Source organism: Monodon monoceros, unplaced genomic scaffold (genome assembly GCF_005190385.1).
Source record: "Monodon monoceros isolate NGI ecotype Baffin Bay Population unplaced genomic scaffold, NGI_Narwhal_1 Super_Scaffold_5, whole genome shotgun sequence".
In the NCBI taxonomy this organism is placed as follows: Eukaryota; Metazoa; Chordata; class Mammalia; order Artiodactyla; family Monodontidae; genus Monodon; species Monodon monoceros.
This window is the reverse complement of record NW_021703782.1, coordinates 20,371,477-20,443,565: the sequence shown is the minus strand read 5'-3', so window position 1 is coordinate 20,443,565 and position 72,089 is coordinate 20,371,477. Positions and strand designations below refer to the sequence as shown.

The 72,089-nt window shown below is 39.1% G+C and overlaps 1 protein-coding gene across 1 annotated transcript; it reads right to left on the bottom strand.

Annotated features, from left to right (window-relative positions):
* Positions 1-35,740: 35,740 nt before the first annotated feature.
* Positions 35,741-61,549, bottom strand: DIRAS2 (DIRAS family GTPase 2). The gene is made up of 2 exons (XM_029203885.1): positions 61,499-61,549; positions 35,741-36,376 (listed from the first exon to the last, which is right to left on the bottom strand). Exon 2 carries the CDS (start codon positions 36,338-36,340, stop codon positions 35,741-35,743), a length of 600 nt encoding a protein of 199 aa, XP_029059718.1. The 5' UTR covers positions 36,341-36,376; positions 61,499-61,549.
* Positions 61,550-72,089: the final 10,540 nt, after the last annotated feature.

Below are 72,089 nucleotides of genomic sequence, written 5' to 3'. Positions count from 1 at the left end.
TGTATTTTCATGCTTCCCTAGGCAGACATAGGTCCTATGGAAAACATGCCCATTTTATAGTCATTTTCTTTCACATAATTGTGTCCTGTCTTCTGACACTTTAATAAACATGCAGTTGGTGATAATTTTCACTTCATTTAAAAAATAAAATAAGCTTAAATCCATTACATACATCTAAACAATGAAAATGCAAACATGCACAGAAGTTAGGGCTTCCTCGGGCACTGGCTGCATGAGTAAATATTGACATCTTATTACATTCCTGATTCCAAAAATTGTCTGTGTGTGGTACTCAATATACTATTCATTAGACACCAAGCACCAACTGAAAACATAGAAGCAAAAAATGGAGTAAACCAGAGAGACACCATACTGCATAAGATAAAAATAAGAATAAATCAATAAATATTAGGACTGGTTAGGAAAGCAGACATAGTAGGCAGGCATAAGAGAATGCAAAAACTCTGAGAGATGCTCAGAGTAACTAAAGATAGTATGGACACAAGGAGACAGAAAGGTAGAAACAAAACCTCTGTGTCTTGATAGTAAACTCCGGATGTTACTGACTGAATTACACTGACTGTGGGATTGTACTTAACAAAACAAAATGTGATAAACCTAAAAAGTATGCATTCCAACGAAAAATGTAAATGTCTTGAAATCAGTATAAACCTTACCCTATTTCACTTTGCATCTCTTGAGATTTAATTGTTATTAACTTGAAATAAAAGCATTTTGTAAAAGCCTATATTTCAATAGAAGTACTACTTGTACTGTAAGATTATCAAGTGTGTATCAGATTTTCAGAGTGGAGCATCTTCACGTCCATTCTGATGTGAAGAAGTGCAGAAGTAAAATGATTCCTGCCCTTCTGTCCTTGATATATAATTATACTTTAATTAGAACATAACTTTTTGTATTCCCTGAAGGAACATTCTGCAGGAACTAAATTGATTGGTAAGTAATAAAGTTGTAAAGAAATTGATAGTTGGTATTTTCCCACTGTGAGCATTGGACGCAATGCTTAGGTTTCTTACAATATTTGCTCTATAGCCCTCATGAGGTCCAGATAATATTATTCAGTATACAGAGCAGATATTATCATAAAGAGCAACTCATTTAAGCTTTTTAGAACATTCTCAAATTATGCAGCCTTTTGTTTTTAATTGGATTTTTGTTGTAGGTAGCAATTAGAGGTTTCCAAGGGAAAGGCTCATCTGGCAGTTCTAACATTATTATAGAAGTTAATCATAGATGCTTAGGTTCAAGATCCCAGGACAAAATAAAAAGTCACCCCATTTTTAAATCCAGTGGGCACAGGGCCTTTTCAGCCACCCTTGTAAGTATATCATAGAATCTAACTTTGACAGCCTGGACTGGGGCAACCAAGACTAAAACTTCTTAGAATTATAGAAGTAAATTACAGACCCATCTTTTCAAGGCTAACTGTATACTTCACAACTATGACAGTGAAGCACAAACATATTTTTGGATTTACAATATATTCTTCTTTAAAAAATATTGTCATTCCTAAATAATATTTTCCTTTTTAAATTAAAAAAAGTCTATTATTTGGAGAAAACACACATGAACTTAAGATATATCTATGTGCTGTAGAATATGTGATCAGTTAACAATTAGCTAGTATTAGCTATCTGTAGCTGCATAAAAAATTACTCCAAAACTTAATGGAGAGAAACTACAACATTTATTATTTCTCCATCTTTGTGGGTCAGAAACCCAACCATGGTCCAGCTCTGGCTCAGGGTTCCTCATAAAGCTGTAATCAAGTGTTTGTTGGGGCTACCATCATCTTAAGGCTCAACTGGGTAAGTTCTGCTCTTGAACTGACTTGTGTGGTTGTTGGCAGGATTCAGTTTCTCACAGGCAGCTGGTTGGCTAGAAGCATCTCTCAGTTACTTGTCATGTGTGTCTCTCCTTAGGACAGTAAGCCTGAGTTCATCAGTGTTAGAAAGTGAAAAAGCCACACAGACACTGAGCAAGATGGAGGTTACAGTTTTCTATAACTGAGCAAGATGGAGGTTACAGTTTTCTATAACTTACCCTCAGAAGTGACATCCCATCACTTTTGCCTTATTGGTTAAAAGCAAGTCACTTTGTCCAGACCCTAGACAGAGAGGGATTACACAGAGGGGCGAACATGAGGAGATGGGTCTTGGGAGCCATTCTAGAAGCTGTCAACTATAGCTTAGCATATAAGAAAACTGACATATTTTGAATAAATAGAATTCCCAAACTGAATAAATACTTCTTGGAGGTCCCTTACATCAACATTCTCCTTACAGACCATCATTACCCTCAGATTCAATCAAACAGACACAGCAAAATTAATTTTTCTTTTTTTTTTTCTATTCCTAATTGGTGATAAAATTAAAGTACTATTCAAAAGAAGTCACTCAATGACAAAGAGCAATCACAAAAACACATAAACTGTCTCCATATTATGACATAATGTAATTAAATAATTGACTATTTTTCTATAATATAAAATATATTATATATATATATCATATATAACTATATCATAAAATGAAATATTTTAAAAATCTGTACTAAAAGGTAAATTAAGATATTAATGGGCTACTGTTTTTCTCTTATCACATTGGAAAAATTTATGATTGAGAGTATATATGCATAGATTTTTAATTAAAAAAAATTTACATGAAACTATAGTGAACTGAAGTGTGCAGTTAAAGAAGAGTCGAAGTGACTCTGAGTGGAATCTGCAGAGTTTTAATTTGTAATGATGAGCATGTACTACTTTTATAAACTTACTACATTTTTAATAAACAGGGAATCAATAAGAGTAAATTCTGCAAATGTAACCTATATGCTCATTTATTCATGTGTAGTTGTTTAACGATGAGTTTAACAAGCCCTATCGGGTACACATTTGGTGTCATGGTACCAGGTTCAATGTTAAGTTACATACTAAATGGAGACAGGCCTTCTGCATCCAGGTGCCATCCATACATATTATTCTAGTCTATATTATGTAATTGTCTTTGGTTTGAATAGGTTGTATTTCCAAAGGTTTTACCTCATAGACACCAATAAAGTGAAATGGCTCTGGGTGCTGGATACTTGATTCCAGAATGTCAAAACTATTCACAAGTTTTCATTTGTTATCATGGAAATATTTTCTCAGCAATACATCCATCCTTTTTCATTTCACTGTCTTTCTGGTTGACAGTCAAGATGGTTTTCTGCACTTTCCAAAATCAGTATGGTTCAAGCATATAACTAAAGTGAGTTCCTACAGGATGATAGAAGTTGTTAAATATAAAAGATGTTCAATGGTCAAATGCATCTGAGTATCACTTAAGTGAAATTCACCAGTGGCTCTACAAGAGGGCCTCTATGAACAGGGTGCTGAGAAGCAGTAAGAACCTCTCCAGGGACATGCATACCATATCTTCAGACTTCTCATCTACAGAAGCCCTTTCTCTTAGAGAATTGATCTAATGCTCCATGGAACTAAAAAGGGGAAATGCAACTGTAGTCAACACAGTGATATATGCAAAAGATTGCCTCAATATATATTTTTCATATTCATAGAATGTTTTTTTGTTTTCCTAGTCTAAGTGGTAACTATCTCCTGTGACGTGCTGCTCTCTTCAGGGTTTTGTAAAGGCATGGAAACAGCCCCATGAAAGAACAAAGCCAAAGCACAGATGGGAAAGGATAGACGAAGCCCTTGAGATCGATGCCCCTGCTTGGTCCAGCACCCACATATTCCTGACAGATGCATATGTGTACATTTCAGAAGGAAGGCAGAACATCAGTAGTGTCCCATCACTCTCAGACCTTAAATGTCTACAAAGGCCCAGGACTGCTCTACACTGATCCATGATCTAAGGAGTTACTTGCTAATACTGAAACCAACAAATTTCTTGTTCTTGTGCTAAATACTTTTCAGACAAAGACACTTTCCCATTATTGTGCTAAATAATAGCGGGACCAGAGAAAGATAACATAGCTACTTGTTCCAGGAAATACTTGCTTGAAAGATAAGACTGTGAACCAACTATTAAAATAGCTTATTATCAAAACTGACATATAACCAATACTTTCTTCTCAACCTTCCCTCTCTATGCACACCAACCCCAGGCATAAATTCTGCCCAACCCAACCAGTTCCCTCATGGAAAGACTGCTGCAAAATCAGCCATCTGTATCCTTAAAACCCTGTGAACCTCTTCCCCTGACTTTCCACTCTGAGACACTATGACTACCAAGGTGGTGTTCTCCCATACTCAGTAAATCTAGAAAAAATTAGCTTTACTTGATCAACACGAATTTGGGGAGTAATCTTTTCTGGGTAAGTGACAGCTAACATTTAAGGACCATGAACCTCTAAGAGATCCCTACCCTTAATGCAACATCACACAAATATGTGAGTACTCGCTTTGATTTAATGGGTTGATGTATTAAAATGGTCTTGAAATTGGCCATTAACATGATATAAGAAAGGCTTCATGTCCTATATTCCCTAGGTCCTCCCAAGACACGGAGGTGTTAGCCTCCAACTGATCAATATTTAGAAAGGGTTGAGCCTTTCTAGTACACTGGGCTCTAGATGAACACTTAAAGACTGACCATGAACTGCCTACCCCAGCCCAACTTCCCCTTTGAAGGTCCTTTGTACCGTCTTCCTCATATCAGCTACAGGATAAGTGACGATGTGCAGGAAACCCAGAAAACCACTCAGCTTCCTCAGTATTAGCAGAATGCTCTCCTTAGTAGAAGGCTCAATCAGGGAATTAGTTCTTATAGCAGCATCTTCACTAAGGATAAACAAAAAACTATTTCTAGTAGTCAATTAAAGTATGAGTGTTTGCAAGTGTGCATGGGTTTCTGTGAAACTACACACACAGGGGGCAGGTGTCAATAATCTCAGCTCATGAAAGTTTCCTGAAGTTACCAAATTAGAGAAATGATGGTTTAATAATCACTGAAATGATACAGTAATGGTGATTACAGCAAGAACATGTCTTTCTTGGACCAGTGTGTAATTTGCTTTATTGAAACTATAAGTCAGTGGCTCTTTCTCACATAATTCAACAGAAATATATACACTTGGAAAACCTTCTAATAATGAAGAAGAGAGAGATTTAAGATGACATCATTTATTGATGGTCTTCTACAGGCCAAGAAACTTTCAAATATTATTTAAGTTCTCTAAACCAGTGTTTCTCAAATTTTAATGTTCCTGAAGGTCTTGTTAAAATGCTGATTCTGATTCAGTAGGACTGGGGTAAGTTCCAGAAGTTTTTTTGTGGGAATGGACCTATTTCATGCGTCTTAATTCTTACAGGAATTACATGAATCTATGCATGTCTTCAAATTCATAGAACTGTATATCAAAAAGTGAGTCTCTTTTACTGTATGATACTTTAAAAAATAAAATTTAAAGTCATATATGTATATATGCCTACTGATGTGAGACCCTGAGAAATTCATAACATCACTATGTAGAACTCCTTCTGAAATGTTTATCCTCAATCTGGCCATGAGAAAACAATCCATTGTTCCAAATTGAGAGACATTCTACAAACAATTGGCCCAGATTCTGCAAGATTATCAATATCATGAGAGGGAAAAACAAAAAGCCTGGAAACCTGTCAGATTTAAAAGAGTAAATACAGAGAGATGACAACTAGATGTGATGTAGAACCCTTGATTGGGTCTTGCATTAGGAGAAAAAAATCACAATAATAAGTGATATTATTGGTATAACTGGAGAAATTCAAGTATGAACTCTTTTAGATAAAAGTATTACATCAATATTAAAGAAGCTGACTGTGACAATTCTACTGTTTACATAAAAGAATGTCCTTGTTCTTCACTTCATGCTGAAATGTTCTGGGGAAATGTGACATGATGTCTACAACTCATGTTCAAATGAGTCAGCCAAACACATGCACATATAGAAGGAAATTAAACATGGCAGATGTTAATCCAGGTGAAGGACATATGGTTGTGCCTCATACTATTCTTGCAACTAATCAGAAGTTAAAAATTTTCAAAATAAATATTGGTGTATTAATTTCCTAAGAGTGCTATAAGAAATTACCACAAACTTAGTGGTTTAAGGCAGCACACATTTATTATCTAGAGGTCAGAAGTTTGAGATGGGTATTATGGGCTAAAATCAAGGCATTGGCAAGTCTGGTTCCTTCTGGAGGCTTCAGAGGAGAATCTGGTCCATGCCTTCCATAACCTCCTGCATTTCTTCACTCTTGGCTCTTTCCTCCATCTTCAAAGTGCGTTACTGCAGCCTCTGCTAACATCACCACATCTCCATTCTGCTTGTGGCCCTCCTGTCACTCTCTTATAAGGACCTTGTGATTTCACTGGGCTCAACTGAATAATCCAGGATCATCTCCTAGCTCAAGATCCTTAACTATCACATCGGCAAATTCCCTTTTACAGTGTTAAGTATCATAGTCACAGGTTCTGGGGATTAGGATGTGGACATTGAGGGGAACATTATTCAGCCCACCATAGCTGGAAAGTGAGTTTTCCAACCCTTGTGAAAATTTTTTTAAAGAAAATATTTTGAACAGAATAAAAATCACAGTACAACTTATCAAAATGTGTGGGATACAGCAAGAGCAGTGCTTAGAAGAAAATTTATATCATTAAATACTTACATTAGAAAAGAAACAGATCAACAACAGACCACTTAACCTCTTGAACTTTCATAATTATTTGAATCATAGGTGTACTTATTTTAAAGTACACTTAGCACTGGCAGGAGCTGTTTTCACTCTGTATTGAACCTGAGTCTATTGGAGTTAGTGGAACCCCAAGAGATCCATGAACAGTGATTGGTTGGCATTAGATACCTACTAAATTTTCTATCTTAAGTTTGTAATGTTGTATACAGATGATGTGTGCGTTCTAAAAATTAGCCTTTTTACAGTTTAAAAGGCTGTTGAATACAACACCAAATTAGTGGCAGTAATTGAGTTATTTAGTTACACATTTCTTTTGCTTTAACTTATTTTTAAATCATTATAAATTTGTAGGAAGTTGAAAAAACAATGTTTGGGATGCCCTGCACACCTTTCATAAGCCTTCCCCGTATCTCACAGCTATAGTACATATCAAAACCAGGATATTGACATTGGTACCATCCATAGAACTTACTCATATTTCATGAGTTACGCATGCACTCGTGTGTGTAGCTCTATGCAGTGTTATCACATGTGTAGATTCATGTGGCCACCACCACAATCAAGATACTCAACTGAACCATCAGCACAAGACTCCCTTATGCTACCCCTTTGTAGCCACCCCAGCTCTCCCTTATTTCTAACATCTGACAAACACCAATCTGTTCTCCATCTCTATTAGATTATTTCATGAATGCTATAAAAAAGGAGTTACCCAGTATGTATCTTTTGAGCTTGGCTCTCTTGGCTTTCTTCACTCAGTATAATTTCCTTGAGACCTACCCAAGCTGTTCAGTACATCAATAATCGTCTAATTTGATTGATGAGGAGTATGCCCTAGCATAGATGGACCAGAGTTTGTTAAGCCACTCACCCATTGAAGGACATTTGGGTAAATTCCTGTTTTGAGCTATTACAAATAAAGCTGCTACGAACCTTCCTGTACAAATTTCTGCATAAAAATAAATTTTCTTCTCTCTGGGAGAAATGCCCGAGTGCAATTGCTGGTTCACCGGGCAAATTCATTTCATATTCTTTTCTATGTTAAAAAACATGCACTTTATAAAGTGCTGGAACCAACTCTTCACAAATTAACCTCTGTATAGTCATATAAACCCAAAGAGATGTGAACAAAGATGTTTTGGCTTAGCATGCAAGTTGGCACCTGTGCTTGAAGAACAGGGGTTATCACCTGTGCCCACAGTCTCTCCTGAGAGGGCTCTTGCCTCACTTCTAACAAGATCTCTTATTGAAGGGGAGATGGGAAAGAATGCAAAGAGAGAAAAGACTTTCCTCCTTCTGAAATAAGGAGTATTGTGAATGCCCTTTCAGAAACAAGGCTTAAGAGCCCATTGGACCTGTGCAGCTTGGCATGAATAAAATCTCCTTGGATTTTGTGTGCCTGGCTAGCCTTTTCTCCTGCAGGTGACCATATGCCTGCAGAGGCCCTGCTACTCAAGTGGATCCTGGCTCCAAGAACAGGACCAATCTGGGGGTGGGGAATGAGGAGGTGGGGAGAGGGCCTGCTCTTGGAAAATGAAAAATAATGAACTTCTTTTCCTATTAAAAATGCTTACAACCCAAATTGGCAAAAGACCTAAATAGACATTTCTCCAAAGAAGACACACAGATGGCCAACAGGCACATGAAAAGCTGCTCCACATTGCTAATTATTAGAGAAATGCAAATCAAAGCTGTAATGAGGTATCACCTCACACTGGTCAGAATGGCTATCATCAAAAATTCTACAAATAATAAATGCTGGAGAGGGTGTGGAGAAAAAGGAACCCTCCTACACTGTTAGTGGGAATGTAAACTGGTACAGTCACTATAGAAAACAGTATGGAGATTCCTTAAAAAACTAAAAATAGAGTTACCATATGATCCTGCAATCCCACTCCAGGGCATATATCCAGAGAAAACTCTAATATGAAAAGATACATGCACCTCAGTGTTCATAGAAGCACTACTTATAATTGTTAACACATGGAAACAACCTAACTGTCCATCACAGATGAATGGATAAAGAAGACATGGTACATGCAGAGTGAAAGAAGCCTTCTATAAAGAGTACATACTTTGTGATTCCATTATATGAAATTCTAGGAGAGGCAGATCTAAGTGACAGCATAAAAATATAACACTGGTTACCTCTGACAGGCGTTGAGGGCAGGGAATGACTGGGAAGGGGCATGAGGGAGATTTCTGGTGAGCCTGTTCTGTATCTGGATAGAAGTTTGGATTACACACTTGTATGTATATGTCAAAACTCAGCCAATATATCACTTAAGATTCATACTTTTTGTTATCTGTAAATTTTACATTAAAAGGAAAAAAGAACCTTAGAAAATTACTGAACTATAGCTAATGACATGCATACTGAAATGTTTAGGGAGAAGTGTAACAAAGTCTTCAGCTTACTTTGGTCTCAAAACAATAAATACAACAGATGATGAATGTATAAATAGGGTGGCTAGATGGGAAAGTATGTTATAAAGCAAGTTCAATAAAATGTAAATTGTAGAATCTAAAAAAAAAGAAGACGTGGTACATATATATATATATGTATATATACATACATGTATATATACATACAATGGAATACTACTCAGCCATAAAAAAGAATGGAATAATGTCATTTGCAGCAGCATGGATGGACCTAGAGATTATCATACTAAGTAAGTCAGAGATAGACAAATATATGCTATCATTTATATGTGGAATCTAAAAATATAATACAAATGAATTTATTTACAAAACAGAAACAGACTCACAGACATAGAAAACAAACTTATGGTTACCAAAGGGGAAAGTGGGGGGTGCATAAATTAGGAGTATGGGATTAACAAATACACACTGCTATATATGAAATAAACAACAAGGATTTAACATATAAAAGAACAAAACTAAATTTTTAAAAATCTTATATGGTATCCACCTTTTTAAGCTGGTCCTCATCAGGGCTCATGAGGGAACTGTGTTTGCAAGTGATGTTGTCCAGACCTGCAGGGCTCTTTTCAGTCTCCTGTCCCTGTGTAGGCCTCAGGGCCACAGTCACCTTCCCCACACAACCTCCAACTGTCCTCTCCAATCACAGGAGCCCAGACCCACACCTGTTTTTTCCCTTTGTAATGCTTACATCACCTGCACTAAGCCTTGGGTTTCTCCACCCAAACCGGGTATAGAATGGGACAGAAGTCATTGGCTGTCTGTTCCTTAGATAGATCCATAGAATTTGGTGAAGATTCAAGGCTCACAAACAACCCCTCTTCATTTTCTTGAGGTTCCTATTTTTCCAGCATGTTGCTGTTCCTCTTTTTTTAATTTACTGCGAACTTTTCAGACATAGACGTTCATGCTGAGTGATGTAAAGGAAAAGTCTACTTCCTGTAAAGCCAAAAGGTGATTTTCACTTGCCATTGAAACTTCCTAACTACTAAAGCTTGAGTTTTATTTTCAGCTTTGCAGCCATGCACTACAGATTACAGTCCAAATTTATGACCATTTGTTTTTATTGCATGTATCACATCATTACCAAACCAAGTTCACTTTGCCTGATGGGAAGCAAGCCAAAACGCTGAGATGCCTAGGTTTGCCGCAAAGGGAAGGTTTACTTGCAAGGCATCCAAGCGAGGAGACAGGAGAACAAGTCTCAAAACTGCCTCCCCTGACACAAGGGGCTCAGGGTATTTATGGGATAATGAATAAAAAAGCAAGGTGGTCTGAGGCATGGAGAGCATGGGGAATGGTTATTGGAAAAAGGTGCAAATAACTATCGTTCTGCACAGGCGTAACTAAGCTACAGGCCTCTGCATATTCAAAAGGGTCCCTGAGCTAGCAGACAGTCGCGCATGCCCAGTTGAAGGGTCAGTGTTCCTACCAGCCTCAACCAGCTCAGCTCAAACTAGACACAGCTGGAAACAGCTCAAGCAAACATCATATCGTTTAGATTACATGCAGCTCAGAGGACATGCAAGTCTTAAAATGACCTTGAAGAAAGGTGAATTGGATTTGACTAATTACCCATGGTTTCATCATTTCTCAAGGAACTAATCAATTTCTATCGCAGACAATGTCAACGACATTCCACAGGAACTATTGGGTTGGCCAAAAAGTTCGTTCAGGTTTTCTGTGACATTTTATGAAGATCCCGAACGAACTTTTTGGCCAACCCAATATAATGAATATAGAATTTTTATCAGAAGCTGATGATGATATCAGTTCATCCTGTTGTTTTCTAAGGTGGGCGGATTATTTTGGTACTTTGGTGCATCTATTTATTTGTCCTTTCAGTGTAGGTAGAACTTAAGTATATGAAGCATGTGAGCATGATTACCATGGTTCAATGTGCCTTGGGGGCTTATAGAGAAAAACACTATATACAAATGTAATGTGTCAACAGTACAATTCTCTCTTTTAAATAAAAATTTCCATTTCCCTGTAGTTTATAACTGATCAGTTTCCATTTTTTGCTTCTTTTTGTTGTGGGGAGAAGAAGAGGCAGAAATACAAGTATTGTCAGATTTTGCCAAGGTTTCCATGGCTGCCAATGACATTCATGTTTTTCTCTTGATAGTGCATAATAAAGTATGTATTATGTAAATAATTTCAAATGCCATCTAAAATTATGTTTCTGTGCAGAATTAGACAACTTGGAGGCTAAGTATGTCTCTTTTCCTTCAAATGCTCTAGAATCCCTCTTTTGAAAAATGATCCCACCTTCCTCCAACTAATTGTCATGGAAACAACTTCCAATATCTAGAATTCACTCTCAACTGGTAGTAAGAGTCCTTGGATGCTACTCCAGCATTGGCTGCTCCCTAGAGCCTCATTAAAACCACCTACCTCACCTTTCCCACCTTAGCTGGTACTTTTATTTACAGGGAATTAAAGTACATTTCCTCAATCCTCATAGGGGTATTCCTGCCTCCAAAATCTTGCTCAGCAGGACAGCCTTCAGCAAGCTTCTCTGATGAGACTGTGACCTTTGTCTAAATGCACGAAATTGAACAAAATAACTAGTCAGTATAGACCAAAATGGTAGCTGAGATTGGCTAGGCAGACACTATCCTTCTCACATGGCACATGATCTCATTTCCAACCATCAGTATAGATGGTTGTATCCTCCTTCATAAGTGCATACTCTCAATAAAAGCTGTAAATCTACCAACAGAAGGAGCAATGCTAGTCACCCAATGTAGTTTCACTGCTTTTTAGAGGAAACCCTCAACCCAGCCAGAATGCTGGATTAGGGGGCAATCATTAGTGCTATTTGCCAGCCATTTCCTTCCTCATTGGCTTCTTCCCTTTCAGAATATGAAAAAGCCATATTTCTTAGTTCCCTTAAGGTTGGGTCGAAACAGATGACTAACTCTGGTCAATAAATTGTGAGCAGAAATAATGTGTGTCACTTTTATTCCAGAGCTCCTGATTGCCTGTCTCAAACCCTCCAGAGCTCTCTTTCCTTGTGTCACAGAATTCACAGCATTTAACTTATGCTGCATTAACATCCTAGATCCTGTCAGAAGAAATGTCCAAGCTAAGGAAAAGAAGACATATAGCAGGATAAGAAATAAACCTTTATTAAAATTTAAAAAAAAAAAAAGAATGGGGAAAAAAAATGAAATAAACCTTTGTTGCTTTAAGGCACTGAGATTCTGGGACTATTTGTTATCACCATGCAACAGAGCCTATCCTAACTAATACAGTTGGGAAGTTCAGTTTTTCACAACTAATTTCAAACTTATTTCCAGAGTTATTTGTGGATACTAGGCAATGAGATGATTTAGTTAAACAAGCAGAGGAGGGACTAGAAGAGGAAATTCATCCAAGTCACATTCAACAGTGAGAGCAATTCTAAATTGTAAGTAAATGAGGTGGACTAGTCAGGGCCTAGAACAACAATGTCTTAGGGCCTAGGGGCACTCATGGATCTGGTAACCCTCTGTTAGAAGCACTTCCTGGGGGATAAGGGGGAATGTCCTATTAGGATCAGAGAGGGAAGGATGCAATTTGACAGAAAAAAAAAAAAGGAAAGAAAGAAAGAAAAAGAAAATGCAAGTCATTCTGAAATACCTCCCACTGCATTTCCCCTGCCTTCTTCCACTGTTTTTAGTGGACACTCCCAACCAAGATAGAATGCTGGGATAGTGTGTGGTCATTAATTTCTTAAGAAACTACATCAAAAAATTCTGATGTTAAATTATATAGCAAAATCATAAAAATGTTCTTCTATCAAGAGACTGGTAAACTCATCTCTGCCTCACTTAGCTCCAGGTTTTCCAGTGTGCCAAACTCTCGCTAGTCCTTGCTGTTGATGAGAGAACTGACTTCCTTTCCCCAACCCACTTACTGCAAGGCTCTGAACAGATTTCATGCAAGGCCAAAAGCATGGAGACACCTAATTAAGCTGTTTTATTCTCTTAAAAATATGAGACATTTATATGCTGAAAGAACCCAATTTTCCCCTTCACCCACTTCACCCCCATTCTTAGTAGATAATAGGACTTCCTTGAGATTCTAATCAAACCTTTATAAGCAGAAGTTTTGCTTTTTCTGGTTTACATATTCTTAGGAAGTTTCTTATTTCAGGAATTACCTAGAGGCAAAATTTGATGGGAACTGCAGAGAGGGAAATAGAAGGAGTTAATTTTTGCCACCGCGGGCAACAATAGGAGGATCACCTGAGATGACATCCTGCCTTGAAACCCCACTTTTATCTATGATACCCTCAATACCAAGGGAAATTAACTTTATTTATCATTGGTGGGAAAGAAATGGAGGCCAAATGGCATCTGGGGCACTATGAAATAATCATTTCTGCAATGACTTGAGAAACATGATGAGACCTGAGCCAGCACTTAGCACACTCTGCTGCAGGCATCCCCACGGCAGAATCAGAGCCATGGGTGCCTCACGCATCTGAGAGCAGCCACTGAGGATAAAACCTGTTCCCCATTAAACCAATTATGCTAATTTGATTTTAAGTGGTTGCAAAAATTGATAGTTTTGTTTGAAATTGCTCGGAAATTTTGTTTTTGTTTAAAGATGCATAAAAGCCAAAAGCTTAAGAAGTTCAACCAAGTTCTGTATTTTACATATTAAGTAACAATTAAAATACAAATAGTGTAGATCACTACCCAGAGGTTCACCAACCTCTTTCTTTTCAAAGTTATCCATTCATTATTCAAGTTAGAGGAGCGCTGTTTTGCAGTGAATAATTGAGACTGGGTAACTGCTGAGGATAAGAGCATAATGTGGTGAAGTTCAGAGGCCCTTTTGTGTGTATTTGTGTGTGTGTGTGTGTGTGTGTGTGTGTGTGTGTGTTTGTGTGTGTGTGTTGGGTGGGAGTTGGGGGGTGTGTCCTGGATTTTTGGGAAAAGACATTTTGACAAGGACAGCAACAAAGTCAAGCTAGGAATGAGGTTGTTTTTTATGACTCAGTCGCCTTTAGTTACCCCAACTGTTCAAGGTTTCTGACAGACAAATACAGTTGTGCAGGGTGACAGTGTAAATAACAAAGGGACCAGGCAGGTATGCCCTCTCTCCTTTTCTACCAAAATACCAACTTCACTGTAGGTAGCCTGGTCTACCAGTAACACTCTCACTTCCTTTGTGGAGGGATGGCCATGGAAGATAATGCTGGCAATGAAATACAAGCTCAGGTTGTGAGGTAGGGATTCCAGAAAGCTCCTTTAAATGGGGCCTGCCTCTGCATGCTTGCTTCCCCTTTGCCTTTCCTCTTGCTTGCTGCATGAAATGTTGCACAGTTACTGGTGCTGAAGCAGCTATCTTTCAAGTAACCAAGATGGAGGTGCCTGGAGAAATCGGAGGACCCCTGCGATGCATCCCTTCAAGCTTGCTGATTACCAAGAGGAAGATCTTGTTCAAGCCATTGTCACTGGAGTTTTCTGTATATACAACTGAGCACAGGCCTTCAGAAGAAGGACACTCCAGCCCATCACAGCCCTCTGCTGATACGGTGTGGGGAGGGTAGCAACCTATCACAGAGACGCTGACCTTCAGTAAGGTGGCCACTGGCGTCAGTTGGCCTGGCAGCTGGAGGAGGAGGTCCCAAGACAACATGAGGGGCCACTGGAGTTTACATCAGGAAAAGGAAGTGAAACACTCCCCCGAGCAAAACTTCTTCTCAAAGAACTCAAAGGGAACAGGATCTTGAAGGGAAGGATAAAACTGGCTCTTTCAGATTACCTATATTTAGCACTTCCTGAAAGCAGCTATTCTGAGTTGTGTATGAATGAAAGCAACAGAGGATTTTAAAAGAGGAGAGAGAGATAGTGTGGAAGGAAGCAGTGTAAATTTAACCCAGAAGAAAAGTAATTCAGGGTGCCACATATTTTGTTTCGATTCTAGTTGATTTATGGAAAACATGGTCTTACAATTATAAAAAGAAAGAGGAAGACAAAGGAAAGTAGTATTCAAGATTGAATGTAGGATTCAAGATAAGGAGTGAGATACTATCTCATGTACGCTGCCTGGGAACAGCTCTCCCTGATTGAGGCAATCATTGCTGTGACATTTTGAGTGTTTACTATGTGATGACATTGTGCCAAATCTTTTGCCTCTGGGGTTTTATTCAATCCTAAAAGATATCCTAAAAGATATTGCTCCCAGTTACAGCTGAGGAAATGAGGGTATCCTTTTGTCCCCAATCACAGGACAGAGCAGAGCTTACCCAGCCCTCCAGAGCTAGGCTTTGGCATTGTTATTTTCTTTTTATCAAGTTTTATTTTAAAAATTTCAAAAACTGTTGTAAAGCTAACTCAGGTGAAAAAACAAGTACAACATGTCAATGAAAGATTAAAAAATAAGTATAATGAGTGTGTATTGTGATAAGTCTAGTAGACTTCATACTACGGAATGAGCTAAAAAAAACAGGGACACATGCTAATGTATGTATGTTTAGATATTAGGAACATTATTAAAATGTGAATTATTCAATAATTAGCAGCAAAAAACTGTCTAATTTCTGAATTGGAGAAAGAGTCTTACCCCAAACCATATTTCCTCTCTTGTCTTCTCTCCCCAACCCCTGAAATTCAAAAAGTAGAAAGAGTTTCTGTCAATTATTTAAGAAAGGTTGATTTTTAAAATATTATTAGGGTTCTTATAATCATTAGGAAAACAGATGACCACACAGAGAAAAAATGGTTAGCTGGTGGTATCAGGCAGTTCTCCAAAGTAATATGAATGGTCAAAAAAATTTTGAAAATGTATCAGCATTTCTTGCAAATTAAAGTCAGACCTAATTTTCGCATATCAAATTGACTGTTTTTATTATTATTATAATACATAGGATTGGTGAAACTGCTGGTAAAATGCATTTATACCTTGATGTTAGAGTATGAATATACATATTTTTGGAGGTCGTAAACTGCCAAATCTCATAAAACAAAATTAAATGTACAAACCTTAACCCTATCATTTTCTTTCTTTTTAAAAAAAAAAATTTTATTGGAGTATAGTTGATTTACAATGTTGTGTTAGTTTCAGGTGTACAGCAAAGTGAATCTGTTATACATATACATATATCCACTTACATATATACACTCTTTTTTAGTTTCTTTTCCCATATAGGCCATTAGAGACTACTGAGTAGAGCTCCCTGTGCTATACAGTAGGTCCTTATTAGTTATCTATTTTATATATAGTAGTGTGTATGTGTCAATGCCAATCTCCCAATTTATTCCCCCCTATCCCCTGGTAACCATAAGTTTATTTTCTACATCTGTGAGTCTACTTCTGTTTTGTAACTAAGTTCATTTGTACCTTTTTTTTTAGATTCCACATACAAGCAATATTATGTGATATTTGTCTTTATGTGACTTACTTCATTCAGTATGACAATCTCTAGGTCCACCCATGCTGCTGCAAATGGCATTATTTATGGCTGAGTAATATTCCATTGTATATATGTACCACACCTTCTTTATCCATTCCTCTGTTGATGGACATTTAGGTTGCTTCCATGTCCTGGCTATTGTAAATAGTGCTGCAATGAATATTGGGGTGCAGGTATATTTTCAAATTATGTTTTTTTCTGGATATATGCCCAAGAGTGGGATTGCTGGATCATATGGTAGCTCTATTTTTAGGTTTGTAAGGAACCTCCATACTGTTCTCCATAGTGGTTGTACCAAATTACATTCCCACCAACAGTGTAGGAGTGTTCCCTTTTCTCCACACCCTTTCTAGCATTTATTGTTTGTAGATTTTTTGATGATGCCCGTTTTGACCGGTGTGGGTGATGCCTCATTGCAGGTTTTTTTTTTTGCAGTACGCGGGCCTCTCACTGTTGTGGCCTCTCCCGTTGCGGAGCACAGGCTCCGGACACGCAGGCTCAGCGGCCATGGCTCACGGGCCTAGCCGCTCCGCGGCATGTGGGATCTTCCCGGACCGGGAAACGAACCCCTGTCCCCTGCATTGGCAGGCGGACTCTCAACCACTGCGCCACCAGGGAAGCCCCTCATTGTAGTTTTGATTTGCATTTCTCTGATAATTAGTGATGTTGAGCTCCTTTTCATGTGCTTCTTGGCCATCTGTATGTCTTCTTTGGAGAAATGTCTATTTAGATCTTCTGCCCATTTTTTGATTGGGTTGCTTGTTCTTTGATATTAAGCTACATTGTTATTTTCTATCTACACTAACTACAGCAGAAACAGCCCAACTCTAAAGACTCTGCAAAGCTTCTTGTTTTAAATGTGATTGCAAAAGTCTCAGTTAAGAGAGTCTTCAATTAATCGAGTGTTCCGGGAAATTTAATTTCCTGGCTTAATTGAGCACTAACCAGAAAAACTTTTCCAAATGTTTTTCCAAAGTATACAAGACACACTTTCGTGACTTAGTAAACCTGATTTAAATTTTCTTCTATAATTAAGTCACTGACAGTGCCTCGGGCTGACTGTTCTCACCATCCAATAGCACACAGACAGCTTGGTGTTGTATAGACATTTTTAGGTTTTTCTCCAATCTTCTACTAATTAAGGCTGAAAAGGACATCTCTGAGCAGAAGATTATTTCTTCTATACTTCAAGTTAGTTTCAGATGTGCCTAAAGTGAAATGTTAGGTCACTGGGTTATAACATATTTCAGAGTTTTTTTTAATGCTTCCAAAAATGTTTCCAAAATGCTGAACCAGTTTTCACCACAGTGTTGCCAGCCCTCAGTATTATAATCTTAAAAAAATCTTAGAATGTAGTTGTTTGTGATAAATATAACAATAAACTGGTAACTGACGAGCTGGGACCCCAGTGAAGAAGACTCTAGTCAAAGTAGGATGAAGATGGGTAGCAAGCAGGAGGGGAAGAAAACACTCAGAGAACAAAGTCTCAGAGGCGAAAAGAAGTAAAACACTTTCATACATTGCAAGCAACAGTGTCCTGATAAATGTTTAACAACCAGCTCTTCAGGAGAGGAAGGGGAGGAAAGGAGAAAGGAGGGGAGGGAAGGAAAGGAAAGCCCTAATCTGCAGAGATTGTTAGGATGTACATGTTTCTGTTGTGGCTGATCTCAACTCACTTAACTCAGAGTTAGGAAAAAATGGGCCCAGTTGACTGTTGTGATACAGTAGGAGCTGGCACCAGCACACCACTGACTACAGGGACCAAGGGGACTATTGGAAGGGGTAGTAAGGATGAGGATCCTTGGGTGTGGATGTGTCACCACATCCTCCACACTGTGCCCTGTGAGTCTTGCCATCCAACAGTTCTGGACACTTACAGGGAGCTCTACACAGAGAGCTGGGGGCTGGATGCTCTGTGTGGTCAAGAAAAACTCATATTCCTTGACCATGGCACAGCTGAACCCCACATGAAGTTTCCTATGCTTGAGAAGAGGTGTCCTCTAGGAACCATCATGTCCCCTAATCTTTTCATGAGGTCTTTTTCAATCTGACCAGACAAGGGATGCCTTGAACCATGCATCAGACTTCATAGCTTAGTCAGTGTCTCTCTCTCTCTTTTTAAAAACATTTATTTATTTATTTGGCTGTCTTAGTTGTGGCATGTGGGATCTTCATTGCTGCGTGTGGGATCTTTAGTTGTAGCATGTGGAATCTAGTTCCCTGACAAGGGATCGAACCCAGGCTCCCTGCAGTCTTAACTGCTGGACCACTAATGAAGTCCCCATAGTCAGTATCTCTTATTGCTCACCTATTTCTACCAAATTAGAAAAACCTAACAACCTAACGACGATTTTGGCTAGGGAGCAAGTAACACTCAAAAGCCAGAAGTTAAAAGTTTCAATGGAGAGATCATAGCAAATGGATCCTTAATGTAGTCACTTATCTCATTTGGCTTTAGAAAGAGCTTCTTCATTGTTTGTTTGTTTTCTAGCATTTGGATATGGTTTTAAAATATTCATTGCTTTATTTCTCTAACAAAATTAGAAAAACATAAGATATTGGGAAAATGTTGATGATTGAGCCATCTCATGAAATCTTGATATCCTATCCATGACAGAGATTGCCAGTGTATTTACCATGTCTTGTATTTTGTGTATTTCTGATGCTTTGACATCTGGGGCTTTATTGACCCTGGAAGGACTGTCCCTCCCAGGGTTAGCCAATTCCCAGAGACAATAAACAACTCACCTATGAGCACGCCTTCTTTATGCAAGTCAACTGATGCAGAGCCCACATCCCAACCACCTACTTTCTGGGGCTTTCACACTCAGGCCCTTCCCTAATCACCCCAAAGCCAGATAACAGACAACCAAAGACAGTCCTTTTGCCCCAGAGTCTGCTGAAATTATTCAAACTAGCCAGTCCTGAACTTGTTCACCCTGTCTTGCTCAGCTCATTCCTTCCCACAGAAACCACTATAAAGGCTCTTGTCCACATTTTCCCTTCTCCCTCTGCCTCCTGGTACTTCCCTGTATGCTCCCCCACCCCACAGCATGGCATGTCATGCCCCTCTTCTTAAGATCTATGAGTATGACAAACTATCTTTTCAATGACAATTGTTTCCTGATCTGTTGGTCTAACCATACCTGAAAAATAAAACCTACATTTTAAAATAGCCAGTTGCCTCTCAATACCCATTTCCCCCCTCTTAATAGCAGATCCCCAACTTTGAGAAAAGCACACTGCCTCCCAGATAGAAAGACAGTCTTTCTGGAGTGTTCCTGGCCACTAGCAGTGGTTATATGAATAAGTTCTACTCAGCGAGGGGACAGAAGTGCTGTGGATTATGCATACTTACCTTTGTGTCCATCCTCTTACTGTCAGCCTGCAGAGAGTTTGATGCCTGGAGCTCCAGGAGCCATAATGGGTCATTAGTATGTGTCCCACATCCCAGAGCAGGGGAAGCTGAATCATCTAATGAATCTAGATCCCTCATGATTTCATGAAGCCATTGGACTCCTTTCAGTGAGAAGGAAAAATATATATATATTTTGTTTCAATAACTATCATTTGAGATTTTGCTGTTACATTCAGCCAAATAAGTACATATAATACATTCTCCTTAATGTAAAAATATCATAATATCTTGACCTGAAGTAAGAGTTCAAGCCTGTCAAGGTACTCAATGTGTCCCAAAAATATATCACTTGATCATGCTACTGACATTATCAGTATCAAAAAGAGAATAGTTTAACTCACCTTTAATGTCAAAAACTTGGTAAATGCCTTTTCTTTCAGCTGTCAACATACTGAGTGCTGAAAAGCAACATGCTATATGTCCTGGCCTCTCCGCTTTTTCTAAACTTAGAAGACTGCCAAGGTGCTGGTGGCTGTGGTTTGATCGTATTCCCAATTTTCACTTCTTCTTTGAACCATAAATAAGGAATGGGAGGCAAATCATTAACCACCAATTGCTTTGGAGAATAAAGCAGTGCGTGATTTGGCACTCAGGTGAAACCTTTCCCTACCAGTTCTGACCACAGTGTACCTTCTGCAGAACATATTTCCTTCTACAAAATAATCACAAATTAAACAAATGACAACAACAGAACATCTTCTTTTATAGCATGAATTCTCTGTTGACCCCTATGTGTCCCACTAGTACACTATGAACTGACTCAAGTATGGAACAGAATCAGCAAACACACTAACACATTGGTCACTGTCCTTCTACAGGGTAGGCCATTAGTATTACACAATATCTAACAATAAATATAGGAATTTTAACAAAAAAACAGTTGTGCTTTCTCTCTGAGAACATCTGTAATAAATGTAGAGTCTGGTCTTAGAGGCCTCTCTGTGATAATATGACTTGTGTCTCTTTCTATGACAAAAATACAATTTGTGGCTTATTCATTTTCTTTATCAACAATTCATTAATTTCACACTTAAAAATATTATTTTGCATTTGTTCTGTAAAAAAAATAGATCATGATTGCTTTACTCATCATGGTAAAATTTTGATGAATTGATTAACTTTCTGAAAGGACAACGCATTGACCTGATGAGTCCAGACACATAATATCAAATTGTCAGATATTGTCCTCTTATTTCTTAAACACCTTTGTTTAAAGGGTGAGGGAGGAGATTCCTGTCTTAGAAAATGATCATTCTCACAGATTGACAGATTCACTATATTCACAGAGAGACTCCCAGTGCTTTATGACATTATATGTTTAGTGTTTTGCTATTCTTTCATCTTGCCATTATGCTTCATTGAATCATGAGTTAGACATTAAAGAATGCAATTTAACAAACCAATAAAGTCCATGCAACAAGTATGAAAACACACTAGCAAAGGTGAAGTGCCTAATACCTGCCCAGAGAACATGGCAAATCCCATTGCCTCTGGAACAGCTACTGAGAACACAACTATTAGGATCTCAATGGGATTTCTGTGAAAGTCAATTTGTTTTATAGTTCACATTTGTAAATTGTATAGAATTAAACAAAAACTGTTTCACTGTCTTTCCCTTGAAAACTATGAAAATCCCTACAGGCTACTCAATTGACCACATTTTGAATCATACTGGCTTATGGGGCAAAAGCAAGACATCCTGGAATGCCTGAAGTGGCCTCCGATGCACCAACTTTTTTGCATAATTTATGTAAACTAATTCATTTTTAGTTGACATTAGTCAACCTAAATTTGAGAATTTTTTTTAATAACCTGTCAAAGGAGAATGAATTTAAAAAAAACAAAACTTGAGGGCTTCCCTGGTGGCGCAGTGGTTGAGAGTCCGCCTGCCGATGCAGGGGACACGGGTTCGTGCCCCGGTCTGGGAAGACCCTACATGCCGCGGAGCGGCTGGGCCCGTGAGCCATGGCCGCTGAGCCTGCGCGTCCAGAGCCTGTGCTCCTCAACGGGAGAGGCCACAACAGTGAGAGGCCTGCGTACCGCAAAAAAAAAAAAAAAAAAAAACCTTTACAAGTGTGACTCTGGCATGTTCTAAGAATTTCATCCTTTATAGTACCATATTTATTTGTATTGTAGAGGTTTTATTTATTCACTTGCTATTTTAAGAGGAAAAGTTTGATGAGAAGGAAATGCTAATCTTTGAGATCATAAACCAGGAATAATGTATTAGTCAAGACAGAGTGGGTTACACTTCTATAACAAACAACCCCCAGAATCCAATAACACAAAATAACAAAGGTCTATTTCTCCCTTGGGGTATGTATACACTGCAGGTTAGCAGGGGGCTTTGCTCCCATCTCACCCTTGTCCTCACTCTGAGATGCAGGCCAATGGACCAACCCCTGTCTGGAACATCGCCACTCCTGTGCGAGAAGTGAAGCAGAGCTCAGAAGGGCCCCTTGTTGAGGATTAAATGCTCCAGCCTAGAAATGACAGGTATTTCTTCCATGCACATGCCTTGGCCAGAAATGGTCAGATCCAACCTGATGATAAGAGCACCAGGAAGTGCAATCCTACCCTTATCCATAGTGGGAGGATGGAAATGTTTGTAGAACTGCACAGAATCCCACCATGAGTGATCAGGTGGGGTTGGCTGCTCCTTCTAACAAGTGTTTACAGGGCATTACTGGTCCAAAGTACGGTTCAGGTTGCCAAGAGAGTTCAGCAATGATTTCAGGTTAAATAGTGTGGAACAAATCCGGACAGACTCAAAAATCAATTCAGAGTAACAAAACATGTCATAAGAGCCAGAAAAGACAGGAAAAAATGAATCAAGAGGAATTCTGAATAGGGAGAGAATTCTTTTTTGATTTAAATGACTGGGGAAGTCTTCACAGAGGAGATTTTGGATAGCAGCCTTAATATAGGAAAAGATTTTAATATGCAAGGATGGGACCAGGAGACAGAAAGAAGGGATTTCTGAGCAGAACAAACAGCATGGTGAAAGTAATGAATTTTGACACACCCACTTTATAATTGTATGTTGTCAGTTTTACAGTGACAATGATATCTTAAAGTTCATTTCCTCACCCTCCATGGAGTGCCTGATACTTACCTTGTGGTTGTCTTATTGGGGTATTGGGGATACTTATATCAATAGTATCTAACTCTGAAGGCTATTTTATTACTATGGTTGACTGGGGGCTATTGAGCACTTGGAGAGGTACTTCCTGAAACTATGTGTCTTTGTTATTAGACGAACCACAAAGAATGTAATCTTGAATTTTGACAGGAGGGAAATAACCATTTCACATCTACTTTATATCCCTTGTTGCCCCTAATTAAGAAACTGCAGAAATTTCATTGTAAATTCATTATGAGTGGCTCTATCTCCACTTAGGAAAAAGTAATGGAATGGGAAAGCAAATGAGAGAAATACAGAAATGTGAAAATAGGAGAGCATGCGAGGTCATATCCCATCTGCAGCAGGACAGCTGTGGGGCAGAGCCATTGCCTCAGGTCAAAGGAATGAGGTAGCCACTGAGTGTTGAATGTAAGAAGCACTGAGCACTGATCACATTCATGTTATCGGAATCAGGGCAATAGCAAATCAGCAGAGCTAAGGCATGATTGATAAGAGGGCCATGGGACTTTGGTATTTGCAGGTACTGAAGAAACATGAGGAGTTGTCAAGAATGGAGTGCATGGCATGCTGGGATTGAGCTAGGTAAGAATGGGACACTCCAGACTGCTGCTGGAGTTCAGACCCAAGGCCAGTGAGATCAACTCACAGTTAGAGCTGACCAAACTGCTCTAGGTGGTGCGGTGGGTGGGCACTCTCTACCTGGATTATAATTTCCTCTCAATGCCAATCTTGGGAGATGCTACACATAGAGGAGGTTATGACCCTCACACCAATTTCACCAGTTTGATTCCTGGAAAATACTCATTGAAGGGGAACTTAATTTAATAAGCATCTCCCCCACCCCAGGAAATTTATGAAGCTGACAGGCCTTCCCAATTAAACCTGGCTAACAGTAGTGGTTCTTAATCTTTATCCCACATTCCAAAGCCAAAGCCACATTCCAGACCTACTAAATCATGATTTCTGGGGTAGGACATGGATATTGATGGGGCTCAGGGCAGGCCGTGGCAAAATATGTCAAAGTGGCATATTGATTATTTTGAATTAAGGTTCCTTAGCAAACAGCCAGTGCAAGAAGGACACTCTGACCCTCATCTGTCCCCCTGAAAGCAGGAAATAAATCTCCAATGTGAAAGGTATGCTTCCCTGCACCAGGAAGTACAGAGAGACCTTTATCACCAGAAATAGGGAATTCAGGGCCCAGTGTGTAAGCAAGCTCTGCTTAGATTCTTCACTAATTAGTACCCAAATCTAAGTTTCTTTGTCATGTCAGTAGTTTCTTTGTCTAAAAGGTATAAAAGCTGTCCGCTTTGGTCACTTCTCTGGGCCTCATATTCCTATGGAGCCCCTATAAGTACATAATTAAATTTGCTTTTCCTCCTGTTAGTCTGCCTCGTGTCAACTTAATTATCAGACAAGCCAGAAGAACCTAGAAATGTAGAGGAAAGTTTCTCCTTCCCAACAATTGGTTTAGTTGGTAGGATCTTCACTGGCTGGAAAGTGCTTTCTTTCAGGACTGGTGCAGATAAAGAGATTCTGGGAACTCTGACAAAATGCCACAGAATGTAAGAATTCTCATCGCATGAGTCCCCTGAATCTCTGTTTGCAAGGTCTGGTGGAAGTAAAAGTGGTGAGAGTCCTTTTTCTCTTTTTCTAAATGTATTTATTTATTTATTGTAACCTTTATTGGAGTATAGTTGCTTTACAATGTTGTGTTAGCTTCTACTGCACAGCAAAATGAATCAGCTATATATACATATATATATGTAGATCCCCTCCCTTTTGGATTTTCCTCCCATTTAAGACAGCACAGTGTATTAAGTAGTCCCCTGTGCTATACAGTATGTTCCCCTCCGCTGTCTATTTTATACACAGTATCAATAGTGTATATGCGTCAATCTCAATCTCCCAATTTCTCCCACCCCACCCTTTTCTTTTTCTAAATTTAGATTAGCAGAAAGTATTTGTGGAGTTTGTTCCTTGGATTTAACAACTCTGGTGAAAATTTGGTTAACGAGTACACTTATTCATCCCTTTTTTTCCCCTAGAGATGGTCGCTGCTTTCCCTTTTCTCTGTTGTGTTGTTCATCATAAGGAGGAAAAAAAATAGGGCAGAACGCTGGCATGGGCCCCATAAGGCTACTGTTCAAGCCGACCTCTGGTACATTCAGGGATCTCATCAGACCCACATCTGTTTAGATAAATTTTGCTGGGGGTCTCCTAGGTAAAAACTAGATGAGGTTTTTCCTTTTATTTTACCTTATGTTCTGAGACCTTGGCTTTGTGACCAGTGAGAATATATTTTCTGGCCTCTGCCATTTGGGAGGTGCAGCTTACTGGGGTGCATCTGGTGGCCAGATGAATGAATAGACTGGAGTTCCAAGACACAAAGTCAGAAGCAGCACTCTCTTTATCTGGCTGTGCCAGATTTCAGGGGAGTTTGTCACAAAGGGTCACAGTCCATCAGGGGCCTTTGTTGTCTCAACTATCGTTATTTTGTTAGTGCTGGAAAATACCATTCCATTAGCACCTGCTTGGTGTCATAGATTATTAGATTTGTAACTGGACACATCTCATGGTTTCCCTGTGAGACCTGAGACACCATTTTCACTGCACCATACTTACTTACCCCCTGTGCAATTAAGGTTTTTGCTTTCTCAGGTTATCTTTGAGAATGAACTTGCTGAATCTTGTGAGGGCTGAACTCTTTTGTGAGATGCCTCCTGCATCCTTGGTTAAGCCATAAAAAGGCTTATTATTGGTTTGGGTCACTATTAAGATCCAGCGTGCCAATAGCCAGATGATAACCCTTTAAATTGAAAATCTAAATTGATATTTTTTACAATTGTCTTATTGGTGTCTGTGGGCAGACCAAATTAAAAAGTGGATACAAAGAAATATAACAGCTAACCTTACAGACTCCCTAACAAGATGAAAGAACAGAAATTAAACTTAGAACAAAATTGAAGTTCCCATCCAATATAAATTTCCCTTCTTAAAGTATAGCCCCATCTCCTCAGCAAATTCCCTTAACTCCCAAAACTCCTTCACCTTTCACGGAAAAGCCTTAAACACCCAGCTGCTTATTTTAACTTCCCTTTCTCTACAAATTTTACAGAGAGAGCTCCAGCCTAATTTCTAGAACCAAAGTCTACAGGCTACTCATATTAGTGCTCTAACCAGGAAATAAATTAAGCAGCAGCACCCAGGATGGACAATAAGGTTTTGCCCTCCTGTCCTCCATTTTGCTGAGCCCTATAATCAGGCTTTCCAGCTTCAGGTCTTCCTACGCAATGTCCTTTGCAGATATATCCTAGACCCCCATCCCAAATAATTAATGTCCTCTAGACAGCAGAACATAAAAAACATAAAAATATTTTGATTTCCATCTTAGCTGTAAGTTTTCTCCCTGATATAAAAAGGCAAATTCAAAATAGTGTGATTGAGTGAGCAAATCAACCTCGTTTAAACATAATGAAAAAGCCTACCTGATTCTTTGAAGACAGCTTACAGAAATGCAAAAAAGTGTAAAATCAACAATATTCAATTTACTACTTGAGTCTTTAGAAAAACAAAAGCATAATTCTGAAATATCTCAGAATCCACTCAGACATTTTCCTATTTACCACCACACATTTGCAGATATTACAAAAATCAGGATACTGGATGTACAATTGGTCTGTACTTAACAAAAAGAAGATAAAGTTTAAATAGTAATTACGCTAGACTTCTATAATAGTCAAATACACCCCAAACTCCTAAGAGAAAACTTGCATTCTTTCTGTCTTCTGAAGTTGTAAATTTTACCATGTCTATGTAAACATACTGGAAGGTAATTAAAAATCTGCCCAGACTGAAGAAAAAAAGTGAGGTGGTGGGGGGAGTTGCCTTTTTAAAATACATACTGTTGGAAAGACTGTCTTGTCCAAAATCTAGTGCTTGGCCTTCTTAAGATTACTTGTCGAAGAAAAATACAAAGCTTAAAAGTCTTCCCCATAAAGAGTACAAAGCTTTAGCCATCTGCACATGTAAACTTAACTTATTCCAACTGTTATTTATAAACTAGTGAGTTTTATATTGTTATATGTAATTCATGACTGAAATTTTAAAATGAAAGCTATAAGATCTCTGTTTGTGTTTGTATGTCTATGTATGTGTATTATAGATATGGTATTTTTCTACCTTCAGGTACAATTGCCAAATTTAATTTGTAAAAGAGCTCTATTTAATTGGCTTAAAATTAAGCACTTATCAATTAAGTATATTTAAATCTCATAAATATAACAGAAACTAACCCATATGTTTTTCAAATTTATGTGATCTACGATAATTTTTGGTAAATAAAATCTAGTTTAAGTTTGTTGGTTTAATTAATACAGGTATGTCTTTAGAGTTATCAACATTAAGTATAACACTTTTTTTCTACCTAGGTTTACTAAAACTCAAATAAGTTTATCTTATCTCTGTCATAAAATTTGTCATCAAGAAAAATAAGGTGATGGTTAATAGCTTGAATGTATTGTTCAATCTTCAGGAGTAATCTAAGTATGATTATTTTTTTAAAATGAATTAAATAGATGTAAATAAGATAAGAATGTTTAGGTGAACTTTTTAAGTTAAGTTAATTGCTTTACGATATATCCATTTAGTTTCCCAAATCTCTTTAACTTCCACCCTTAGAATTTTACTAATTGAAATGATGGGGATTTATTAAATGTCTGATAATTTTCAGATAAGATAAAATACTGAGACATTAATTGCTGAACAAGTCTATCTAATTTTGACTTCTTATTACAGAGTCTAAAGATATTTTAGTCTATTCATAAACATGACATATGCCACATTGAAAATTTGTGCTATGAGGAAATGTATGTTTCTAGAAATTATGGAATGTATTCATAAATTTGCCAGTCTAAAGACTGCTGGTGTAATAGTTCACAATTGCTTACTTCATAGTTTTCACTAGAAATTAAAGTTTCTAAGTGTTAAGAATGCTAATTAACATATATGATTAAAGCTACTGAAAATAATAAGGGAAACAACTTTATATGCAAGGAAAGTAGGATGTGTTTTTGGTTAGAAAAGGTATGAGATATGAAGATGCATTTTTGTTGAGGGAAAATAAAATAATTTTTTCCTAAAATAAAGCTGAATGGTAAAAAAATACAACAAGGGATGAACTAAAATGGACATAGAAAGTTGTAAAAGGTGTATGAAAAAGGAATCTAAGAAAGAAAGTTTATGTGTGATCAATGAATTTGTTATAAAGTTTTTAAAAATAAGCTTTAATATCAATAATGTACTTAGGTAAAACTAAGCCTTAATTTTCCTTCATCTGCTAAAAGAAAAAGGTTTATTGGACTATTGGTCTGCTCTTGTGAAAGTTGTTTTTTTTTTTTTTTATCTTTAATGTAATCTGCCTAGAAAAACAAAGATTCTATGTTTTGCCTTTATTGGCTTTTTGATCATTTAAAAAAAATTGTATCTTTTCTATATTAAAATGCTAAAGCTTTGTACAACTATTTAACCTTCTGTATTTGCCTGTGAAGTCTTTGTTGTCATGGTTAAATGAATAAGTATTGTTTCACAATAAATTACGATCCTATTTGGCCAAGTGTTCTAAAATCTCTGATATTTTTGACAAACTTCCCCCAAAATCAAATTCTAAATGAAGTCTTTTTGACCAAAAACTAACTTTGAGAATTTCTAGAGGGCACCTGGAGCATCCCAAAGGATATATTCTCTCTACTTACAAAAGGAGAGAGATTAAACTAATTAGGTGTATTTGATATGTTAAATTACATGGGAAACATTATCAAATAAGGGATAATAAACCTTCTGAGGTTATATTGTATGGGTAAATGTTATTAATGTAAGTGTTCTAGAAAATATATAAAATTCCTAAAAATCTGATATGTCCTAGTATAATATTGTTTGTAATTCTAATTACTATTTTAAAATGTGTGTCACAAAAATAACCAAATTTCCTTGTCAATTACATTAATGAATTCTCATTTGATAATCATGATCATTTTTAAGTCTTTTTGCTTTTTCAAGTATGTTTCATCTTCAGAGAAATTCATGGAAAGGACTCTTAACATATTCTAAAATACTGTCTCTGTTAACTTTCAGACTGTACCACTAAACTAGGTAAGAAGTTACAAAACACTAATAGAGAAACAGATGGCTTCATAAAACTACTAACTAAAGATCAAGATCAACAAGAATTAATTACATGGGACTGAATGAATAGGATGATTATAAATTTTACGACGTTTTTGTTTGAAACATTGTTAATTTTTGTTAATGTTTTGTTTTCCAGATATATGGAAAACTTTCCTCTTAAATTATGACTTACAGAAGTTTGGTAAATTATTCCTTTGAAGCAGACATTTACCTTTTTCTCCCTACCTGATTCCTCCAGAATTTGAAAATTCAATGAGTATTCTTTATGGCAATATAGTTATTTGCATAAGTTCACTAAGAATCTGTTCTCTTTATAATAGGACACAACTGGAAGCACTGGCTATATTACCAAGGCTTTGACTGGGATGTCATGCCTTTGAGAGAGGCATGCATAAACTCAGATATGACTAAACAGGTTTAAGGAACTAAGGTTGACTTAATGGAGCCAATAAAGCCCCTTGAAAAAAGTCTGGTACCTTGCTTACAGGGTTCCCGATAGCCTAACCAGGTAAAGAAGGTCACTTCTTGGCAAGTGCAGGAAACTCTGAACATGTTGTGGACCTCAAAATCAAAGGAATGAACCCAAACCTTTAGATATTGCAGGGGAAATCTGATGACAAACAAGTCCTTAGCTTTGCCTCCTAGTCTTGTGAAGCATTTAAAAGTTCAATCTGGGATTCCTTATGAAAAATTCCAGCAAAGCAGAATAAAAGAGTCTATGTGGTCAATCACTATTCTTGCTGCACTTATGTAAATGGCCAGGCCAAGTGTAATGAAACTAGACTCATTTTTCAAATAAGTTAATCTTAATTTGTTTCTCTTTGGTAAAAATGAGGGTGATGTTGAGAGAGGAAAATTGTCTCAGTAATATTCTTTTGTGGATATTAGATTCTGTTGCTGGAGAAGGGGGTGCGGGAGAATGGTCATGTCCCATCTCTCCTGCGAGTTGGAAGAGTTCCTGGGGCGGGTTGCCAAATGAGGAAAGAATTCAAGAGCGAGCCATAGTAAAGTGGAAGCGAGTTTACTTAGAGAGATACACATTCTATAGGCAGAAAGTGAATGCAGGCTATCTCAAGTGAGAGTGGCCCTGGGGTATGGAGGTGGTTAACTTTTATGGGCTGGGTAATTACATATGCTAATGAGGGGGAGGAACATTCTAACAATTTAGAAGATGGGGTGGGGATTCCCAGGAATTGGGCCACCTCCCAGTTTTTGGCCTTTTATGGTCAGCCTCAGAACCCTCATGGCACCTGTGGGTGTATCACTTAGCATGCAAATGTGTTACAGTGAGCATATAATGAGGCTCAAGGTCTATTGGAGATCCAATCTTCTACCTAGTTGGTTCTTGGGCCTAGTTGGTTCTAACTAGTTTTGTACATAATTAAATTTTGTTTTTCTCCTGTTACTCTCATGTCAATGTAATTATTAGGACTGTTACTGAGTCCAAGCTCGCTCTGCTCGCCACACGACAGGCCAATAAATAGGGAGACGAAGAGTTGGGGCAAGGAATAGTGACTTATTTGGAAATCCAGCAGACCATGAAGATGGCAGACTAGGGTCCCCAAAAAAACATCTTATTGGGGCCTGGATGCCAGTTTTTTTTATAGAACAGAGACAGGGAGGAGGTGAGGGAGTAAAGTTAAAAGGCCATTTATCTTGCAAAATCGGAGGGGATGTGTTAATTTCTTCTTTTCTGCAGCCATTCACAGGTGGGCAGGGTCAGAATGTCTCTCTGTGGGCCTTTTAGTTTAACAGTCAGGCAGAGGGGCATGGTTCCATGTGGCAGGCCATTATGTATGCTTACAGCTATAGACAGTGATTATAATAACAAAAGCAAAGCAAAGCAAAGGTTAAAGTAAAAGAAACATATCCAACAAGGAGTCAGAATTGGCTCTTCCCTGTTATAGGCCAGCCAGAAGAACCTAGAAGGGTAGAGGAAAATTTTTCCTCCCCAACAGTATCAACAAGTTTCAAAACTCCACATGATTCCAATGTGCAACAAAATTGGAGTATAAGTAGATTACAACCTTGCTACTCAAACCGTGGTCAGTGGGCCAGGAGCATCCATAGAACCTAGGAACCTGTTAGAAGTGCAGATTCTTAGGCCCCACCCCATCCTGCTGACTCAGACTCTGCTGAAGCACAGGTCTCAAGTGCTTTATTTGCACGTTAAAGCTTGATAAGCACTGGATGGGATGCCCTTTAATGGGGCCTAATGGGGCCTGCTGGTTATTAATTATTTCTGTAAATGGAGAAATCCCTGAATAATGTAGTATTAATGATCTTGGGAGGGGGAGGAGGGGTGGAGTGTGCCGAGAGCCAGACTGGAGAAAACTGTTAAAGAGGCTTAAAGAAACTGAAAGGTTCTGGCTGATTGCTGTATCTGCATAGATTAATTTTCACACTGCCACAGACCTTCGAAAGAGTCTTACATAGTCCGAGGGGGTTTATTTCCATTGAAGGCTCAAAATGTGACAAGATCGCTCCAACTGCTTTGTGCTTATGGTTAATTTAATTCTCACGGCCACTCATGCTGCTAATGATTCCCATTTTGCAGAAGCACAGGGAGGTTAAGAACCTGCCCACGGTCATCTAGCTATTCAGTGGCTGAATGATGGTTTTGTTGTGTTGATAGTTGTTGTCTTTCAAAATCAAAAGTCAGGTTTATTTTATAGTTGGTGTTGAGAAGAAGGAGTAAGGACCAAGGTTGTCAAACAGAAATTGTGCCCGGGAACAGTGCTGGGGCTTTGTACATCAACTCCACTTAACAGCCTGGCTTTCCTGAGGAGGCCAGGAGATTTGGGGGAAACAGGATTAAAGAGGAGTTTTTCTCCACTTCACTACTCCTATTCTAAGCCAAGGAGGGGCCCTGACCCTACTCCTTCCCTCTCACCTCACTCTGCCCGGAGCATCATGTCAGCCCAGTGACAAACAATGAGGAAATTTCCTTAGAACACCGCAGGGCAGCTGCGGTTGCCGACCCCAGACCTGCAGGGCTTGACAATCTCCTATGTGGTCAACAGGTGCAAGAAAGCAGTTGTAGAAGAACTAGGGTGAGACCATCACAGACCCGCTATGCCCTGAAGAGTAAGAAATACCACCACCTTCCAGCCGTGTGTCAGAACCGAAGCTTTATTTTAATATTCTTATTTTCAGAATATCACTGGCAACTAGAAACTTGTATGCAAGAATGATTTTTACAACTGTAAATAAAATAGATAATGGAATTGTAACAGTAAATACACCTTAAATATAAATATACACATTGCTATCCCACATGTATAAAAGTCATGCTCTGTAAATGTTCTGTCCACACACTGTCTTTGTGGGGCACTGAATTCCAGGATGGATCTTTGAGGGTTTACGTGTGTCCCATTAGTTATGGACATTTCCAGAGAGCTTATGTAGGAGCAACACATTACAAATTTTGAAAAAAAAACTAAGTATCACAGAGCATTTTTGGGGGATATTTAATACTTCTGTTCTATAAAGAGAGCATTTCTTAAATATTACAAATGGTGAAACAAATATACTAGCTTACAGATATGTACAATGTACTACTATATACTTCAAAATGCAGGAAGATAAATTATATATATTTTATATATATATAATTTTAGATCTAATGAACAATTCAATATTGCTCTTGTGTTGGTCTTGCTGTATTGCATGCATGCCCAGGGCATGCCCATGGCTTGTCACCAGATGGGGGAGGGAATGGCAGGGACAGAACGGGACCCATGGAGCCCCAAGCTTATTCCCGGAGTGCCATCTTCAAAGCAATATTTTGAGTTTTGTAACTTACTGTGGCAAGGTCAAAATCTTCTGTGTCCATATGCAATGCAGGACGTGTCCTCAAGAACCACAACTACTTATTCGGGGACTGGCCCACATAAATGCTAAAAACATCTGGTTCAGTGGGACTAACTCCTCCTGAATATCCATTGGGGAGCTCCTAAAATATTATTTTGAGATAATCATCTATATCCTCAGTGCAGTTCATAAAAAATGATCTCAGAATAAAGACCCATGATTGAAGCATCAATGGCCTTCCAATAAACTCACAGGCAAAATACAAAGGAAGAAAATGGGTCTTGAATGAGATCAGATTTTCAATAATTACAAGCTTCTCATATTGATCATGCTGTAAACACTTAAAAATGTAGACACTGCCTTGAGAGGGCTAAATGAATTTCTAACTTGGATTAGGAAGAATGGGGCAGTGACAGGGAGCCCACACACTGGGAGCCTTACGGACATTACAGCCTGTGGCAGACATCACATTTCACCATTAGTTTAACCCACCCAAGATCTCTAAAGTTCATTTTGGCCATGAAGTCCTGTTTCTTCTTCCACTTAACCCATATCCAGACTACAAATGGATGACATCTTTTTGAGAATAGAAATAGAAAAAAAAAAGGTAGGGACAAGTTGAAAAGCAAATGTTCTAGAAAACACACCAATGAGATCTCACTGTGAAGGCTGTGGAACAGCCACTTGGAACAGAAGGAGCCCATCAGAAGGTGTGTCCATTGGGACTTGGAGAGGGATTTGGTGGCACCCAGGCCACTTCTCTACCCTCCCTGTCCAAGTTCTGTTCTAGGAGGCCAGAGAGGTGGGCTGACCATGGAGCCAATGGTTCTCAAAGTACCTCCCACACACTAAGTACATCACAAGGATGAGTTATTAGCAGAGGAGAGGGGATGAGATGAAGGCAAGAAAATTTAACCAGAAAAAGGTTAATTTAGGATCTGTTGAGAGCACAGAACTGCCCAATAGTTGCTGTAGCAGGAGGCACAGGAAAGACACAGCAAGTGCAGGAGAGAAGGGTACGTGCAAACATCCGAACTTGACCATCCTGCCCCAGCTGGGCACTGCTGCCCAGAAGCCGAGAAGCTCCCCTTACATGATCCTGAGGGCATCACTCTCTCTGCCTGCCAGGCAGGCAACAAGAAGGTGTGCTGAAAGGGAAAATTCCAGAGGAGGCCAGAGTGGGATGCAGACTGGAACAAACAGGAGAATTTACAGGCTCTGTCAGTGGGAATTTTCGGGAAGCAGAGCCAAAGCAGCCTTGAGGACGGCAGAAGAATAAGCTGAGTGGGCTATGCCCGGCCTGTGACAGAGCCTGCCGGACCCATTTCCACCTAGCATGCAGGAACCAGCAGTGGCCGTAATTTGGTTTGAAGGATTGAGGATGCACACGAGATCATTAGGAGGAAAAGATAATCATTTCCAGAGTGAACCCTGCATTGAACAGCTCTCAGAAGACATTTCTAATGGAACATGCACGATAATCTATTACTTGAATGCATTTCCCAGGAATATACTCGTTATAGATAATCATCAAAAACACAGTGAACAACCTTTGTTTCAACGTATTTCATTAAGATGCAAAGTATGGCACAGACATGTCCGTGTCTGTTAGAAAATGGATGTGGCTTTTGGTCTTCGGATGGCCTTTGTTGGCTTTTACCCAGTTGGATACAGATCGAGTTATTGAAAAGAAGAAAATCATGTTGGAGGACAAAAATGTCTAAAAAATAGCTACTTTAATTGCTTTTATTTAAAATCTGAGGGCTGGAAGAGTTATACCCCTCATGGGTTAAAGGAAGGAAACTTCACATTTCTAAAACTCTCACAACATAACACACAGGAGCGTTATTGCAATGTTTTAGTATTGTCCACAATATCCTTACGCAAACATTTTAAATGGAAATTGAAGAATTTCTGACAGAGCGGCACACTCTTAGTGAATTCATCATTGTATGTGAAAAGAAATACCCTAAAAGGCTAAAACAATACCTGCTAATAACCTGACTTAGTGAGGTGAGGACCTCCCCTCAGAGTGGCAAGGCTCACAGGTCAGCTGGGAACTGACAGTGAACATCCTCTGGCGGGTAGAGAGGCTGTGTTATTTTTAATTCAGTAAAAGAACCATGGAACCAAACAACTTTGGCCTGGTCTTCTCACCTCTTCCCACCCCTCCCCTCCCCAAGGGTTGTCACTGGCTTCTGAGCAGAGGGGATGCCTGGTCTGGGGTGGTGCTTGCAGCTCTGGGTTAACATGCTCTCACATGTATGCAGATAGTATTTCCCCCTATCGGCACACGCTGCTTCCGAGGGCACAAGCCCTCATGCCTCCTGATGGCGAACGATGCCTCCAGAAATGTCTGGCACCCCATTCGGTTCCCTGTGATGCTGAGCATGTTAGTTTTCATTTTAAGCATTTGTCAGATTCCCTGATTCTGGAGAGGGGGTGCTTATTGGTGGTAGTGTAAAATGCCCTCTGAGGACAACAGCGCACATCTCGGTCAAAATGCAATATTTAACACGTGGGCATCTGACATGCTACCCTGACGACTGTGGGTTTCACGTGGAGGGGGAGGGGAGGAGAGGGAGACACACAATTGCTGCTCCCACGGGAGGGAGTTCACATGATCACGCACTTGCCCTTGAGCTTTTCTTTCCTCTTCTGCTGTTTGCTCTTTTTCCCATCGATCTGGAGGCTCACGGTCCTGCGCTTCTCCAGGTTGAGCAGCTCCTGGAAGAGCTCCTTCACATTGTGGTTGAGCTTAGCTGAGGTCTCCATGAAGGCGCACTTCCACTTGCGGGCCAGCACCTCGGCCTCGCTGCTCTCCACCTCGCGGTTCGGGCTCTCATCACACTTGTTCCCCACAAGCATGATGGGGATGCTCTCCACATCCCCTTTGATCTCACAGATTTGTTCATAGATGGGTTTGAGCTCCTCCAAGGACTGCCGGCTGGTGATAGAGTAGACCAGAATGAAGGCATGCCCTTTGGAGATGGACAGCCGCTGCATGGCAGGGAACTGGTGGCTGCCTGTGGTGTCCGTGATCTGCAGGGTGCAGATGCTCTTGTCACAGCTGATGACCTGCCGGTAGGTGTCTTCCACAGTGGGGATGTAGCTCTCCCGGAATGTACCTTTCACAAACCGCAAGACCAGAGAGCTCTTGCCAACACCACCTGCGCCAAACACGGCCACCCGGTAATCGTTGCTCTGCTCTGGCATGTTGCTTGAGGGCTCCAACGATCAACTAGGAAGCACCTAGCAAAGGAACCAGATGTTGTTTGAGAGAATTAGTAAAAGAAAAATCTAGGAAAAGGTTGCTTTACCCTCTCTTGATAGCTTAAAACAAAATTGAAATGGTACAGTTTGCTTTCACTTTCCCAACACAAGAACAATTCAAATTTCATTTTATAATTCTGTAATTCTAAATCCAATAATTATAGCTAATCCCCAGTTTTCAACAGGGCCATTGATCTACTGAGTGGCTAACTGGAGCCAGTCTATTCCTCCTTATTGGACCATGGTTCTGAGCAGCTTTGCTCTCACATCACCCTGTGCTCAGGGAAAAGATGCCAAGTCAGCCCAAGGGAAGCAGAATCCAGGAAAGGTAATGGGGAGATGGAAATTAACCAAGCCCCAACATACATACACACACACACACACACACACAATCACAATCACAGCAGATCTTTACTATTTAAACTGAAGTACTGTGAACACCCAATACACTGGTCATAATATGTAATTTTTTAAAAGTACAAGGAGGGGGTTAAAGGCAAGGAGAATGCAATTTTTACTCAGTGTTTATATTAACTCATGAAATCCTCACCAGCCTGCAGAACTGGTGTCATTATCCCTGTTGTGAAATGAGGAAACACAGAAGGAATAGGGAAATGTAATGTCCCCGACTTCACACAGCCAGTGAGAGGTGAGGCAGGGATGCAAACTGCAGTATCTCTGTCCCACAAGCAGCTGTCCCACAGGTTGCTGGACAGAGAGCTGGTCACAGGGGCCTGGGCACTACTCAGGCCATGGTGTGGACTCTCATTTAGCAGTAGAAGTTGACAGTTAACTAAGAAGCTTGGAGGGTCCTTTTATTAATCAAATTTAAAATGATTATGGGTGCTCTATTTTTAAGAATTATAAGAAGTCAAGTGTTACTAAGACAGTGATATAAACCACTATTAATGGTCATTAAAATGGAGTAGAATGGGGTTTCCCTTCATCACAAACATCACCCGTTTCCTGACATACAGATTATCAAACATCTTTCATCCCGTTCCTTCTTTGGTAAGAAAGGACATATGACATGCAAAAAAGTAGACAGTCAAGAAACAGCCAACATTTTTAAAACAAAGTAGACACGTAATACGGTAATGTGAAGCATGGAACCCATTTTCTCCAGGCAACATTGTGCTGACTTTCACTTTTCTAATCTTAGAGTAACCAAGGGACAGTAATAAAAGGCATTGCTCAAAGTCATTCTCAGAGACCAGTAAAAATTAAATATAATTAGCCAGGGAAGGAAATGGGTATGTGCAGCTAATGTCTACAGATCAGATCAAAGCCCAGGACTGTGGCATCTCATCTCCTGATTTTTTTTCTGAGTTCACCATGTACATCTGCCTGCAAATCTGCTCAATTAAATACTCAGCTGTTCTGTGCGCACTTGGTATCCCTAACCTTGCAAAAAACTGAAGAAGCATCTATATGTATAGACGTACATACATATATATTTATGTATGTATAACTGATTCTCTTTGCTGGACACCTGAAACTAACACAACATTGTACATTAACTATACTTTGATGTTTTAAATGGTTACAATTTTTTTAAAAAAAGAACAAACTGAACCCAAAGGAAGAAAAATGAAAGATTAGATTACAGTGGAAAGTAATAAAGAATAGAAAACCAACAGAAAAAATTAATAGAACCAAAATCTGTTTTTTTGAAAATATCAACAAAATTAATTTTTGCACTAGACTGAACAAACAAAACAGTGAAAAGACTCAAATTATTAAAATCAGGAATGAAAGAGGAAACATTACTGATCTTGCAGAAATGAAGATTACAAGGGCATGACCAAATGTAAGCCAACAAGTTAGATTCCTCAGATGAAACAGATGGAAACTACTCAAGTAGACACAAGAAGAAATCAAAAATATGAATAGAACTTTAATTGGATAGTAATCAAAAAACTATCTAAAAAGAAAATGCCCAGGTCCAGATGGCTTCACCTGTGAACTCCAGCAAACATTTAAAGAAGAATTAATACCAATTCTTCACAGTCTTCCAAAAAACTTAATAGGAGGAAACACTTCTTAATCTTTCTGAATCCAATATTACCCTGATACCAATACCAGACAAAGATGTCATGAGAAAACTACAGACCCGTTTCTCTTATGAATATAGATATAAAAATCAACAAAATACTAGCAAATTGAATCCATCAATATACAGAAAGATTATACATCATAACCAAGTAGAATTTATGCCAGCAATGCAAAGTTGGTTTCATATATATACATATATATATATAAAACATGTATATAACGTAACACACCATATCAATAAAAGACAAAAACCATGATACCTCAGTAGATACAAAAAGTTGACAAAATTCAGCACTCCATTATGTTAAAACAAAAATACTTAAGCCAGCAATGAAAGGGAACTTCCTCAACCAGATAATGGGCATATAATGAAAAATACCAAACTAACACAATACTTAATGGTAAAAGATTGAATGCTTTCTCCCTAGGATCAGGAAAAAGAGTTTCCACTCTTACAGCTTCTATTCAACATTTTACTGGAGGTTTTAACCAGGAGAATTAGGCAAGAAAATGAAATAAAACCATCCAGATTGGAAAAGAATGAAACAAAACTATATTGCAGGTGGCATGACTTTGTAGATAGAATATCCTAGGGACTCCACTAAAAACTATTAGAACTAATAAAATAGTTCAACAAGTTTTCAGAATATAATACCCATTTAAAAATTAATTGTATTTCTACACACTTGAAATGAACAATCTAAAATTAAGAAACTAATTCCATTTACAATATCATGAAAAAGAATAAGATACTTAGGAATAACCTTAAAAAGAAATACAAAATGTATACTCTGAAAGTTACAAAATATTGTTGAAAGAAATTGAAGACCTACATTAGTGGAAAGACACCCATGTTTATGTATCAGAGGACTTAATTTTGTTAAGATAGCAATAGTCCCTGAATCACCTACACATTCAATGCAATCCCTAAGAAAATCCCAACTGACTACTTTACAGAAATTGACAAGCTGATCCCAATATTCACAGGAAAATTCGAGACCCAGAATAGTCAAACCAATGTTGACTGAAAGAAAAAAAGAACAAAGTTGGAGAACACATACTTCATGATTTCAAACTCACTACAAAGCTACAATAATCAAGACAGTGTGATATTGGCACAGGATAGACAAATATATGAATGAAAAACTTCAGAGTCGAGAAATAAACTCTGACTTTTACAGTCAACTTATTTTTGAGAAGGATGTCAGAAAATTCAATAGAGAAAGAATAGTCTTTTCAACAAATGATGCTGGACAACTGATATTCACATAAAAAGGAATGAAATTGGATCCCTCCCTTATACCATATACAAAAATTAACTCAAAATGGATCAAAGACCTAAATGTAAGACCAAAAACTATAAAACTCTTAAAAGAAAATATAGGCATAAATTTGTGATCTTTGATTTGGCAATGGTTTCTTAGATGTGATATCAAAAGCATGAACAAGATTAAAAATAGGTAAATTTGATTTCAAGAAAGTAATAGGCAACCCAGAGAAAGGGAGAAAATTTCTACAAATCATATATCTGACAAGTGATTAATTCCAGAACATATAATAAACTCCTGTCATTCAATAACAGCAAGGAAAACCCAAAAACTAAAAATGAACAAAGCACTTGAATAGACATTTCTCTAAAGAAGCTATACCAATGGACAATAAGCACTTGAAAAGATACTCAACATTACTGTTACTAATTATTAGGGAAATGCAAATCAAACCACAATGAAATACCACTTCACTGCCACTTGGAAGACTTTAACAAAATCACAAATTAAAAAAAACAGAAAATAACAAATGTTAGCAATGTTGTAGAGAAATTGGAACCCCTGTGCATTGCTGGTTTCAATGTAAAGTGGTATAGCTGCTTTGGAAAACATTCTATCACTTCCTCAAAAGCTTAAACAGAATTACCATAAGGCCCAGTGTTTTCCATAATTCTATACCCATGGGAAATGAAAACATAGCCACACAAAAAATTGTATGTGAATATTCATAGCAACATTATTCATAATAGCCAAAAAGTGGAAAAAACCCAAATGTTCACCAACTAATGAAGGGATAAGTAAAATGTGGTAGATCCATACAATGAACTATTATTCAAGAATAAATAGATATGAAGTACTGATACATGCTACAGCATGGTTGAGCCTTGAAAATATGATGCTAAATGAAAGAAGCCAGTAACAAAAGACCACACATATTGTATGATTCCATTCATATGAGACATGCAGAATTGCAGATTTATAGACAGAGAAAGGATATTTGTGATCGCCTAGGGTTGGGGTGACATGGGCATTGGGGAGAAATGGGAAGTGACTGGACAGAGTTTCCTTTTGAGTGATGAAACATTCTAAAACTGACTGTGGTAATGACTGCATGACCCTGTGAATATACCAAAATCTACTAAAGCGTATACGTTAATTGGGTGAATTATATCTCAATAAAGCTGTAGTTTTAAAAAAGACATTGTATAGGGCAGCATTCCACTGTATGTGATAACATTGTCTACTGATTCTGAAACTGATTCGGTGAGAGAAATAATGTGCTAAACGTTAACAGGCTTGGCTTTATTCCTAATAGCCAGATGATGGAAAAAACACACATCTTCACAGTAGAAATGATAAGCAAAGAATGGAATATTCATACTATAAAAAGAAATACACTGAATTAACTTATTCATACCATAAGAAAAAGCAAAAAAAAAAAGAAAAAAGAAAAAAGAAAAAGCAACACAAAGAACAATACAAAGAATAATACATGCAACAACCTGGTTGAATCTGACAGTTAAGATGTGCTAGGCAGCCTGCTGGGTGCTAGAAATGTGCATATTTTCACATGGGTGGTGGTTACAAAGGTGTTAACACTACACTGTTATAAGGTGGTTATACAGATTATTCTGAATGATTTTATTCTTTTAAAATTATCATGGAAATAAAATCACAATTTTTTTTAAAAACTGGGAAATCTAATAGGATTCATTCTCAGACCCCAGTTAAAGGAATACTATTGTTAGAGTTCAAGTATGATAGACCTAGAAAGTAAGGCTTTGATTTTGGAGACTAGGAAGTTGTTCAAAGATAGGGATATTGAATAACATTCCCCAAACTGAGAAGGAACTTCGAGACTGAAAAATGAAGCAGGCAACTCCATAAAGTAGAATTATGAAGTTTATTGAAGTGAATTTACATACAGGTTGGATCAGGCAGACAGCAATCCAGAAGCATTCACAGCTGCACTCCACCCTGCTGAGAGGGGTACAGGGGAATTTAAAGGGGCCAAAGTGAAATATAGAATCTGACTACCAAATGAGAAGCATGTCTGTACCTGTCAGGAACCGGGAATTTTTCCTCCCCAGCGGGGGTCTCATGAACATCTGTGCCAGCAAAGGCACTCTTCCAGTTTTCATATCAGATGAAGGCAAGGGTAGAAGTTGACAGGAAATTTATCTGGCTTGGATGTATTCTTTGTGAGTTAGGCAAAAGCTCAGTCATGCAGAGAAGAGAAGGGGTAGGATTGCAGAACTAAGATGGAGCTGAGAAAATGGAGTCAGTGTGGCTCAGCCGCACAGAAGTAAAGGAAGATTGGCAAAGTTTCAGTTAAGTGGTGTTGGGGAGTACAAGTCATTCTGCATTGGGTATGAGAGTGACGAGATGAGACGGCTACAAAGACAAGAAGTGTAGATTTCTCTTTAAGGAAATTTGGAGATTAAGGAAAGGAGAAGGGACAATTGGCAAAGGTTAAGGTAAGGGTAAGACGGGTGGGAAAGAGTATCTGTATGGGTCTGCTGATGGATATCTGATGGAGCAAATGTGGAAAAAAACAGGAGCCCCTGGGATTCAGGATGCACACACAGAAGGTTGGTCTTCAGGGAGAGAAGGAAGGGTAGGTGATGGCAGAGGAAGTCCCAATTAAACCTTCCCAGACCAACCCTGCTGTTCAGCTTAAAAACTTTAAAAACAAATAAATTTAAAAATAATGATATAATGCATGTGCTTGGTTAAAAAAAGAATAAACAAAATTGTAAAATACTCTTTTATCCACACCCAGACCCCTTCCTTCGGCAGCCCTAGTCTCTCTTTCCAGAGATATCCACTGTTAAAAAGAATGGAAACTCAGTTGTTTCCTGGTGTTCACGGTTAAATTTTAAATAATGCACTCATTGCTTGAATAATAGATCTTAATGTCTTGACTTACTGACTTTGGAACATCTCTCTCTATGAAATTAGCACTATTACCTTCCTCCATTGCCTAATTTTGTTAGGTATACTCTGTTTTTAAAGTACATACCAGTATTTGTGTTTTCCAGATATAATATTTGCAATTAGTTTCAAAATTTAAATTGTCTTCTGTGGTTCTTCTACAGGTTGTTTCTAAACCCTATCAATAAACAGCATTAAAAAGACTTTGTAAAGATTTTTCATTGCAGAAGTAGACAGGACTGGACCCACTGAGAGGGAAAGGTTATTTCCATTAAACTTTGCTGATTGCATAATTTTCTGTGTCAGCAACACTGGAGTCTTACTTTTTCTAGCTTTTTTGTTTGTTTTTTGCTTAAGTAATACAACTTTTGTATTTCAATTTATCACCTTCCTTGGACTCATTTTACGCTTTGGTATAAACATTACTGATAACTTCTTTTAGATGATGTTAAAATTTCTGAGCTCATGCCCTCACTTGATTGATAGAATTCTGCAGTCAAACTAAGGTCAAATTCTTTTTTCTTCAGATTTTAAAAATTATTTAATTTTATCATCCATGGTTACTGACATGAAATCCAAAGCCAGTACGATATTCGTTCCTTTGTAGCAAAGTTGTATTTTTCCCTTCTCTTTGGCAGGGTTAGGATATTCTCTTTATTCTGGGAGTCATGACATTTCACTAGGGTATATCTAGAACTGCTTTTTAACTATGGTGGGTTTTTTGTGGGGGCAGGGGGGTGAAGTAGATGGTTAAAAACATAACCCTTTCTGCAGCTTGGGAAATTTTTCTTTTTCTTTTTAAAATTACATCATCCCAATCCCTATATCTTTTTCCTCTTTCTGAAACTTGTATTACAGGATGGACCAAGTATACCTGTTCTTGATTTCTCAAAATCTTTTCCTTATGTTGTCAATAAACTTTCTTGTACTCTGATATTTTTCTTTTTTAGAGAAGCACTTTGTTATCTCAGGAAAGGTGATACGATGCAGAATTTCAATAAGAATGCTAATTGAGATTTGTTGCTGCTATTCTTATCTGAGATACCTCTAGTTCCATTTTTTCACTGTGTTCCTTCTCTTTCATATGGTTGGCTTCACCATATGTCTGTTGGTCTCTTGTAGCCCACTGATTTAAAGAAGAATCATATTGGCTGGGAAAGGCAGCTAGAGTGCGTTCTCTTGATGCGCAGATCTGTTCACCAACAGCCTAGTCCCTATATAGGAAGGTTGTCTGGAATGACTTTACATATACCCTGCTACTTTCCTTTTCTTGAACTTGTTTGGACTAAACTGTCTCTACAGTCCCTTACACTTCTAAAAAGCATATACATAAACAGACAAATGAAGGAAAGTATCAAGGAAAGGCAGTAAACTATCCATCCCAAAATATCATAAAATATAAAAATATGTGTCTTATAATAAAGATTCAAAATGAGACATTTTAAATACTGAAAATCAGGTTAGAGATGCAATATTTCGATTTATAAGAAGTATATATTTGGTCATTCAGACGACCAAAATGTATTTCTCATATATATATTTGGTCTTTGTCTATGGTTCCTGGCTCACAGCTCCCAAACCTCTTCGAATTTCATGAGTGGTAAGAGCAGTGGGAGCATCTTTTGTTAAAATATTTGGCCTCTTGTCCTTAGCTCCTAAAAACACTTCAGAACCATAAAGGTGTAATATGAGTGTTTTGTTATTCATAACAAGCCCCTTTCCATCACCTGGGTTGAGGTTAATAAGGTGACTTTGGGAAAGTACTTAAAGACTAGGGTTTGGTTGCCAGGATAACTAACCAACTTTCAGCCCCACCTCCCACCTCCTGGGAGGAGAAGGGGAGGAGAGAGCTTGGAGGTTGAATCAGTAGCCAATGGCCAATGATTTAATCAATCATACCTGTGTAATGAAGCCTCCACAAAAACTCAAAAGGACAGGATTAGGGGAGCTTCCAGGTTGGTGAACACATGAAGCCATGGGGAGAATGGTGCACCTAGAGAGGGCATGGAAGCTCTGTGCCCTTTCCCCATACCTTCCCTATACACCTCTTTCATCTGGCTGTTCCTGAGTTGTATCCTTTTATCATAAACCAGTAATCTAGTCAGTAAAATGTTTTCCTGAGTTCTGTGAGCCACTTTAGGAGATTAATCAAACTTAAGGAGGGGCTAGCAGGAACCTCTGATTTACAGCTAGTTGGTAACAACCTGGACTTGGCAAGTGGCATCTGAAGCAGGGAACAGTCTTGTAGGTGAGCCCTCAACCTTTGGAGGCTGATGCTATATCTGGGTGATAGTGTCAGAATTCAGTCAAATGGAAGGACATCCAGCTGGTGTCTGAAGAATCGTTGGATGTGTGGGGAAACCTCCTCCACATTGTAATTGGGTGCAGAATTATCAGAGGCTTATCCTAGGCCCACCTAGGATTGTAGGGAAAATGGACCTTGATTTCCTGAGTCACAAAAGTTGCCTATTCAAGTATCCTTTGGAAGACACATTAAATTCACGTGCATGAGATTAAAAATAAAAAAAGAAGAACAAAGAAGCAGCAGCAGCTCAGGTAAAACCACCATCTTTATCTGCATTATACCCTGAATTAAGCCTGCTTCAAAAAACAAATAATTGAAACAACAAGGTGCTACTGTATAGCACAGGGTCTTATATCCAATCTCCTGGGATAAATCATAATGGAAAAGAATAGTAAAAAAAAGAATATATGTGTATAACTGAGTCACTTTGCTGTACAGCAGAGATTGGCACAACATTGTAAATCAGCTATATACTTCAATTTTAAAAAATCAATGACAAATGCAGGAAAAAAAAAACAAACAGTTGAAACCAGAGAAAAATCATAGATTACAAGAATTCAGCTGTCAGCCTTTGGGAAAGCCGGACAATCTAGTATACTATCCTGCCAAAAAGTCCCATCAACAGTCTGAGATAAAGGGCACCTTCATTTCCTGAAGTTTATACAGGCTATAACTGCTCAGTTTTTGCCTTGGTTTTCCACAATGCTTTCTCCTCAAGTAGATTTGTCTTCATTACAACATTTAAACTTTATTACCTTTAAGCAAATTCCATACTTAAAGTTGGTACTTGAGAGCCTACATTTAAAACTACTACTAATAAAAGGCAAATGGGTCATTTAAGTAAAAATAAGGACTACTGCTGATACTACAGCATAAATAAGTATAACAAAAAGAAATTAACAATTTTTAACAGAACTTACATTCTCTAGGTAAGAGAGTGTACTTTGACATATTTTTAGAATCTTAATTTAATTAAGGATCCATTTCACGTACCTTCTTAGCTGAACATAAAAAATGAGAGATTTATTAGTGAGAAATGCCTGCCTGATCATAAAGAAGAGTTAAATATCCATGGCTCATCCTTCTCCAGAGGAGCAGAATCCTTGTTTCAGGAATCTTGTTTCATAGTGTTATGGAGACACCCACCCTAGCAATATTAGTGCAGGTGCTAAGCAGGTGACACATCTGCACCCAGATAATGGAGCCCCCATCCCACACATGGGGGGAATCCTTAGGCACTCATCACAAGACTCCTAATATCTGCAACAATGAAATAGAGAACTTGTAACATTTCTTGGAATGGAAGGGGGTAGAATAAATTTTTCTTTAAGAGTTTCATTACTGAGAGGCAAATACGCCCACAGCTTAGGCACAGAAATACAGTTCACTGATGTTTGTCTAAAACTATTCCACTTGGGGAAAATATGACGGCCAAGAAGCCCAAACAGCCAAATTAAATGCACTTAGTGACATTTTTCAGACTGCCAAGAGCCTATGTTTGGGCCATTTTCTGCTTATTTCTTTTCTATGTGGGTAAGAGAAGTAAAAAGGTAAACTATGTGGATTAAAAAGAGTATTGTCCTAGTCAAAGGATCAGTTACCGAGTTTGACCCTGAATGCCCAATGCAGCATGATAACCATGGGGGGAAATAAACACCAAAAGATGAAGACAACTGGAGGATGCAAACTCTGCCAGCAAGGAGAAGAAATTGTTCAAAGCCAGGGGTGATGGCTTAAGGTGCTGCTGTGTGCAGCCTGGGGCCCTTCCTTCACTGTCAACCTATTGGAACATGATTCTATACGTGTACTTGGTTAGGTAGATTTCTAGTTTTAGCCAAATGAAAGTTTACAAACTTGGCAAGTGGATAAAAAAGATTCCTTCACGCAATCATGAACTAGTTTGTTACTCATGCTTTTGGCATTATATCTAAGAATCCATTGCCATCATGAAGATGTACCTCTACATTTTCTTCTAAGAGTTTTATGGTTTTAGTTTTTATATTTAGGCCATTGATCCATTTTGAGTTAATTTTTGAATATGGTGTGAGGGGATCCAACTTCATTCATTTACCTGTGAACATCCAGTGTTCCAGCACTATTTGTTAAAGAGACAATTCTTTCCCCATTGAATGGTCTTGATCCCCTTATCAAAACTCAATTAACCGTAAATGTAAATTAGGCTTATTCCTGGACTCTTAAATTTATTCCATTGGTCTCTATGTCTATTCCTATGCCAGTACCACACAATTTTGTCTACAGTATCTTTATAATAAGTTTTGAAATCTGTAAGTATGAAGCCTGAGCTTTGTTCTTTTTTAAGATTGTTTTGGCTATTTGGCGGCCCTTGCGATTTGTTATGAATTGATAAATTGGACTTGATCAAAATTAGAAACTTTTGTGCAACAAAGGACAGTGTCAGGAAAGTTAAAAGAGAACCTGCATAATGGGAGAAAGTGTATCATATACCTGATAAGAATCTCATATCTAGAATATATAGAGAACACTTACAACTGAATAGTAAAAAGAAAAACCAATTAAAAAATGGATAAAGAACTTGAATATTCTCCAAAGAAAATATACAAATGGCCAATAAGCACATGAAAAGATGCTTAGCATCACTAGGTATCAGGGAAAAGCAGATCAAAACCACAATTAGATATCACCTCACACCCACCAGAATGGCTACTATCAAAAATCAAAACAAAACACAAACAGAAAATAACAATGTTAGGGAAGATGTGGAGAAATTAGAATCCTTGTGCAATTCGACTAGGAATCTAAACCAGTGCATCCACTGTGGGAAAACTTCAACAAAGAATTACCATATGATCCAGCAATCCTCTTGTGGGTATATACTCAAAATAGTTAAAACAGATATATAATTGCTATATAGATATACAACTGAAACAAGTGAAGAGATATTTACATACCCATGCTCCTGGAAGCATTATTCACAACAGCCAAAGCAACCTAAACGTCCATCAACAGATGAATAAACAAAATATAGTATATACACACAAATGAATATTATTCAGCCTAAAAGGGAAGAAAATTCTGGCACATGCTACGACATGGATGAACCATGAGAACATTATGCCAAGTGAAATAAGCCAGTCACAGAAGAACAAATAACATATGATTCCACTTACATGAAATACCCCTAGAATAGTCAAGGTCATAGAGACTGAAAGTAGAATGGTGGTTTACCAGGGGCTGGGGGGAGGGGAGAATGGGGATTAATTGTTTAATGGGTGCAGAGTTTCAGTTTTGCAAGATGAAAAGTTCTGGAGATGGATGGTGGTACGACAATGTGAATGTACTCGATGCCCCTGAATCGTACAATTGAAATGATAAATTTTATGTATGTATATTTTACTACGATAAAAATACATGGCCGTAAATGAAATATTTTTAGCAAAAACAAAACTATGAATTAAAAACCACGCTCATAACGTGAGCACAATGAGCAGCACTGGCAGAGCAGACAGTCCTTCTCCTGTGTCATCCACATTACACAGTAATAGCAATAAGGATCTAATCCAATCCCACCAGGCTAAAAAAGTCTAATTTCTTGAGAAGACCAATTAAATTTTGCACCTACTTCCAGGCCCTAATTTTATACTGATCAATGGTACTGTGACACATCACTCTTAGCCACTATGTTTAAAACTAAGCCCACAGGACTGCATTGTCCAGTACTGTAGCCACTTGAAACTCAGCTAGACTGAATTGAGATGTCCCGCACTGGATTTTGAACACTTAGTATAAAAAAGAATGTTAAATATTTCATTCATAAGTTTGATATGGATTACAGGTTGAAATGATATTTCATATATATTGGGTAAAATAAAACATATGATTTAAGTTAACTTCAGTTGTGTATTTTTTTAGATGTGATTACTAGAAAATACACAATTACATATGTGGCTCACATTGTTTATCTATTGGGTTGCACCACTGTAGAACAAATCTCTACACTTTTTTTAACAAAGTTTAACACATTATACTTAATCCGGTACGTTACAAAATTTAACTAAACTTGATTTTTTTTTTTTTTTGCGGTACGTGGGCCTCTCACTGCTGTGGCCTCTCCCGTTGAGGAGCACAGGCTCCGGATGCACAGGCCCAGCGGCCATGGCTCACGGGCCCAGCTGCTCCGCAGCATGTGGGATCTTCCCGGACCGGGGCACGAACCCGTGTCCCCTGCATTGGCAGGCGGACTCTCACGAACTGCGCCACCAGGGAAGCCCTAAACTTGATTTTTTTAAATGCTTAGAATCTTCTTCTTATTAATATTGAAAGGCAAAATGCCACAAGTCAATGGAAAAAGTTATTTTTCTGCCATAATAAAATATATAAAATAATATACCAAAATGCATGATGACAAACTAAAATGCATGCCTTTCTCAGAGTCCTGTATGAAGATAATTAGAAAACAATGCTGAAGGTGTAAAGAACCAATATTAGAAGTTTCACAGGGGAGATATTTACTAAACAGAGCAAAGCAGAAATATTTCAAACACACTTTAGCACATCTATTATTTGTTGGAATGATTCTCTTTCAATAATAAGATACTTATTCTTCTCTCGGTATCTATTTATTTGATTTTTCTCTCTTGGTATTTATTTATTTGTGTTTTCTCTCTCCCTCTCCCTCCAATATCAGTGCCATTAAGGCAGGGACCCCATGGAATTCACCCACCAGCACATTATTTTATCCAATCCAAGCCGGACACATCAGAAACACTTTAGCGCATGTTGATTATCTGCTGTTGAAATACATTTTTGTGAGCTGACCAAGGAAAATTGTACCAGAAAAGATCAATGAACTCTTTAAAGTAACAAAATCAAGTTTTGAAAAATCTACGTAAGAGTAACCACTCATAGGTTGGCAATGTCAAGTGAAATAAAAAATTACACGAGGATCTGTGGTGACATTATATAGACAGAACCAGAGGTAAATGAATTTATTGCATTGTTCATCAGTCAGTTCTTGCAGCAAAGAAGCTGAAGCCAAAAGTAGGCAGGAGCTTCTGGATATCATGCATTTGGATATTTTATTTTTTAATATATAGAAATAAGACCTTTACGATGTAGTAGATTCCTTACAATACTTTATAAGAAGATGAGGAACCACCATGAAAATATTTTCTACTACATGATGGTTCACTAGTCATCTTGCCGCAAAGAAAATATAAGTGTTGCAGAACTAAAAGGCAAGTCGTGTTTTTCTATTACATAAAAAGCAATTGTTCTACATTCATAACCATTTTCTGGGTGGCAGGTGGCTGTTAGTAGTATGCCACACAGCAGGTATTTTCCAAAAATAAGCACCCTTCTCCATCCCTGTAATAGAAAGATGACATTACAAAACATAAGGGAGGGATCAGTACCTGCTTTGGAAAAACAACTGTCCTATGGAGAGAGCATTTTGAAAAGAGATGTAATGGTGGAGGCATTTTTATACATGATTTTACCGAAAGCAATGCAAATGTTTCCCTTAAAAGCTCTCTTATCTGCACAATTAAAAACTTGAAAATCATCATTTTATCATCTTAAAAGTCTTTCGAATGAAAGGTTTCCATGGGTGTGAGTGCATTTGATCAAAATACATCAACGCAGTATCTTTCAGTTACATTTTGAGGAGATACAGTGGCCATCAGAGATGGCCAGAAGCCAGAGAAGGGCTCCCTGGCAAGCTGCTATTAGAGCAAAGATTTGAGATCAGTGATGGTATGAATTCTGAATACCTGGGAGGGGAAAGAACAGCAGGTGTAAACACAGATGCTAGCGTGACATGTTCTAGGAACAGGGAGGATTCTAGAATGGAGGGAGGGAGGAAGGTAGATGAGACCAGCAAGGTAATGGGCAGGGGATGGGGGGTGGTGTAGAGGCAGCTTTTACTGTGAGAAGGACAGGAGGCCATGGAGGGTTTTGGGCAGAGAAGTGATAGGTCTGACTCACACTGTGCCAAGACTTCCTTGAGGACTCTGAGGGGCAGGAGATAGTCAGGAGGTCCAGCCGGGGTGAGGGTGGTGGCAGGGGAGGTGGGTCAGTGTCATCACTCCTATTTAACAAGCCAGTAAGACTACCTCACACCTCCATCCTTGCTACCTCCCCCCACTCCCCACTATGATCACCCTCTCATCGGTGTCATTGGGTTTCACGTCTTTAGCTGTCATCCACATGCCAACAATGTCCAACTGCATACCCATGGGCAGGCTTCTCTCTTAAACTGCAGAGTCATATGTCTCTCTCCCTCCCAAACATCTCTACTTTGTTGCCTTGGGGACATCCCAAATATAATATGTGCAGAACTGAAACCCCTATATCACCCTAAACTGCTTACAATTTTCTTCATCTCAATCGGTACCCACATTCTCTCTCCAGCTGTCCAGGCCAAAACCCTTGGAGCCCTCCTGAACCCCTCTTGTTCTCTTGTACGTCATGTCCATCCCATCAGCAAAGTGTGTCAGCAGTATCTTCAAAACATGCCCAGACTTAGCCACAAATCATCTTCCCCACTGCCCTCACACTCTCGAAGCAACCGTCACCTCTTACTTGGATCACTGCCGCAGCCTCCTAAGTGGTTATTGCTTCAGGCCTTGAGCCACTTCAATCAGCTCCCCACTCAGACACCAGATTACATCGTTCCTGTGATTAAAACCCACTGGCTGCCCTGTCTCCCTGAGAGTAACAGGTGAAGGGTTCTGCCCCCACCCGTATTCTCACTTCCTACTATTTTGCCTCCCCAGCTCACTTCATTCCAGCCACATTTGTCTCCTCATTGCTACTTGGACATGCCTGCCATGCTCCTGCCTCAGGGCCTTTGCACTGGCTGTTCCCTCTACCTGGAGCACTCTTCCCCCATTACCTCCCACACACCTATGTTCACATGTCACTTTCTCAGTGAGAACTTCCCTGACCGCCTCATCTGAATTTACAGTTCTAGCCTCAACCCTGGCAGTCTTTAGCCTCTTCCTGCTTTATTTTTTTCCATAGCACATATCCCTTTCTGACACACTTTGCAATTTGCCTTTTTAAAACTGTGTTTATTTCCACTACATTATACGCTCCATGAGGGGTTTTATCTGTTTCATTCACTGCTGTCTCCCCAGTGCTTGAACACTGCCTGGCCCATAAAAAGTGCACAATAAGAATACGTTCAGTGCGTGAATGAATCTGCACTTTACTTCTAATGAACAAACTGGGAAGGCCAGGCCAAGCAATGTGCCTCAGGCGAGAGCAACGTGAGCAGAGACCTTGGGCTTCATCTCTACCTGGCATGCACCTGCAGTAGTTACCCCTGCTTTGGTGGTGGGCTGGACAGGATCTCAGACGTGGCTTCCAGGCTACAATGACAGAGGACTAGTGTGGACCATACCACTATATCAATGGCAGGGCAGTTCTGCCACTGGAGAGGTCTCGTCCACGGCCCTCTGCTACAGGAGTGTATTAACAAAGCTGGACAAAGACCATGTGAGGGCCCTGTGGAGACAGAGCCCTCCAAACATTCTAAGGAGGGTGGCATGAACATCACTGTCAGCAAGAGGAAAGTGATATGAGGTGAAGCTAGTAGAAGGGAGGCATGGCCAAGATCATATGGGCTTTCAGGGGGCAACCCACAGCCATTGAAGGGGTCTGGCTTTACCATATAAAGAGGACAAGAAGTCTATTATAATAAATTGGGCCCATTGGGATTGACATACACACACTACTATACATTAAATAGATAATTAATAAGAACCTGCTGTATAGCACAGGGAAATCTACTCAGTACTCTGTAATGGCCTATATGGGAAAAGAATCTAAAAAAAAAAAAAGAGTGGATATATGTATCCGTATAACTGATTCACTTTGCTGTACACCTGAAACTAACACAACATTGTAAATCAACTATACTCCAATAAAAATTTTTTAAAGTGGATGAATAAAATAAAATAAAATAAAAAGGGCCCAAAACAGACAGTTTAAACTAGCAGGAAAGACAGAAAACAGTTAAAGTGACATCAACAGCAATGAGTGATGGTTGGTGGAGGAAAGAGTTAAGACGTGGAGTAAGAGAGAATGAAGTGTCAAGGAAAACTCCTAAGGATTCCAACTGGTGGAACTGGAGAGCTGGGATAAGATCAAAGGCCAGGTTTTAGGGGAAAATCATGAGCTTGGTTTTCAGCAGACAGAGCACCAAGTGTCTTTGGGACAGTGAAGGGCTCACATCAAGTGGGCAAGTGGAAATGCATTCAGGGCAACTCTAGCATCGGAGGGGGGGGGGGGTTGGAATACACAGGTGGGAGTCATCTGTGCTGAGGTAGGGATTGATGCCAAGTCTATGGATCACATGGCTTGTAGGAACAGAGAAAAAAACAACAGGACTTAGAGACAGCCTCAGGAGACTCCAAACTGTACTGTTTGAAAAGGCAGTGGATCTGCAAAGAATTAAGAGAAGGAGTGAACAAATAGTAGAAACAAAAGCAACTGCACTGAAGGGCATTTTGTGGAAGCCAATGAAAGGGAGGACTTCAAAAAAGAGGAGGGCTTGACCATGTAAACTGGTAGGAAGACGTAAAGTACAGTGAGAACACAAAAGCACCTGCTGGTTGAGAAGCAATGAAGGTCACTGGTGACACTAGCAAGAGATGCTCCGAAAGCACCCTGGGCGGAAGCTAGATTGCCATAGGTTGAGGAGTGATCATGAGAATGCAGACATTGATACAGGCAGCTTGGAAATATTTCCTGAGACTGGTTGTGAATTGGTGGCTGAGTGGTACCCAGTTTTGATTAAATATAGAGACATGAACATGTTTAAATGTTAATGGGAAGGTAACAATATATTAGCAAGATAAAGTGTAAGTTCTGGGAGAGGCTCAAGGAGAAGTTGAGCAAGGATGCTGCAGAATCAGATTGCTGTGGTCAGAGAGAAGATTCTCTCTGGAAGTGGGAGAGCCTCCAGCACTGATGAGATCCCCTGTGACTGTGGGTGTGGAGCTTAAGAGGGGTGGAGGGAAAATACTGAAGTCACTTGGATGACATTTGAACATAAGGTGAGTGAGAAGACTAAACCAGAGGGCAATGCCCTTGGTGAGTGTAGAATATCCAGGAGTTCCAAAGCTGATGGAATGAGAAAAGGCAAGGGCATACAGTCGGGAATTGGGAACCATTAATCAGTGAATACATACTTGTGTCTGTTCTCTGGTTACTAGGCAGGTCAGCAAAATTCGCTGTAAAAGGCTATAGCTCCTGATGTGTCTAGAATCCAATGACAGACAGCATAACACAGGCCGTAGAACCAGCAGCCCTTAGCACCACTAGTCCTTAGCAGGCTTCAAGGCCAGTACCCCTGAAGTCATTACATAGATAAATAGCTCAAGACCAGAATGACAAAACTATCAAGCAGGGATATTCTTGCATACTCAAAACTGTGAGTTCAGTTACAGAGTCAGGACTGCCTGAGGGGAGATGAGCTCAGTCAAAGACCAGAGGAAAAGAATGCTCGTGAAGGAGGGAACATGGATTTAACCAGATACAAAATAGGGAGTCCTGTAGGTCTGGCTTAAAGACAAAGATGTAAAGAAAAAAGTTAATATTTTTAGATGAATTGGAGAGTGTACATACTAGGTAAATTAGGAAAAGCTAAAACTAAAGGCCAGAATTCCATCCAGAAGTAAAGTGCAACTATGAGACAATGGGCTTCATGCCAGGTTGTAATAGCAACCACCAACACAGCCCAGGAGTCCTGACCATCTAGCCAGTGTTGAGAGGTCCCAGACAAGCTTGATCTTTAAAACGTCTCTGATTTGGGTATCAGCGGCCCCATTTCACAGGTAAGGGAAGTGAGAACTTAGGTGGTTAAAGTAACAGTGCACTGATGCACAGCTAGTAAGTGGCAGAACCTGCATTCAACTCAGGTTTAGCAAACCCAATAAGACTTTCAGGCCAATCCAAATTAGAAACAACTGAACAAGGAGCTCTGGATTATGAAATGTTGGAGGAAGATTTTTTACACTAACATGTAATATTGCCAAGCAATTTTCAGAACATCTCGTATTTATTTTAAAAAATGTAACAATGATGTTAGGCAGGGAATAATGGATGACTGTGATGTTTTCTGATTCATCAGAAAGGTTAGAGATGCCTTATAAAAGGTCCACATCAAAAGCTGAACTCTGAGCAATGATACCAGGTGGCTAATATAACACCCGCTTGTAGGAAAACATGGGTTATACTTACGTCATGGATATTTGAATCAGTATTTTAGCATAGTCCCAATGCCAGGGGCAAAAGTGTCCTGATAAGGCTGACCAGTGAAGGGCCAGGCCACATGAGACTGTAGTCAGAGTAGGAATTCCGATTTTGCTGGTCTTCACAGGCCTTAGGAAAAGGCAATGAGATGATACAAAAATGTTTATGACTCACATGCCTTTCAATGCTGAGTTAAAGACTCACAGTTCCTAATTAGTACAAGCCCTGCAATTAAGGTTTGGGTCACACTGGTCATCTCAGGGTTGTAGACCAAGATCCCTGGGCCCCAAACCTGGCTTGTGTTTCCATAATGCAAACAGAACAGCTTCAATGGAACCTGGAATTGTCCTAAAGGACAGAGAGAAAATTCTCAGAATGTCCATATAAGAATGAAAATAGTATAAAATAATAATCAGTGTAAAAAAAAACCCAATATGTCATGTTTGGAAATGAGATTATATATATATATATATATATATATATATATATATATATATATGTCATATCCATTTCCAATGCATTAACTTGATCAGGCTCGTTTTTTCACATTAACTCACAGAGGCATCTTATACAACATGATCTCTGTTTCAATCACCAGAAATAGTCAAGAGCACAAATCAAATGGGAAAGGAGGGTTTGTACTGAAACATTTAGTATGTGTTACGAGTTTAGTGGTATCAGGTGTTAACAAAATGGTATCTAGGCAAAGAGGGATAGATATCAACTGACAGCTCATTAGTGACAGAAGCACGCACACACAAATGCAAGTGTGGTACCCAGTGTTCATGCAGATCCATATTAGTACATACGGATCCATATTGTGCTTTTTACCAGCTGCATAGAACTCCTGAGATGGTCCATCATTTATCAACCAGTTTCTCACTGACTACTTTCTTTGCTCAACAAACATATAATTATCTCATCACGTTTTGAGTCTACATGTAGACTAACTTCCTATAAATGGAACTACTGGATTAAAGTGTATGTGCATTTTAAATTTGGTAGAGATTGCCAGTTGCTCTCCAAAATTACCACCAATTTGCCCCTAATGGTGTGTGACAGTGCTAGTTCCCCGCACCTGGCATAGCCCCGTGGGCCTGGATTATCAATTCTTGGATCCTCCCCAATGTAACAAGAAGGCTGTTTCTCATGACTGTTTAAATTGCATTTATTTAATTTGTGTGAGACTGAGCATTTCTGCATGTGTTAAAAGTAATTTGTATCTTTGAGACCTGCATGATCCTGTGCTCTGCTCAGTTTCCTATTAGTTTGCAATGATCGTATCTGTCCTATTTCAAGGCGGTCATTCTCAAGCTGTGTTCAGCAGACCAGCATTGTCCCCCTCACCCGGGACCATGCTCCAACTGCCATTGCCCCACTGAATCAGAGTCTCTTGGGTTGAACCCAGCAATCTCAGGTTTAACCACCCCATCAGGTGATTTGACTGCTCAAAATCTGAGACCTACTGTATTAAGGAAATTAGACCTCATCTTAAATAAGTTGAAAATGTTTATTCCCAGCTGCCATTTGTCCTTCGATATTGTTTCTTTTTCCTGGACAGAAATTTTAAATTTCTGAGAAGCCAAATTTAACAAGCTTTTCCTCTTTAGAATCCCAGTTTGGTATCATCCTTAGAAAATTCTTCCCTACTCTGAGATCATTAAACATTCTCTATATCTACATTTTCATTCTTTATGTTTAAATAGTTGCTCCAACAATCTGATTTATTTCTGCATCTTGAAATGGATGGTATATTTAGAGGAATTTAAATTAACATTTAAAAGAAGGGCAGAACAAAGAAGAGGTGCCCAGGGTGCCATCTGTAAATCTACTTGGAATAATCAAAAATATATAAACATGTGGTTGTCATGATATCCTGGAAAATTTAGATTCTTTTCAAAATCTAGGTCACCCAGTCATTTCTATCATTCAACATTTCCAGGCTCTTTTTTCCTTGCATAGAGCTTACATAGACCTTACATAGATGTACACTTACATACACCTCACAAAAACAGTAAGGTCAGTTTTCCATTTTGCGATGCCCTCCCACTACTCTGTGGTCAAGAACACAATGCAGCCCAAAGGGACCTCAAAAGAGAAGCACAATTCTTCTTTAAGTGTAGGGGACTATTCCACAAACACTTTTCTTTAAATCTCAGGGGACTATTTCAAGAAGGCATTGATATAACCCGTTGCTCTTATGGGTGTATATGTAAGTGGAGGGGGGAGGGGGTGGCAGCTGGGTGGTGGTGTTGGGGAGATAAGTTCAAGTACCAAAAGGAAAATGCCTTTGAGCTGGATTTTTAATGTAACAGAGACCTGAGAGAACTCCTGACTTTGCTCTGGATGCAGAGTCCTGGATACTGATCATTTTTCCTCTTTGCTCAGCATCATCTGAAGATAAACTCCAAAGTCAGAAGTCACAGAGGTGCTCCAATAAAACACCTCTGAGTGTAAAGAGGACATAAGTTACCCCTGCAAAGCCTTCTCTGTCTAAATGCTGATGAATATCTGTACTCTTCTGGAGCCCAGCTTCAGAAGTTAAGGGGTGTGGGGGGAAGAGGGATGAGGGAGAGAGAAAGACACAGAGAGACAGACAGAGACACACAGAGAAAGACACAAATTACTACAGGGAGGCCTAATGGAGTGTTCCTCTGTTCTCTTATTTCCTCAGAAAAACATCACTTTCCAGACATTAATTAGTTTTAGAAAAACAGTGCATAAACTCCTTTCATACAGAAAAAAAGCTCTCTTTAAAGGTCCTGTTATGATTTCCAGGGCGGAAAGCCATGCAATGGAAATGGTACCCAGCACTCATTGATCACACAAGCTATCCAGAGACTGGGTGAAGAAACTGACATCTTTTCATTAAGGTATTCATTTCTGTGTTTCAGGAAGTCAGTACTCATGGATCAGTCAATTATAAAGCATTACCTTTCACCAAACTTTGTTTAATGGTGTTGAAATAGATAGATACGAACAAAGATATGCATGCTAGTGAAGGATAATATTAAAAGATCTAAATACTAGCTCACTAGTTATCTATTGATTTTACAGTAGGTTTGCTGCCACTTGCCCAGTAAAGTAATTTAAATATGAAAATTGAATGATCTCCAATGAGGCATGGGACCTCAGGGACTGGACCAAAGCAAACTTGGTGCAAAATGGAAATGCTCACCACTAAGTCCGCTCCCTTTTTTTCTGCTACAGTAGATCTCTAGGCTGCCTGCAGGTTGAATTCACATCTACTGGTTATTTTTTATAAAACCAGGGGTAGTATTTGACCCAATCCTCTTGTTTTACTGATAAAGTAGTAAAAATAGGTTCAAGACTGCACAACTACTTAATCGCAGGGCAGGGTAGGACACAGGTCTTATAGCAATTTGAGATCATTTATATATTTATTTTTGATAGTGTGTAACCAGTTTAATTTAATATTTCAGCTTTTAAATTGTTTTGTCAAAAGGTTAACGTTCTATAGTTGTGCTGGCCAATATAACAGCCTCTAGCAACATGGGCTATTGACCTCTGGAAACATGGCTAATCGGAATTGAGATGCTCTGTAAGTGTAACACTTAACACAAAAAATGTAAAATATTAGTATTTTGTATTGACTACAACTTTAAATGGTCATTTTTTTATATACTGGGTTAAAGAAAGTATATTATTAAAATTAATTTCACCTGTTTATATTTACTTTTCTATTGTGACTACTAAGACACGTTAAATTATGCATGTGGCTCAAACACTTTATTTCTATTGGATGGTACTGATTTATGGGAAAAAACTGCACTAAGGAGAGAGCTACAGCAATCTTCCTTTCCTGAATTTGCTAGTGACAAGAGCAAAGGAGGAGAGGATGAGACGGCATTTGTTCCGAGTACTTTAAAAAGTACTTACCTGGTCAAGGAAGACAGACTTGCAAGCCACATAATAAAAATAAAAACTAAAACATAATTTGAAATCAAATAATTTTTACATTAATCCTTAAATGTGCATGCATGTGTCAATTTTACTTGTAAAAGAATGTTAGCAATTGTGACAACATGACAATCACCACCTCCCCTTTTAAGAGCAGCTATTTTCCTAGAAAAATCAGAACCAAAACCATTGTCCTAGAAATCAGCTCTGCCTTTAAAAAGACATCTGTCCATTATAAACATCCATACCAAGTACATAAATAAATGATTAATATCTGGATGATAAACAGATGATAGACAGACAAGACAGACAGATAGACTCAATTCACCATATAAGCGGGAATGGGGCACCATGGTCATCTGAACTGAATGTTACAGGTCAGCACTGAGCCCATTTTAACTTAAAACAGCTGGCAGGCAGCCTCCTCACCCAGACAGGCAAATGTTCCTCTTTGTAACAAAGAAATTCTCTACTGCAAAAATTGACTTCCTTTATCTTGGGGGAAAATAATGATTTTGCCTAAATTAATGTTATTTTCCAATATACTAATATATATCAACTATGGCCATAAAATTAGAAAAATGAACGTATGTTTATTATCACAGCTACACTCTTTTGAAAAAAAGAACCCTGTTATTTTTCAAAGGTTTTAGTTTTTCAATAAGATATGCAGGTATTAGATTAGAGACAGTATTTACTCCTGAAATAATACATTTCTAATAAAGTCTGGTGTGGTTTCTAGGAGATGCACAGCATAAAATGAATAAAGTCTTCTCTGTTCTCATGGTGAGATGGCACTGCTGATTGCTGAGAATGCTAGCTTGCTAGACACAAGCTTCAAAGGGACTTCTACAACTTGGAATTCAATTCAGGTGTTTTCTGAGTCTCTTCTTTGGAACAACTCTATTAAAGATGTAACAAGAAAAGATTCTGGAGGTTTCTGCAATAACCGTGCACATATATTTGCCATCTTGCAGAGATAACTGAGCAGCAATACTGTGCGATGGTGGAGACAATCACCTCTCTCTCCCCTTCCTTCCTGTGTTCACCAGGCACCATGGTCCCTATTACCAAATTAAATGCCATGTGTTAAATGGGATGAAAATGCTTCCCTGCTTTGTGTCTTCTGTTTCTATAAAATGAACTATGGATTTTCATTTACCTCAGCCCATAGGATCTCCTGCATTTCCAGAGATAGAATTCTTGACAATTTGCAATTTCAGGCAACAACCAAAAAAATAGTATTCCCCCACAAATTTGTTAAATTTATTCTAATTTTATCCTCCTCTTTTCTCTCCCTCCCACTCCACCTCTTCGAATCCAAATGCCACTGGAAAAGAAGTGCATTTGGACTGATTTGGAATGTAAAATTCTCCAGCCTTTTACTGTTACCTAGAAAATCTTCCTTAAAAAGAATATATATATATTTTTTAAGTTTTTAGTTCAAAGCAAAAAAGGTCCCCTATGCTAAGACTGGCTTCTCACATGTTAGGGGGTCATTCAAAAAACAACGTGGGCAAATATGTAGAATAAATTCCTAAGGAAGGCAAGCTGTGTCACTGCACAGTGGGAAGAAACAATTCCACCACAACGGTGTATTTCACCATTCAATGAATGTAACATGATTCACAGAGCTTCTAGTTTTAAGTCTCCCAAACCCCCATAGAACGTGAATAGGAGTTTTAAAGGAGGAAAACAGCATTTTTCAGGACGGAAGACTCAGGCAGGTTCCCACATGGTGAGAAGCCAGCAATGCTTTGCAGGCGACCCCGGGAGCTGTCAGCAGTCATTGTCATCTTAATGGGAACCACAATCTTACAACTAAAGATGGGATGCGGCGCCTTTCCCATCTTCTGTTCTTACAACAACGAAACAGGAAAAAAACACTTGTAACGTCATGAAACACATTCTTTAAAAGGAGAATTAAAATATTTAGCCAAGTCTCAGCCAAGCCCGCGAAGGGCTCCGGTCTAGTAGGAAAACACGCGGAAACAAAACAGCAGCCCCTAACGTGCCTCGCATTTCACTCACTTTGGACCACATCTTTTCAGGACTTTCCTAAATCCATTAAATCAACTTCCACATTAATAGAAACACCTGCACTGTAGCATTTTCTAAAACACGAATTCCTGCTTTGGAAGGAACCCCAAATAATGTGTAAGGTGCAGATTTATTTTTAAGGACATGTTTTAGAAAAGTGTGCCAACATGCTCACCCTCCCTGACAAGGATACAGAAATGCAGCTTTTTCCCCTTATATTGCTGACTCGCCCCCCCAGATAGCGTCCCTTCTCAGGGGCTGGCAAACAAGGATGCCAAAGCCGTCGGTGCCCCAGTGAAGAAGCAGCGAAGCCACAGCAAAGGAAGAGAAATCGGTTACCTGAGGATGAACACAACTCTGCTCAGGGCTTCTTCCGAGCTCGCCTCGCATAGGACAGGGCAGCGCAGGCTGTGAGGATGAGGGCTCCTCCCGCAGGCAGGCGGGGCGCGCGCTCCCTCGCGCCGCCGTGACGATGCTGTCAGCTGCTCGCCCGCCCGTGCGCCCCGCGCCCCCGCGCACCTGCGCCGCCCAGCCCGGGCGGGCCCGGGGTGGTCACAGCCGCCCCACAGTCCTCCAGCTCCCCCTCCTTCTTCCCCCTTCAATCTCGGACTTCTCAGCTGTGCCAGCTGCTGCAGCGGCAGATGCTCCTGCTTAAATGGCGTCTGCTCGCCTCCAAAGAGCTTTTAGGTGCCACCTACTGCGTGCTCCTGGAATAGATGGTCAAGACTGGAATTCTCAGCGAATTCGATGAGTTAAAATAATTTCATTGAAAGTGCACCAGATTCTTTTGTTTTAGTTGTTCACATTACCAGCTATAATTACTACTAAACGCGTAAGGCTCTCTTTCAGTGTCCAGCTACTAAATTAAAAACCTCATTTATAAGGCAGATGAAATCGGGCCATGATGAACAGCCAACCACACACTGCAGATTAATACATTCTAATTTAATAGGCTCCTGTAACAATCTGGGGCTAACACTGCTTTTACACTGAGTAGTTTCACATCAGTATTTCAGGGAAATAACCAGGTATATTTTCTGACACTGATAAAACATGTTGTCAAAGAAGCATTGACCAAAAACAGGTAAATCAGCAAGAATTAGGTTCATGGCTAACAATTCTGTGCCGACACTTAAAGGAAATGCTTTCCTATAACACTGATCCATATTCAAACTACACTTGAGGAAGATTTCTTCTCCCTATTATAACTCATTCTTTTTTTAATACCAAATTTTCTAAAATAATTGGGCAATATTTTTTTGTTCTTTAAATTTGATTTTGCTTAAAGAATTGCATTTGTCAGTTCTAAGACTGTTTCCAATTTACAATTTCAGTTAGCATTGTCCTTTGATGTTCATTTCCAAAGTAAATTTCTGCCCTGCTATTCACAGGAAGTATGTGTTGTTGTTGTTTTTAATCTTACTTTAGTATGTATGTAATCAAGAAAATTTATTTTGCTCACTCATTCACCCTAATTCTGACCTTGAAGCTATGGCCATTGGAATATGAATAAAAAACCATTTTTGTCATTTAAGGCTACCATCAGCAAATCTACTATTTTAATGATGCCTGAAAACAGGGTATCACTCTCTTCCCAGTCTTCTCTTCATTACAAAGGAGTGGATGGCCATTAGGAAAGCTGTCCCAAAGGAGGTCTCAGAGACACAGACCCTCGGTGTCTGCCTCCATTTCTTCAATCTGAAAGAACCATCAAATCGAGGTGTTTCCCATGACAATCCCAAAACGTAGGTTATCAGGTTAAATGATAAAATGGAAGTTGAGGGCTGAATAGAGAAGGATGAAAGATTTAAAGAGGTAAACATATAAAAGGTAAAAAGCAAATTCTGGCACCAAATTAGTAGGGAGCAAGAATATGGAGGTGGTGAAGGAAGCCAGTTTGATTCTGCAAACTCCACACTGCAGTAGAATTCTGCATTTTGCCACATATAATCATTATTTGTTCTGAGAATATGAAGCAAGGGTCCCAGACGGCACATTTAAACAAGGAACAAAATACTTCAAACGATGGCCCCGGTGTCTCTTGTCACTCTCCACAAGCCCTGACTTTTCATCAGCCAGAAGGAACAGATTGCTCCCAAGACTACAGTCTCAGGATCTGATGTAATAAGATCCTCAGATTTCTAGGCTTGTTGGAGGTGGGATGCCAGTGTCTCTCAAACTCTAACTTGCATCAGAATCACCTGGGGGGGAGGGAGCTTGCTAAACAGCCAGCTGGGCCACATCCCAGGTTTTTTGATTCAGCACAGCTGGGGCGGGTCCCAAAATGTGTGATTGTAACAAGTTCCCTGGTCACGCTGAGGCTGCTTGCAGCTGGGACCCACTGAGCTCAGCCACCCAGGTAATGAAGACACTGATAACAAGTGGTAATGTGCTCAGGTACGAGAAGCATAACATTCCTCTATTTTCTAAAGCACATTGAAACTGGCTCAGTCAACCCAGTGTCCCCCGTTCGGAGCAAGCCCCGTGCTTCTCCACAGACTCACACATGTGTCCCAGGACCTTTTGAGGGGTGGTTGTAGAAAAGAAGTTCCCCAGCTGCATTCTCACTTTGCCCTTCGACTTAAGACTCTACACGGGTACACTTAGCCTCTGTGCAAGTTAGAAAAAGGACACTGCTATAGGTGCACACAATCTCTCCCCACCTCATCCCCAAGACAGCACATGGCTTAAGGGACAGAGGACCCTTTGTGCAGAGAACCTGCCTGGGGCAGGTGTAGCCCACGCCAGGTCCCCAGCTGGGTGAGTGGGGCACCTTCTGAACCCCAGCACCCCTCTCGCTCTCAGCTGGTCACCTTTGTACATCATGCAAACCGCACAACCAAGCACATCAACTCTGCTCCTCCTCCAGGGCAGCATAGTCCAGGTGAGGGCTGGCAGTTCCATTGAGGACCTGGGTCTACAGATCCACAGAGTGCCAGACACCATCAAGGGAGAGGCAGAGCCACATTCTAACAATGGGGTCACGAGCTGAGGGATAAGGCGCGACACGCTCTAGTTTGCTGCTGAGCAAGCAAGCACATAATGAAAAGATATACCTTTGGGCTGTGTTCTTTGTGTGTCTCGTTGTCTCACTTTCATCCTGTTTTCTCTAAAACAGTGGTTCTGGGCACCAGCAGTATCAGCATCATCTGGGAAATTTTTAGAAATGGACATTTTAGCCCCACCACAGATTTACTGTAAGAGAATCTCTGAAAGTGGTGCACAGCCATCTGCATTTTAGCAAACAATCCAGGTGATCAGGTAATTGTGATGATGCAGAGTAGAGTTTGAAACACATTGCACTAAAGTTTGTTTTTTAATTATATTTTTAACAAATGCTATGTCAACATATCTCCTTACAAATTGTTGAAAGGGTATCATCTGGATTGAATGTGCTCTGGAAGAAATACACCCCCTTCCCAGATGTTTCTTGTCCTTCAGATTTCCCCAGCACCATAGTACCTGGCTGTGCAGCCATCCCTTCTAAGTTTCTACCACATAAGGGTGGGGTGCAGGACTCCACTGCCCAGAAGACCACCCCATTTCCCAGCAATCTTGTGAGCAGTCAGGATGTCCACCTCCAGGAGTGGCTCTCTTCTGCTTAAACTCCTACCTCTATCTTCTTCCCCATGGAGTCACTCCAGCCTAACCCCTGTTAGGCCAGATCCTCCAAAGTAAGATCTCAGCCCTGAAATGCAAAAAGGTTTTCACATCTATGTGGAGAAAAGAAACCCAGGCCCATGAACATAAGAGAAGAAGAAAATAAAATTTTCATTGATTTTTGTCCACAAGTTCCCTGGCCCCAAAACAAGACCTCTGAAGTTGGGTTGGCCCTTCAAAGATGTCCCACATTGAGAACCACCCCTAGATTAGTCATTGTATGTATGCTATTCTCCCTCTAGGCCCTTTTGAGGGCGAGTCCCAGGAAGGAAATCAGCTGACAGCCTTCAACAGCAACACTCCAGCTACTGGGGCAATGTGGGGTGGCAGCACCCTCTTTAGAAGCCAAGGGTGACTTGTAGAGAATAGCATCAATTTGTTATGAATAAAGAATTTCAGAGGCAGATCTTTTTACAGAGAATAAAATTCTATATTATTCCATTAGTTTTCATTCTGCTTCTGTATTTTTAATCATCGTTTCGGGCTCTGTACAAATGTACCAGATGCTTTTAAGTCTAAGGTGGTTTTGCGTCTCTCCTTCCTTGCCTCCCTCCATACTATACTCAGCCCAAGAAGGACAAAGCACCATGCTTGCTATCTGTTATTAATCTTTTCAGCTTACCCGGGCTACACAGATACTAAAGCTGACATCTGTTTTCTGTAATCTCAGAGATTCTCATCCCTGCCTTATCTAAGGTTGACCTAGTTCTCTTGGTCTACTAAAATATTAGTGAATACATACAGATGATTCTATCCATAAAATGCAACCCTGTGCACTGTTCTGCACATCCCCGGATCCAGCCCATCAAACCCCTTGCCTTCCCTTCTCCCCTAACCTTCCATTCTAGCCAATGGAACACTTGTGCCTTATTCATCAAGTTCCTCTAAATCCTACACTGCTTTGTGGGAGAGTCTGCCACCCCTTTGCCCTAATTAAAAGCTGATTGTTCTCCAGTCCCCACTTTTCCTGTAGCATCTCAAACAGAGATTATTTTTTCTCTCTGCTCCATTACCTCCTTGGTCTCAATGCATTGTATCTTCTGAGCCATATCTCCCTGTCTGGCTGCAAAATACTGCCTGCTTTTACACTGTGACAACTTCTTCCATTCATCTTGCCATGCTTTAGGTCTGGTGGTCTTTCTCTCTACCTGGATCCAGTACCACCTAACAGATTCATCCCACGCTCTGCTCTCTTCTTTCCATTATCTCCTTGTTTCCAGTGACTTTTTCCCCCACCATACCCCAGCCATCACCACTGATTGCCACATCCTGCTCCCTGGTGTCATTATGTAAACATTACAGGACAATGGAACATTGGTTTCAAGCATCCCCCTTTCTAGCCACTCACACAGCCACTCCTCCTCCTTAGCAGGACAGTTTCTCCACTGTGCTCAGGATTACATTCATTCTAAGCATTTGTCTCTTCCACATCATCATTTCTCCCTTTTCTATCTGTAAAATATGTAGCAGAAACAAGTCTTCTGTCCCTCTCACTCTTGGCCCCTTTGAAGAATCAAAAAGACTGACGGTATCATCGGATGAGTCTGAGTTTCTAAGCTCTCTCCCCTCATCTATGCTTGGGATCTCCTGTCTGTTCCCCAAGCAGTGAGGAGGAGTGAAGGCTGGAGGAGAATCCCAGAGCTTTTAGAATCAAGCCCAACATTTATGTTGGCTCCCAAGGCTCTCATGATCCAGTGGCTTGCTGCTTCTCCAATTTCATTTCATGCCCTACGTCCTTCTGCTCTCAAGTGCCGGCCCAACTGGGCTTCTTTCAATTCCCCAAATGCACCAAGGCTTTCCTCCCATCAAGGCTGTTGCACATGCTCTGCATCTCAGCTCTGTGAGCATATTTTGCCATGGTCATTCCACTACATTCTTTGCCTCAAATCTATTCCTAAATGCATTGCCTGGAGAGAGGCCTTCCTTGACTGTCCTGTTTAAACTTGCATCACCTCCTGCTGTGGGCTGAATTGTGCCACCCCCCCCAAAAAAAATATGTGAAGTACTAATTACTAGTAACTCAATACGTGACTTTATTTGGAAATAGGTTTGTGGCCACAGTAACTGGTTAAATTAAAACGAGGTCATGCTAGAGTACAGTGGCCCTTACTTTAATATGGTTGGCCTCCTTCTAAGAAGAGGAGAAGAGATACACAGGGAGAAGGCAGCTATCTGATGATGGAGGCAGAGATTGGAGTGATGTATCTATAAGTCAAGGAAAGCCGAGGATTACCAGAAAACACCAGATGCTAGAAGAGGCAAGGAAAGATTCTCCCTGGGTTTCAGAGGGAATCTGGCCCTGAGAACAACTTGAAGCCTCTTGAACTGTAAACTGTAGCTTCCAGTCTTCCAGCCTCCAGAACTGTGAGACAACAAATTTCTGTTTCTTTAAGTCCCTCAGTATGTGGCACTTTGTTGCAGCAACCCCAGCAAACTAATATACCACCCATCACCCAGTCCCTAGATTCTGCTTCATTTAGAGTCTAGATCGTGATTAATTTACATCTTCTATTTGTTTATTTATTAGCTGTTTATACTTATTTATTTTGTCTTCCTCTTTTGACTGTAAGCTAAATGAATGTGAACACCATGAATGCCTCATTCATCACTGTCTCAATATGTTGGGTTGAAGAAATTTGAGGGTGAAGTACATAAACGCCATGCACTCCCCACCCAAGATCTAAACCAATTAAGAATATACAGGGGTCAAAAAACTTGAGCAAGGGCTTCCCTGGTGGCGCAGTGGTTGAGAGTCTGCCTGCCGATGCAGGGGACGCGGGTTCGTGCCCCGGTCTGGGAGGGTCCCACATGCCGCGGAGCGGCTGGGCCCGTGAGCCATGGCCACTGAGCCTGCACGTCCAGAGCCTGTACTCCGCAACGGGAGAGGCCACAACAGTGAGAGGCCTGCGTACTGCAAAAAGAAAAAAAACTTGAGCAAGATGGCAGACTGGGAAGGTCCAAACCCTTATTCTCCCATGGAAACATCAAGTAAATGACAACAGACTGAGTGAAGTAAGTTTATGGGAGCTCTAAAAACCAGCCAAGAATATGCAGCAACAAAGTGAATGCCCAGTCAAGAAAAGGCCACACTCAAAGCAGTAGGAAATTATGTGTTGGTTTTGCTCACCCTGATCCCAGTCTGGAGTCAGAGGCAGGAAGAGTGTGGTCCAGAGGAAGGCACCCAATTCCTAGTACCTCCCTTGGGTCAAAAGAAAAAAATGAACTTATCTGCAACATTCTAGCTTGTCTGGCAGCTGTCCAAAAGACAAAATTTCTGTCTTGCCTGACTCAGAAATCACACAGGAATGATGATGAAGGCGTTCAGAGTATGCCACCCCCAAATGTACCACTTTGGCATATGAATTATTTTGAGCTGAAGGCAATAGAGAACCAGCAGACTCAGGAAAAGCTCTTTACTTCCCCCTTACCTGCCTAAGATAAAGTCTAAATTTCCCTATTTGTAAAGGAAATCTACTTTTATACAGGAAATTCCCATTAGAAAAGATATCTATACCAGAAAGAGAGCTGTTTCCAGAGATAAATTTTTCCTGAGAGAATCTTACATGCATAATAAAGCAACATTTATTTAACATACATTTTCTTTCCTTATCTTCCTAAAATATGCTTTCCCCACACCTAGAAGTCCCAAACCCCTACTCTTTTCTTATCTCAGGATGGTATATAAACCTCCATCATCTGGCTGCCTCTTTGAGTCTCATATTTTTGTGAGACTCTTGTTCATACATAAATAATTAAAATTGTTCTTTCTCCTGTTAAACTGTCTCTGTCAATTTAACTTTTAGACACAGAACCTAAAAGAGCAGAAAGAGAAGTTTTTCTTCCTCTACAGTTGGCAATATTTGTATATCAGGTGCCACAACACTTGAAAACTGCAGGGAGACCATAGATTACATAGAGGAACACAATAGAACATCTAATGTCATGGGAAAAAGCAGGGGCGAGACTCTTAGGCACATTAAAACATTTAAAAGCCGTCATGTATATGGGAAAATCAGGGAAAAAAGCACATGTACAGTCCCAGAGAAGATGCATGCCCCCAAAAGGCCTAAGAAGACGTTATGCCAGTATGCCAGGCTAATTAGTGAAGGTCTTTCCCTGCACAGATTCAGTCTGCAAAGACTGGGAAAGTTGGCTGTGTTTTTGAATTGCCCAGTTTTCCAAAAATGTTCACAAAGCATACAAAGAAATGAGTAAATGTGGCCCATTCACAGGAATAAAATAAATCTCTGGAAAAGGACACTAAAGAAATTAGCTAAAGTAGAACATGGACAAAGAACAAAAAGAAATCAGAAAAACATATGAACAAAATAAGAATATCAAAAAAGAGATCAAAATTACAATAAACAAACAGAAATTCTGAAGCCTAAAAATACAATTATAGAATTGAAAAATTCATTAAAGAGCTTCAATATCTGAATCAAACAGACAAGAAAAAGAATTAGCAGACTTGAAGAGAGGTCATTTCACACATTTTATCATGTGTGAAGAATAAAAAGAAAAAAAGATTAAAGAAAAGTGAAAAGAGCTTAAGGGACTTATGGGGTACCACTAAGCAAATCAATACAGGTATTAAAGAAGTCCCAGAAGTAGAAGAGAAAGAAAGGACCATAGAGATTATTTGAAGTAATAATGACCCAAAATTCCCAAATTTGAGGAAACACATGTATATGCAAATACAAGAAGCATAACAAATTGTAAATAATATCAATCCAAAGATACCTACACTGAGACAAATTATAATAAAACTGTCAAAAGTCAAAGACAAAGAAAGACTCTTGAAAATAGCAAAAGAAAAGCAACTTGTCAATATGAAGGATCCTCAATAAGATAATCAGCAGATTTCTCAGCAGAAATCTTGTAGGCCAGTAGGCAGTGGGAAAATGCCAAAAGAAATGCAACTATCAACAAAGAAATTCTGTATCCATCAAAACTGTCTTTCAAAAATGAAGGAGAAATTAATACATTCCCAGATGAACAAATGCTGAGTGAATTTATTGTCCCTTGACCAGCATGCAAGAAATCCTAAAGGCAGAACTTCAAGTTGCAATGAAATGATACTAGACAGTAACTCAAAGCCTTATGAAAATATAAAGTTCTTCAGTAAAGATAAAGACATGGAAAAATATGAAAACCAGTATTATTGTAATATTGGTTCTTAACTCCACTTTTTAGTCTTTTACAGGACTTAAAAGACAAAAGCACAAAAGCTAATAATAAATCTATGTTAATGGGTACAACATATAGATAGATAATTTATGATATTAAAAACATAAAGTAATGGGACAGAGCTGTAAGGGAGGAGAGTTTTGTAGGTGACTGAAGTTAACTTGTTATAAATTTGAAATAGATTGTTATACTTTTAGGATGTTATATGTAATTCTCATGGTAATCACAAAGAAAATATTTATAAAATATGCACAAAATAAAATGAGGAGGAAATCAAAATGTGTTAATTAAAAAAAAATCATCTTAAAAAAGTGAGACACAGTAAGAAGTAATGAAGGACAAAAAGGTACAAGACACACTGGAAGCACATAAGAAAAGTTCTATCTTATCAATAATTACTTCAAATGTAAATGGATTAAACTCTGCAATCTAAAAATATAGATTGGCAAAACAGACAGAAAAGAGGACACAATTGTATCGTGTCTATAAAAGATTCACTTTAGAGATAAGGTCATACATAGGTTAAATGAAAATATGGGGAAAATTTTTCCAAAAGAGAGCAGGGGTGGCTATACTAATATCAGACAAAATTAAACTTTAAGTCAAAAACTGTTATGAGATAGAAAGGATATATAAGAAGGATACTATATAATGGCAAAAGGGTCAATTCACACTGAAGATAAGACAATTATAAACATATATGTACCAAATATCAGAGCTCCTAAATATATGAATCTAACATTGACAGAATTAAAGGGAGAAACGGACAGCTTCATAACAATAGTAGGAAATTTTGGTATTCCACTTTCCCTAATGGATAAAACAATGAGAGAGAAGATAATTAACAAAAGAGAGAGTGTGAACAGCACTATATACCAATTGGTCCTAAGGCACATATACAGAATATACCACCCAACTTCCACTCTAAGGTGTGCATGGAGCATTCTCCAGGATGGACCATATGTTGGGTCACAAAATAAGTCTCAATGGATGTAAAAGACTGATTGGAAACAAAGTATCTTTTCAGATCACAATGGAATGAAATTAGAAATCAATAGAAGAAGGAAAACAGAAAAATCCACAAATATGTGGAAATTAAACAACACATTTTTTAATTTGTTTTTGTGTGTTTGTTTGTTTGTTTTGTGATACACAGACCTCTCACTGTTGTGGCCTCTCCCGTTGCAGAGCACAGGCTCCGGACACGCAGGCTCAGCAGCCATGGCTCATGGGCACTGCAGCATGTGGGATCTTCCTGGACCGGGGCACGAACCCGTGTCCCCTGCATCAGCAGGTGGACTCTCAACCACTTCCTCACCAGGAAAGCCCAAACAACACACCCTTAACAACCAATGGATCAAAGAAAAAATCACAAGGGAAATTAGAACTATGAGATGCAGTGAAAGCAAGGAAAGAGGGAAGAGGGAAGCAAGCAAGAGGGAAACGTATAGCATAAATCCTTATATTAAAAAAGAAAGAAGGAAAATCTCTAATCAACAATCTAATTTTACAACTTAAGGAGATAGAAAAAGAATAAACTAAACACAAAGTTAGCAGAAGGAAGGAAATATAGTGACTAGAGCAGACATAAACAAAATAGAGAATTTTTAAAAATAAAGAAAAATCAATAAAACAAGAGTTGGTTCTTTGAAAAGATCAACAAAATTGATAAAATTTTAGCTAGAATTTACCAAGGAAAAAAGAGAATAGACTTAAATAACTAAATTTAGAAATGAAAGAGGGGTGCATTACTACAGAATTTATAGAAATACAAAGGATTATAATAGAGTACAATGGACAAGCATCTGTCTCCAAATAGGGTAAGCAAGATAAATGGAAAAATTCATAGAAACACGTAATCTACAAAGATAGTCTTATGAAGAAATAGAAAATCTAAGTACACCTATAACTAGTAGGGAAATTGAATCATAATTAAAAACCTCATCCTCATAATTTTCAACAAAGAAAATCCTCAAATCAAATAGGTTTATGGGTGAATTCTACCAAACATTTAAGAAAAATTAACATCAATCAATGTAATCCACTATGTAAGCAGAATGAAGAAAAGAAAACCATATATTAT

What these genes read in the sequence shown, in the direction of transcription:
- DIRAS2 (XM_029203885.1), bottom strand. Translation starts at nt 36,340, where the DNA reads ATGCCAGAGCAGAGCAACGATTACCGGGTGGCCGTGTTTGGCGCAGGT.